Raw genomic sequence first — 51,303 nt, 5'->3', positions numbered from 1 at the left:
AGAAGTCCTGGAGATGTGCATGAGAGGTTCTAATTAAGGTGGAGACTAATCTAATATCACTGGCCGATCGAAGAGCACGGGTTGGGCAATAGACATTTTAAAGCCTATGAATGAACGGAAGGGTAGAGTATATTGTTGAAAGATGCATTAAGGAATCAGAGATATATTCCTGTATAAGAGAAGAGAGCAGATTAGGCTGAAAATGAGTGAAAAATGGAGACTGTGTCAGAAGTTAAAGGATTCGTCTAGGATTCTGCCTTATGATTACTCATAACATGCAATAACACTAGACTTCTGATTTCACAGTCTGGGTAAAAAGACTTAGGGGCACATTTACTTACCTGTCCCGTTGACGCCGCCAATCCAGAATGTCCGACGGGGATTCCGAGATTCAATTCACTAAGATTGCGTGTCCAATTTCCTGCATGTGTCATTCCCCGCTCAGGTCCCTGGAGTTCACCTTCTTCTTCCGGGTGTATGTAAGTGCTGATCTTGCAACACAATTTGATCTTTAAATACCGCGGTTTGTCCGAATCAGTCGGCTTGTCCGATGGCTACGTCCCCCGATTTGTGTCGCATGAAAGCCAGCACCGATGCGGCACAATTCGATCGTGTGCGCCAAAAACCTGGGGCAATTCAGCGCAAAACGGAAAAATTCGGGAACCCCCACAGAAATATGTCTGGCAGACCCTTAGTAAATGAGCCCCTTAGTGTCTGTACTGGTCTTAAATTCTGCACTAAAAAGCCATAGGAAGGAGGCCTCTTCATGATGAAATTTACTTGATAATAACTAGAATTTTGCTTTTCTCCAGACTCCAGACTCCAGATACCTGACATCTCATGTCCCATATCCAGAGGTGCATTACGCTGCCTCTACTGCAGGGAAAGTACATTTGTGGAACAACGTGTTCTGTTCCCACCACCAGGGTGGCTCTGACCCCATCACTCTTGGATCTCTGGTAATCATTGCATTTTGTTTGTTGCAATTTTGAAAACCCCAACTTTATAACACAACCACATTCACCTTCCACATCTGTGACCACTTGTCTGTGACTGCTGTCGGAAAAGGTTGGCCTTACTCCATGTAGTCATAAGAACCTGTGCAGGACCCTCCTATTCAGGGGAATTACATCACATAGTAAGGTTGAAAGCTTGAGGGGACATTTAACAAAAATGTTGGCCATTTTGATTTCTGCTAGGGACCTTTTCAATGCTTCATACATTTCAGTTTTCATGAGTCTTAAGGCCCTAAAATCCTTGCCCTGTGTCATCTTTAGATGTTTTTTACTTATAGTTGTTATATTTCTCTGTATGCAAAAGAAAATTATACAAGACATCTACAGATTTTATTTTACTTTTGAATTAAATAATATAGGTCATAGCCATTGGGTGAAGGTGCATGAGACACAACCTTCGGGTCATAGTCATTGGGTGAAGGTGCATGAGACAACCTTCGGGTCATAGCCATTGGGTGAAGGTGCATGAGACAACCTTCGGGTCATAGCCATTGGGTGAAAGTGCATGAGACAACCTTCGGGTCATAGCCATTGGGTGAAAGTGCATGAGACAACCTTCAGGTCATAGCCATTGGGTGAAAGTGCATGAGACAACCTTCGGGTCATAGTCATTGGGTGGAGGTGCATGAGACAACCTTTGGGTCATATCCGGTGGGTGAAGGTGCATGAGACAACCTTCAGGTCATAGCCATTGGGTGAAGGAGCATGAGACAACCTTCGGGTCATAGTCATTGGGTGAAGGTGCATGAGACAACCTTCGGGTCATAGCCATTGGGTGAAGGAGCATGAGACAACCTTCGGGTCATAGTCATTGGGTGAAGGTGCATGAGACAACCTTCAGGTCATAGCCATTGGGTGAAGGTGCATGAGACAACCTTCAGGTCATAGCCATTGGGTGAAGGTGCATGAGACAACCTTCAGGTCATAGCCATTGGGTGAAAGTGCATGAGACAACCTTCATGTCATAGCCATTGGGTGAAGGTGCATGAGACAACCTTCGGGTCATAGCCATTGGGTGAAGGAGCATGAGACAACCTTCGGGTCATAGTCATTGGGTGAAGGTGCATGAGACAACCTTCGGGTCATAGCAATTGGGTGAAGGTGCATGAGACAACCTTCGGGTCATAGCTATTGGGTGAAGGTGCATGAGACAACAACCTTCGGGTCATAGCCATTGGGTGAAGGTGCATGAGCCAACCTTCGGGTCATAGCCATTGGGTGAAGGTGCATGAGACAACCTTCGGGTCATAGCCATTGGGTGAAGGTGCATGAGACAACCTTCGGGTCATAGCCATTGGGTGAAAGTGCATGAGACAACCTTCATGTCATAGCCATTGGGTGAAGGTGCATGAGACAACCTTCGGGTCATATCCTTTGGGTGAAGGTGCATGAGACAACCTTCAGGTCATATCCGGTGGGTGAAGATGCATGAGACAACCTTCGGGTCATATCCGGTGGGTGAAGATGCATGAGACAACCTTCGGGTCATAGCCATTGGGTGAAGGTGCATGAGACAACCTTCGGGTCATAGCCATTGGGTGAAGGTGCATGAGACAACCTTCGGGTCATAGCCATTGGGTGAAGGTGCATGAGACAACCTTCGGGTCATAGCCATTGGGTGAAGGTGCATGAGACAACCTTCGGGTCATATCCATTGGGTGAAGGTACATGAGACAACCTTCGGGTCATATCCATTGGGTGAAGGAGCATGAGACAACCTTCGGGTCATATCCTTTGGGTGAAGGTGCCTGAGACAACCTTTGGTCATATCCGATGGGTGAAGGAGCATAAGACAACCTCCGGGTCATATCCGGTGGGTGAAGGTGCATAAGACAACCTTCGGGTCATATCCGATGGGTGAAGGTGCATAAGACAACCTTCGGGTTATATCTTGTGGGTGAAGGTGTATGAGACAACCTTCGGGTTATATCTAGTAGGTGTAGGTGCACAAGGCAACCTTCAGCTCATATCCGGCGGGTGCAGGTGCATGAGGCAACCTTCTGAACATCTAGTAAAAGCCTTTAATAATTGAGGATAGACACAAGAGTCTTTGTTCTGGAGTAGTAATGGAATAGCATCTACTCACCTGCAGTAAATGTAATTGTAACTCCACTTATAATAGAATAATAGAAGTTGCCAGATATAATAGGAGCCTCTTCAAGGTGTCATCTCATGTAGGTAGTAGGAGTTCACGGTGGAGAATGACGGAGGAAGTATAGGCTTAGCAACTCTTGGTCTTGGTGACCGGATGATATTGTCTGGACCACTCCGTACACACGAAGCTGAACTGATTGAATATCTCATCTTTTACCTTTTGGTAGTACAGGTATGGAGGTTCAGCATAATTTAGTGTGTCTTCAACATTAAGGTCAACAGAACCGGTCACCAAAACAGCTGGTGGTGCCAATCTCTGCGCATCCACATCTGCCCAATTAATGTTGGTGAAAAAAGGACATGTCCGGACTTCTCTATAGACTCCCAGGCGCTGGAACTGGTTCTTACATAGAAGGCCTTGAATAAAGCTGACCGTGTCGGGAGCTAGAGTCGCCGGGTAGAGTGGAGTGTGATAGAGGACTGATTGTTGACGGTCTTTATCAGTTCTTCCAGGGAATGGCCTCTTTGACGTGATGACTTTGTAGAGGATTACGCCGAGAGCAAAATAGTCCACGCCTTTCCCAAATGCCTCGCCTCTTACCATTTCTGGAGCGGAGTATCCAGGTGTACCTTTAAGACTGCTGGTTCTCCCATCGACTGCACCTGTCATAGCGAGGCCAAAATCTGTGATCTTGACGTGGCCTTCAGCGGTCAGGAGAAGGTTGTTTAGTTTCAGGTCACAATGAAGAATTCCATGATTATGGAGGGATTCGATGCCACAAACTACTTCCGCTGCAATGAATTTTACAGTCTTAATATCAAGGGGACCAGTTCTTGTGATGAAACCTTGCAGGTCCCCTCTAGCAGCCACTTCCATCACATAGTAGGCACATTTCGATGTGTGGAAGGCCGCCAGCCCATGGATGAGGTAAGGGCTTCCATGGGAAAGTTGAAGTATTTGCTGCTCTGCAAAGCTACAACAACCTACGGTATACACCATTTTGTTGACAACCTTGATGGCAACTCGCTCTTTCCGGATGACGTCCGTTGCCAGAAAGACTTGGCTATAGCTTCCCTGACCCAGTGTATGGTGGAAGGTGAAGCAGAGCAGAGATAGGGGCACTGTACGAGCCGTTGCTGTTGCAGAGGGGACAGCTTTGCCGCTGGACATTTTTGTGCTCTGTTCCCCATTGTCATCCTTCTTGGTGTCTACTGGAGATGAGACATTGGCTGTAAACAAGCAGATACATATAATGTCAATGGAGAGGGCCGTGGTTTATTATGATGGTAGATTATGCCATAAAGCAAAAGGTAGAATGAACATGACCAGAATATTTTAATTAGAATTACTTTTTTGGAGGGAGCATTGACATATTTTGGCGCCACTTGGTGCGTAAAGCTAAAGCAATCAACACGAGGTAAAGATTTTCCTATAAAACAATTTTAGTGGATTCATTACAATCCATGGAATCCAATATAGTAAATGTAAGATTAAAAAAAATATAGATAATATATAGATAATGCTCATACTAATGTTTATTGTGACCAATCACAGATCAGCTGTAATTTTCCCAGCAGCTTTAAAAATGAAAGTTGAGCTCTGATTGGTTGCGCCGGGCAGTTTTATCGTTAGACAGTTATGATAGAAGACGTCTCCTCTGCGCTGGGGGAATTTACCAATTTAATTTATTGCTGGAATAATATAAGAACTAAATATTTTTCAGGATTTCCTACCTCTGTTGTTCACCATAGTGTCCACCATGTGACCGGCTCCTGGGATTTCACTGGATCCCGTCTCATTGATGCTGTCGGTTCCCCTCTGTTTGAGGCCAACAAACCAATTCCAGGGTTTCCGGAGGCCGAATAAGAATCTGTTTCCCTTCCTTTTTCTAGATTTCTCCATCTTCCCCGGTTCCTCGATGATTGGATTCGCCATGTGTTGTCCTCTGTTTTGGATGTCCTCATTCTCTCCACCATAGGGGTGGATGAACACAGTGTCCAGTTTAAGGATCTGCTCCTAGATCCGATTGTTTTCTTCCAGTTTGACTTGATCCATTAAGCTGGTGAGCACTCGGGCATTGGCCATGGAATTATCCATTATGAGGTGGTCGGTCACCGTGCACCAAGCACCTCGTTTATTTCTGCTGGGTCTGTGATGTCATAAGCCCTCTGCAATATTGACTATGTCTGTTACTATTTCTATCTATCCATTTATCTACCTTTCCATATCTTTATTTATACAGAGATAAATGAGGGGGAAAGGGCTGAAACTATGTGGTGGGCTTAACCTGGGCATTGCAGGATAGTAATAGAGACGTCAATGTTAGGATGTGTATTTCTGCTCTAAGCCCCTCTATATCTCCAACGCAACACCTGCATCTGATGCAATGGCGCAATTCTACACCAGGTCAGACCTGTCGCAGGAGAACCCAGGCGGCAGAGCACATCACTGCGCTGCCAACCGCCTGGATTTATCGGGAGGATGGGGCCTCCTGATAGATCCGGCAACTACCGAAGGGCTGGGATGGGGTCATATAGCATCAGCGTGTGGTGCATGCGCTCCTATGTGTGTATATGGTGAGTTTATACTGCATGTATGTGTGTATATGGTGAGTATATATCTTATTATATGATGTATATATACTATAAGTATATAATGTGTATGTTCTGTATAATAGGTGTTCCAATTTGATGTGTATATACTATGTGTGTATGGAAGAAATTTGCTTACCAAAACTCAGAAGAGAACAGGTAACAAGCAGTAGTAGACAATTAACAATTAGTGTCTTGGCTGACTCCCCCTATATAAGGCCGGAGCACACACCCAACCCTTGTATGGTATATAGCAATAACGTTATGGGGGGGATCTTATTGGGGGGATCTTATGGGGGGTTTTTATGGGGAGGGATCTTATGGGGGAGGTCTTATGGGGGAGGTCTTATGGGGGGGTCTTATGGAGGGGGGTCTTATGGGGAGGGATCTTATGGGGGGGTCTTATGGGGGGGTCTTATGGGGAGGGATCTTATGGGGGAGGGGGTCTTAAGGGGGGGGGTCTTATGGGGAGGGATCTTATGGGGGAGGGATCTTATGGGGGAGGGATCTTATGGGGGAGGGATCTTATGGGGAGGGATCTTATGGGGAGGGATCTTATGGGGATCTTATGGGGAGGGATCTTATGGGGAGGGATCTTATGGGGAGGGATCTTATGGGGAGGGATCTTATGGGGAGGGATCTTATGGGGAGGGATCTTATGGGGGGGTCTTATGGGGAGGGATCTTATGGGGGGGTCTTATGGGGAGGGATCTTAGTCACCTTGCTGAAGGCTGAAGGCTTAGGAGGCAGAGAAGTCCATCCTGCAGAGATCTATAGGTGAGGATGGAGAGGACCACGTGGCTGCTCTGTAGAACTGATAGACTTGGCAGAGCGCAGCTACAGAAGCTGATGTAGGGTCGGCTCTCAGCTGGTCTGGAGCTTCATGACCAAAGAGACAAAACAGCATCTCATGGATTCCATGATCCATGTGGACAGTGTAAACGGGCCCGGGGGCAAAGTATGATCCCATCCACTCCTGGCCCGTCCCTTGACCTCCCCTGACTGCTACTGAAGGAGCTTGACCGGCCTGCCCTGCCCACTTCACATGAGGACCACCCCACCCTGCCCACCTAACATGTGGCATAGCGCATCCCGTGCTTCTCCTCCATCCCGGCCAGCGCGCCTCTCTTCTGACCTGGCCAGCTGCCTCTCGTCCGGCCCGGCCTGCGCTTTTCTCCTCTGACCCGGCCAGCATCCTCTAATCCAATTTTAATGGAAACTTGTGTCTTTTTGTTTTCCAATTCTTGCATCAGAGGATCTGGTTGTGTTAGAGGGATCATTGGGGGTCATTTACTAAGGTCCCAAATCGCTATTTGGCGTTTCCCGAAAATTACTGTTTTGCACCGAATTGCCCCAAATTGACCGCACGCGATCAGATTGTGGCACACTGGCATCGAGGGGCGTAGCCGTCGGAAAACCTGACGGATTCGGAAAAACCGCGGAATTTAAAAAAAAAATGTGTCGCTTGACACGCACTAACCTGCACCAAGAAATAGAAGGTGAACTCCAGTGAACTCTAGTGGACTTCAGCGCAGCAGCGACACCAAGTGGACATCGGGTGCACTACCCGGCCGGGCTTGAATCAGCGTTGGAGTACCCGCCACTGGATCGCGACTGGACCGGGTGAGTAAATCTGCCCCATTGTCTTGTAGTCGGGTAGAAATTGTTGGGTTACATCACATGAGGGTTCCTCCCTCTCTTATGCAGTTTTTCCGCCATCCAGGAACTATCAGCTTTGCCAAAATGCGACCGTAGGACTCCCCTTTTTATGCCATTGGCGAGGAATAAGCAATAAGTGACCTTCCTGTAGGAGCTGGACTTCCGAGAAGGAGACATCATTATTATTATAACTTGGTTGGTTTAAAGGGAACTTACTGGAAGCAGAGGAATTTACCCAAGAGGTTTGTGGAGCTGTTGAATCCTTTAAAAGTTTTTGATAATGGACTCCCCTCCAATGAAGATGACTACGTTCATGATGGATCACCTGAGGGATCTACCACATGATGGATCACCTGAGGGATCTACCACATGATGGATCACCTGAGGGACACTACAAAGGTTATAGACATTGAGGAACCAGCGGGCACATTCTCTGTTGAGCTCTACAGATGATACATTGTGGAGCAGAGAGACTTTGATGTCCATGCATTATACCCCGAGATCTTTAAGAAGATGTTTTTGTGTCAGATAAGGTGGTGGCAGTGGTTTACGTGGTACGTCATGGAGAAGGGCCCTTTATAAGAGGTGTAGATGGAATAATCACTCCTGGGCCACTTTCCCCTAGTAAGATACAGTTGTTTATAGGACATTCACATTCCTCTTTTATTTGCAGGATGGGTAAGGTGGAATCTCTCCCTGACCCCTCCGCCTCTCCTGGTGAAGGGTGATTTATCACGGGGTTGTGTTTGCTCTTTGGGCGTGTGAAACGGCGGCCGCTAACTTATTCTATATAACAAGACAAATAAAATGATCCTCATTGCTAATATTTTATTGGACCTTGACACACTTCCTGAGATATATAAAGTATCTACACGCTCTGGGAGCCAGAAAGCAGAAGAACCAGACGTCCAGGTAGGTGGCTGCTCCGCGCACCCTGTGCTTGTGTTCATTTCTTATCAAAGGAGGTTTCACTGTCAATTCACCTTTCTGACCTGATGATCATCTCGAGGTGGATCCTGACAGCAGATGGAGCCGTTCTAGCTAATAGATGGGGGTCCCACCTGGTCCCACATGGAGATCTAGCCAGTAGGATGTCATATTAGATATTACACAAAGGTTTTCTTCCTCATAACCAAGGTGTCCAAAGTTTGATTAATGTTATATTTGATCACAATTTGTGGAGGACGGGTGGTCCTCTTTCTACTGGATCCTAATCTCAATTCATCAATCAGAAGATTCCAGATGACATATTGGGCAGCAGTCATAGGAGCACCCAGTCTAACCTCCAGTGCAGCGATGGGCAACCTTTTGAGCTTGGTGTGTCAAAATTCGCCAAAAAAACCCAGCAGAACTCGGGTGGTGTGTCACCTTTAGAAAAAAACCCTAATTTTGTTATATGTATAATTATTTAACTTCCCTGCTTAGTGACTTCTTTGTTAATCTGTCAGTTGGTTTCTTTTGTTGGTCTTGCTGTTATGTAACTTGTGTGGGATGCCATGAACTAAGATAAGTGAGGGGGAGGGGGAATTCTTCCAGTGATGGCGAACCTGTGGCAGTCCAGCGACAGCCCCCCCTCCCCAATATTGTCATAGGGCCCCCCAGTATAGTCACAGGGCCTCCCCCTCCCCAATATTGTCATAGGGCCCCCCCCAGTATAGTCACAGGGCCTCCCCCTCCCCAATATTGTCATAGGGCCCCCCAGTACAGTCACAGGGCCTCCCCCTCCCCAATATTGTCATAGGGCCCCCCCCCCAGTATAGTCACAGGGCCTCCCCCCTCCCCAATATTGTCATAGGGCCCCCCAGTATAGTCACAGGGCCTCCCCCCTCCCCAATATTGTCATAGGGCCCCCCAGTATATACCCAGGCACAGCACAGGTTGCCGGGGCTGCTCTGTCTCCACGCTCTGACGTGCGGAGTGCGTGGCCTCCGCAGAGCAGGATGGGAGGACAGAAGCAGCGCCGTATCACCGAGTGCCCGCCCACCTGCCCGCTCGCCCACCTTCACAGCCGACCGCCCACAGACAACGGCGACCGGCCACACAGCCACGACCAGCGTGTCAGCGAACATGACTACGTGTGTCATAGGTTCGCCATCACTGATCTAGTGCCAAATACAGTAAGTTCTACAAAATGACTGGATCTGGAAGACAAACTAAATAATAAGGCAGCATCATTCAGAGGGCACTAGATGGTGGACCTCCAATGTTCTGCTTGAGCTGGTGTCTGTTTGTATGGGACTATGTATGGGACTATGTATGGGACTATGTATGGGACTATATTTGGGACTATATTCGGGACTATGTTTGTACCATATACTGATCTGCTTCATTTTTTTTTACAGGACAAACAATGTGGGGCCTGAAGTCTTTACCTTTGTTGCTGTCTCTGCTGTTTCTTCAGGGATCTCTAGGTAACTTGTGATTAATCCTAAATCCTAGTCAATATAGAAATCCGTATAAGGCCACTAACCCCCCCGTACCTTCATAGGGTTGATATTTGGGAAGAATAAAGATTCTTCTGAAATCCAACTTCCATTCCTGAACATTGGTATCGGCTCTGCACATGAGCACCATGGGCACAGTGGGGAACAAAGTGAATTATCAGGACCAGATTATCTGAACCCAAAATACTTCTGCCAAGGGCCGTGTATGGACGGATGGGTCTCCTACCACGGTTATTGTCATCTGTATGTGGCTTGGGAACTTAGCTGGCAGGACGCGGAGGTAAGAACAGATCAGTGCTAATGGTCTACCATTACCAGTGTGGTGCGAGAATACAGGTTCCTTAAAGGGTATTCTCCTCTCGTCTGGGCACTCACATTCTGTTTCATTAATCTGTCATATATAAACATTTCTTCAATTATATGTTATTAAAAAAAATTTACCTGTGTGAAGATAATGGGTCATATGGTCCCTCAGAAACAAGACTATGTCCTTGGATACGACCACCTCTGCTGGAGGGATTGAACAAAAAAACAAAAGGTTTTGTATATGAAATGTCCGGGAGTTACTGCAGGTCCCGCAGTCGTCCTGTGGTAATGATCGCTGAATCCAGGAGGTCAGGCAGGACTCAATAGCACATGTCTGGCCACTGCTGCCAGAATGTGAGGTGGTCATATCCAAGAAAGATATCTCATTTCTAAGGGACAACATGACTACATTTATGAGAAATTATCTTCACACAGGAACATTTTTTTTAATAACATCCAATAGAAGAAATGTTTACATAAGGCAAATGAATTAAATTAAATGTAAATGTCCAGATGGGAAAACGCAACTGAAGGCTGTTGTCTCACATGTTAAGGAGGTTTATATATATGTATATTTATGATTCATCCATAGGATATATAATCCATATCAGATTGTTGAATCACAGGTACATCTCAGATTGTAGTGGGCAAGACGTGTTACTAATATGTTTTTTTTTCAAGGAGTCTCAATGTGGACATTTTTGTAAAGGGGGTTCCCTGCTGTGAACATGACATTAGAGTGGGGCTCTGCTGTGGACATTTCATTAAAGGGGGGTTCTGCTGTGGACATTGCTGTGAGCATTTCTGTAAATGGGGGCTCTACTGTGGGCGTTCCTGTAAAGAAGGACCCTGCTCTGGCCACTACATTTAAGGGGGCACTGCTGTGGAAATTTTGTAAAGGGGGGCTTTGCTCTGATCATTAATGGGGGACCCTGCTTTGGACATTTCATTAAAGGGGGACCCTGCTGTGGACATTTCTGTAAAGGAATGCTCTGCTGTGGACATTTCTATAAAGGAGGGCTCTGCTGTGGACATTTCTGTGGACATTTCATTAAAGGGGGGCTCTGTTGTGGACATTGCTGTGGACATTTCTGTAAATGGGGGCTCTGCTGTGGACATTTTATTAAAGGGGGACCCCGCTGTGGCAATTTCAGTAAAGGGGCTCTGCTGTGGCCATTTAATTAAAGGGGGGCTCTGCTGTGGACATTTCATTAAAGAGGGGCTCTGCTGTGGACATTTCATTAAAGGGGGACTCTGTTGTGGACATTGCTGTGGACATTTCTGTAAAGGGGGGTTCTTCTGTGGACATTTTATTAAAGGGGGACCCCGCTGTGGCAATTTCAGTAAAGGGGCTCTGCTGTGGACATTTCTGTAAAAGGGGGCTCTGATGTGGAAATTTCTGTAAAGGGGGTCTGCTCTGGCTTTTTCATTAATGGGGGACCCTGCTGTGGACATTTCATTAAATGGGGGTTCTGCTATGGACATTGCTGTGGACATTTCTGTAAAGGGGGGGGCTCTGTTGGAGGCATTTCATTAAAGGGGGACCCTGCTGTGGCCACTTCAGTAAAGGGGACTCTGCTGTGAACATTCATTAAATGGGGGTCCAGGTGTGCCCATTTAATTAAAGGGGGGCACTGCTGTGGACATTGCTGTAAAGGAGGACCCAGCTGTGACAATTTCATTAAAGGGGGGCTCTGCTGTTGACATTTCTGTCCATAGACATTGGGGCATATTTACTAACGGTCCGCGGACCGCATTTCCATCAGCTTTCCCGACTATTTCCGTTTTGCGGCGCATTTAACAGGGGTTTTTGACACATGTGATCGGATTTTGGCGCAATTGCGCCGACTTTCATGCGACACAAATCAGGGGGCGTGATTCAGACTGAGCGCGGAATTTAAAATTCAAATTGTGGGGAAGCGACACATGCAAGATATCGGGCGCACGATCTTAGTGACTCCCCGCACAGCGCATTATACACGGACAATGCACTTACATGCACCAGGAAGAAGAAGGTGAACTCCAGGGACCTGAGCGGGGAAGCGACACATGCAGGATATCGGGCGCACGATCTTAGTGACTCCCCGCACAGCGCATTATACACGGACAATGCACTTACATGCACCAGGAAGAAGAAGGTGAACTCCAGGGACCTGAGCGGGGAAGCGACACATGCAGGATATCAGGCGCACGATCTTAGTGACTCCCCGCACAGCGCATTATACACGGACAATGCACTTACATGCACCAGGAAGAAGAAGGTGAACTCCAGGGACCTAAGCGGGGAAGCGACACATGCAGGATATCGGGCACACGATCTTAGTGACTCCCCGCACAGCACATTATACACGGACAATGCACTTACATGCACCAGGAAGAAGAAGGTGAACTCCAGGGACCTGAGCGGGGAAGCGACACATGCAGGATATCGGGCGCATGATCTTAGTGACTCCCCGCACAGCACATTATACACGGACAATGCACTTACATGCACCAGGAAGAAGAAGGTGAACTCCAGGGACCTGACCGGGGAAGTGACACATGCAGGATATCGGGCGCAGGATCTTAGTGACTCCCCGCACAGAGCATTATACACGGACAATGCACTTACATGCACCAGGAAGAAGAAGGTGAACTCCAGGGACCTGAGCGGGGAAGCGACACATGCAGGATATCGGGGGCACAATCTTAGTGACTCCCCGCACAGCGCATTATACATGGACAATGCACTTACATGCACCAGGAAGAAGAAGGTGAACTCCGGGGACCTGAGCGGGGAAGCGACACATGCAGGATATCAGGGCGCAGGATCTTAGTGACTCCCCGCACAGCGCATTATACACGGACAATGCACTTACATGCACCAGGAAGAAGAAGGTGAACTCCGGGGACCTGAGCGGGGAAGTGACACATGCAGGATATCGGGCGCAGGATCTTAGTGACTCCCCGCACAGGGCATTATACACGGACAATGCACTTACATGCACCAGGAAGAAGAAGGTGAACTCCAGGGACCTGAGCGGGGAAGCGACACATGCAGGATATCGGGGGCACAATCTTAGTGAATCGCGCCGGTCTTCATCCTCGTCGGACAAAGCACCTCATGGATCGCAACAGGACCGGGTAAGTAAACGTGCCCCATTTTGTCTAGCAAGATCTCCTCTTTGACACGACCACCACTTTATTAAGACTTTATTCTGTGTTAAATTTTGGATCCCCTTCTGTGTGTTCTCCTCTACGAGTAGATCATCACTCAACAAGACCCTAAATCTATTTCCGTCATATTCCAAAACTAGTCTTAGCCATCTTTAAAGATAATCTCCACCAACTCCATGTCTGTGCGTCCATTAGTTGGGGCCTGTCCACTAATTCCGTGGTTGTTGGAATTATTTTCTAGCCCTTTTTCGTTTCCTGAGAAATTGGTGCCATAAGTTTCAGCAACTAATATGCCAATGATGCTCTCCAGGGTCGGCTCCAGGTTTCAGCAGGCCCCTGGGCGACAGAGCCTCAGTGGGCCCCTTTGCAGTAAACTAAAAAATTCAGAAACTAAAACAGTCTCCTGTTCCCTAAAATATTCTCTAGTTTATCATCCCAAACAGTCCCCTCATAATTATTTTATATAAGCCCCCTCACTCCCTGTCCGTCACGGATTCGCGTTCTGCCGGGATTCACTAAGGTCGTGCGCCCGATATCCACCAGGTGTCGCTGCTGCGCCAAGGTCGTCCGGAGTTCACCATCTTCTTCCTGGTGCATGTAAGTGCGTGTCAGGCGACAGCATTTTTTTTTAAAAATTCCCCTTTTTTTCCGAATCCGTCAGGTTTTCCGATGGCCACGCCCCCGATTTCCGTTGCATGCAAGCCGGCGCAGATGCGGCACAATCCGATCGCGTGCACCGAAACCCGGGGCAATTCGGCACAAATCCGAAATCTGACGGAGCCCCATTATGTACAACCTTATGTGGGCCCCCCCAGCAGCTCTGGGCCCTGGCACTTGCCCAGGTATGTTCAGTGCTGACACCAGCCCTGATGCTCTCAACTGTCAGCTGGGCGGTTCTTAAGTCCAGGACTTCCCACCTGACAGTAGAGAGCTTCATTAGTATACATGATGATGAAAATAATATCACTGATTCCAACAGCTCCGGGATCAGCGACACATTTTAAAGGATTTGGGCTCCTGTAGGGGGCGGTGAAAGGTCCTCTTTAAGGTCTCACCATGAGTCAACATAGATTATCTGGTGACTTCTCCTGCAAATACTTGTGTGTACCTTCTAGGTGGTAGAAACCCACGTACAAGGGCTTATCTGTGCCTCATCTGCGACTTCTCTCTGTTATCTCAGGGAGGGTTTCCATTGTTGGTATAGCAGAAGGCTTGATGTGTGCGGAGATAAAACGGGTCCTGAACCAGAGGCGTAACTAGGAACGGTAGGGCCCACAGGAGACTTCTGAATAGGGCCCCCCTTAAAAACACATTTATATACTGACACATGTGTGTTACAATCAAACACATTAATACACTCATATATACACACATTTATTTACTTATACATACACATACAGTATATACACACCACATATACACACCACATATACACACATACATACAGTTTATACACACCACATATACACACATACATACAGTATATACACACCACATATACACACATACATACAGTATATACACACCACATATACACACATACATACAGTATATACACACCACATATACACACATACATACAGTATATAGACACCACATATACACACATACATACAGTATATAGACACCACATATACACACATACATACAGTATATACACACCACATATACACACATACATACAGTTTATACACACCACATATACACACATACATACAGTATATACACACCACATATACACACATACATACAGTATATACACACCACATATACACACTACATATACACACATACATACAGTTTATACACACCACATATACACACATACATACAGTTTATACACACCACATATACACACATACATACAGTATATACACACCACATATACACACATACATACAGTATATACACACATACATACAGTACCATATACATCCATGCAGCATACACCTCTCATATGCACACACATATAGAGTATTTACACATCATATTCAAACACATACAGCAAATACACACTTAGATACAATACCATATACAGACATACAGTTGCAGCGCCGGGGTCCTGGGTTTACGTCTTACCCAGGTCAACATCTGCAGAGAGTTTGTATGTTCTCTCTGTGTTTGCATAGGTTTCCTCCGTGTCCACAGGTTGTGGCTTGTATCGTGGCTCATCAGTGGTGTAACTAGAAGCTGATGGGCCCCAGTGCAAAGTCTGTGCCGGGCCCCGACTATAATGTATGGTTTATAGTAATAGTCTTCTCATATGGGAAAGTGACACCATAAGGGCCCCCTAAACCTCCTGGGCCCAGTTGCGATTGCACCCCCTGAAGTTACGCCCCCGTAGCTCACCCAATGCACTTCAACAAAGCTAAACTGCAGCACCAGCCACAACCTGTGAACAGTCGTGGCGCTGGTTCGCTGTAACTCAGGGTACATTCAGATACTGCGATTGTTAGGAAATGGTCAAAAAATGCAGTTTTGCTCCAATGTTCCCAAAATCGTGGCATCTGGATGTGACTCTGTGGTGAATATGCCACTAAATAGCGAATTGACCACAAGTTGATGTCACGCACTCAGGGTAGGGTTTAATTATATGGTAATAAAAGGGAAACTCCAAAGCTTATGGCAGCCAATCACAGTGCAGCTGCAAGAGAAAATAAAAGTCGAGCTGTGCCCTGTCGCTCCGGGCATCACAGTCATTATTTGGGGCTAGAGATGATGGACATAGATATTTTAAAGGAGTTGTCTATTTTCAGCAAATAATTGTTATTGTTGTTTGTGGAATAAAAAGTTATATAATTTTCCATTATGCTCAAGAATTTCTAGTGCATGAGCCGTTATTATCAGAAAGAGTCATCAGAGCTGGGCCATATAATGAGCCGTGCACCTGTGTGACATCACATGACCAGGGATATAACGAGCTGTGCACCTGTGTGACATCACATGACCAGAGATATAACGAGCCATGCACCTGTGTGACATCACATGACCAGAGATATAACGAGCCATGCACCTGTGTGACATCACATGACCAGGGATATAACGAGCCATGCACCTGTGTGACATCACATGATAAGGGATATAACGAGCAGTGCACCTGTGTGACATCACATGACCAGTGATATAACGAGCTGTGTCCCTGTGTGACATCACATGACCAGGGATATAACGAGCTGTGCCCCTGTGTGACATTACATGACCAGGGATATAACGAGCCGTGCACCTGCGTAACATCATATCATCAGGGATATAACGAGCTGTGCACCTGTGTGACATCACATGATCGGGGATATAACGAGCAGTGCACCTGTGTAACATCACATGACTGGGGATATAACGAGCCGTGCACCTGTGTGACATTACATGACCAGGGATATAACGAGCCGTGCACCTGTGTAACATCATATCATCAGGGATATAACAAGCTGTGCACCTGTGTGACATCACATGACCGGGGATATAACGAGCAGTGCACCTGTGTAACATCACATGACTGGGGATATAACGAGCTGTGCACTTGTGTGACATCACATGATAAGGGATATAACGAGCAGTGCACCTGTGTAACATCACATGACTGGGGATATAACGAGCAGTGCACCTGTGTGACATCACATGACCAGTGATATAACGAGCCGTGCACCTGTGTGACATTACATGACCAGGGATATAACAAGCCACGCACCTGTGTGATATCACATGGCCATGGATATAACAAGCCGTGCACCTGTGTGACATTACATGGCCAGGGATATAACAAGCCGTGCACCTGTGTGACATTACATGACCAGTCATATAACGAGCTGTGTCCCTGTGTGACATCACATGACCAGGGATATAACGAGCTGTGCCCCTGTGTGACATTACATGACCAGGGATATAACGAGCCGTGCACCTGTGTAACATCATATCATCAGGGATATAACAAGCTGTGCACCTGTGTGACATCACATGACCGGGGATATAACGAGCAGTGCACCTGTGTAACATCACATGACTGGGGATATAACGAGCTGTGCACCTGTGTGACATCACATGACCGGGGATATAACGAGCAGTGCACCTATGTGACATCACATGACCAGGGATATAACGAGCTGTGCACCAGTGTGACATCACATGACCAGGGATATAACGAGCTGTGCACCTGTGTAACATCACATGACTGGGGATATAACGAGCTGTGCACCTGTGTGACATCACATGACCGGGGATATAACGAGCAGTGCACCTATGTGACATCACATGACCAGGGATATAACGAGCTGTGCACCAGTGTGACATCACATGACCAGGGATATAACGAGCTGTGCACCTGTGACATCACATGACAAGGGATATAACGAGCCATGCACCTGTGTGACATCACATGACCAGGGATATAACGAGCAGTGCACCTGTGTGACATCACATGACCAGGGATATAACGAGCTGTGCACCTGTGACATCACATGACAAGGGATATAACGAGCAGTGCACCTGTGTGACATCACATGACCAGGGATATAACGAGCTGTGCACCTGTGACATCACATGACAAGGGATATGAGAGCAGCATCTGCTTTTCTTTTAGCTCCTTATGCCCTTGTTTTTAAGAAAAAAAGGATTTCAAAACTATGCTAATTAAATTAAGGGGCTCCAGGATCCATTACCACCCATGGAGCCGGGAGCCCCTGTGTCTCACTTGTAAAAACCAGGGCATAAGAAGGTTAAAGAAAAGCAGATCCTGCTAGAGGGGGCACACACAGTATGTCCATGCTTGGTTTACAATCCTTCATCCTGGTGGTAGCACCGTACATAAATTTTACCCTTTGTAAGGGTACATCATAATTACATTATTATTATATTATGATAATCATTTATTTTGCTAATAGTCATTGATTCTTTTGTGTGGATCACTCACCCCTCTCCCTTCCGTACATGACAGAAACATTGCCAGTCCCGCTTCAGTCGCGCTCATCTAGCAAGTGTCACGAGCGAGGAGCACAATGGCTTCCTCATGGCTTTGGCTCGTTCCAAGGGATATCTCGGTAAGAAGCTCTGGACCGGGGGCAGCACACAAAGGGTAAGTGACATCTGAGACAAGACTCGCTTCTTGGGATGTAATGTCCGGGTTTAAGAGGGTTTGTTTATGGAACGAGACAATCAGAGGTTTATAGAAGGAAACCACCAAAGAATTATGTAGTGAGACCATCAGAGCATTGGGAAGAGGGGGTCTTATCGCGTGAGACCTCCATAGGGTTACAGAGTAATACCACCAGAGGATTGTGTAGTGAGGCACCACATGTTATTAGGCTTCCTGAAGGTCATGCTTAAAGGAAACCTACCACTTGTAGTGGCAGGTTTCCGATGGCAATACCGGGCACCAGCTCAGGGTGAGCTCAGGGTGAGCTGGTGCCGGAGCTTATTTTAGTTAGTGTTTTAAACCGCGGTATCGCGGTTTAAAACACTTTTTAAACGTTATAGCCGGCGCAGGCAGGTACGCGCTCGGCGCTTACCGTGCACGCGGCTACATAGGAAGTGAATGAGAGCCGCGTGCACGGTAAGCGCCGAGCGCGTACCTGCCTGCGCCGGCTATAACGTTTAAAAAGTGTTTTAAACCGCGATACCGCGGTTTAAAACACTAACTAAAATAAGCTCCGGCACCAGCTCACCCTGAGCTGGTGCCCGGTATTTCCATCGGAAACCTGCCACTACAAGTGGTAGGTTTCCTTTAATGGTAAGGGGTGGGGGAGTAACTTGAGGGGGTGCAGAGGTTGCGGTCGCACCTGGGCCCAAGAGGTTTAGGGGGCCCTTATGATGTCACTTTCCCATATGAGAAGACTGTTACTATAAACCATACATTATAGTCGGGGCCTGGCACAGACTTTGCACTGGGGCCCATCAGCTTCTAGTTACACCACTGGTAAGGGGGTTCCCTTACAAGGTAGCAAATGAGGAGTGGTTACTTGCACATTTATGCAGAGAAATGACCAGATTCTTCTGGAGTGCGGCCACCAGAGGCTTCTAGAGGGCGGCCTTCTGTGAGTGCGGGGGCAGCCGGATTCCCATGGACTGGAGTGCGGTCTAGCGCTAAGATATGTCACAGGGTCCATAGGGACCGGTCTCGTCCACCAGGAAGGAGATGCAAGAAGAGGGGGAGGCCGCAGCGTGGAGAAGGGACCCTCCTGGGACACTCCCGGTGTCTGAAGTAATAGATCCCCAGGCAGACGCCGGAGGGGGCACCCGATGGCGGCAGCAGCCATGGATCACTACTAGAGGCGGAAATCTTCAAAAATGACTCACAGGGGTCATCGCTGATTTTACTTGCTAAAGGACAAAAAAAAACAAAAACTACAAGATGTGAAATGCAAGAACAGAGCGTTAGGTCTTTAATACAAAAAAAACTCTGTTCAAACATGAGCTCAAAATGCAAAGGCCACAGATTCAGCAGAGCAGAGCAGGACATTCAGGCTCAGCAGCTCAGTCTGCACTCACAAAAACAGCAAAATCCTGGGCAGGGGGAGGAGGTGACCTTATGGCAAGTGACATGGTCTCTGAAGAATAGGGGCCCGCTAGGTAAACTTATTATTGGAGCCCAAATGTTTTCAAAAACTATGAAACTATTAACCTTAAAATTGTGTTGTCTTCCCCTGTACCTCTAGGGTGGGTCCGGTATTTCTGGGGTGGGCCCGGTATTTCTGGGGTGGGCCCGGTATTTCTGGGGTGGGTCCGGTATTTCTGGGATGGGTCCAGTATTTCTGGGGTGGGTCCGGTATCAGGGTGGATTCTGGGCCCACCAGGGGGGTGGAGTTTGTAACATAAAGCAGCACTTAATGGTTACAATTCTGTTATTCTGTATTCTCTCTCCTTAGGGATCCAATGCCTGGCTCGATGGATCGCCATTCCAGTTTCTGAACTTCCCTAAAGGCAATATACTGAATATTTTCGGAACCAAGAAATGCCTAAGCCTGAGCTTTGGAGGTGACTGACTGTCTTATGGGAAATGTGGGGGTGTTAGGGTGGTCTGCTGAGGCCTGTACCGGGATAAATCCATGATCACAGATGCTTATGGTAAAAAAACTTCCTTCCCTAGACCTCCAGGATTCCTGCCATTAACTACCCCATAGCCCTTGACCACAAGGGATCCTCACTTTTAGCCCTAGGCCACCAGGATTGTTCACATGTAACCCTTACTATCCCAGACCACCAGAGATGCTGACATGAAGCCCTCACTGCTGTAGACTATCAGGGATTCTTACATTAAGCCCTTACTGCCCTACACCACCAGGGATGCTGACATGAAGGTATTACTGCTGTAGGCCACTAGGGATGCTTACATTTAGTCCTTATTGCTGTAGACCAGTAACAATTCTTACATCACAGACCATCAAGGATGGGTTTCATCAAACTCTTACTGCCCTAGACCACCAGGGAAGCTTATATTTAGCCCTTACTACTCTAGACCACCAGGGAAGCTTATATTTAGCCCTTACTACTCTAGACCACCAGGGAAGCTTATATTTAGCCCTTACTACTCTAGACCACCAGGGAAGCTTATATTTAGCCCTTACTACTCTAGACCACCAGGGAAGCTTATATTTAGCCCTTACTACTCTAGACCACCAGGGAAGCTTACATTTAGCCCTTACTACTCTAGACCACCAGGGAAGCTTATACTTAGCCCTTACTACTCTAGACCACCAGGGAAGCTTATATTTAGCCCTTACTACTCTAGACCACCAGGGAAGCTTATATTTAGCCCTTACTACTCTAGACCACCAGGGAAGCTTATACTTAGCCTTTACTACTCTAGACCACCAGGGAAGCTTATACTTAGCCCTTACTACTCTAGACCACCAAGGAAGCTTATATTTAGCCCTTACTACTCTAGACCACCAGGGAAGCTTATATTTAGCCCTTACTACTCTAGACCACCAGGGAAGCTTATATTTAGCCCTTACTACTCTAGACCACCAGGGAAGCTTATATTTAGCCCTTACTACTCTAGACCACCAGGGAAGCTTATATTTAGCCCTTACTACTCTAGACCACCTGGGAAGCTTATACTTAGCCTTTACTACTCTAGACCACCAGGGAAGCTTATACTTAGCCCTTACTACTCTAGACCACCAGGGAAGCTTATATTTAGCCCTTACTACTCTAGACCACCAGGGAAGCTTATATTTAGCCCTTACTACTCTAGACCATCAAGGAAGCTTATATTTAGCCCTTACTACTCTAGACCACCAGGGAAGCTTATACTTAGCCTTTACTACTCTAGACCACCAGGGAAGCTTATACTTAGCCCTTACTACTCTAGACCACCAAGGAAGCTTATATTTAGCCCTTACTACTCTAGACCACCAGGGAAGCTTATATTTAGCCCTTACTACTCTAGACCACCTGGGAAGCTTATACTTAGCCTTTACTACTCTAGACCACCAGGGAAGCTTATACTTAGCCCTTACTACTCTAGACCACCAGGGAAGCTTATATTTAGCCCTTACTACTCTAGACCACCAGGGAAGCTTATATTTAGCCCTTACTACTCTAGACCACCAAGGAAGCTTATATTTAGCCCTTACTACTCTAGACCACCAGGGAAGCTTATATTTAGCCCTTACTACTCTAGGCCACCATTGATTAGAATATTTAGCCCTTGCTACCATTTGCCACCAAGCATTCTGATATTTAGTCAGCACTGCTGTAGGCCGCTAGCGCTTTATACGGGGCCCTCAATATAAAAATGTTTTTTTCACTGCATTTAACCCTGTAACGGAAAATAGCCCCCAAAATTAAAAAAACATAAAAAAATTAAATAAAAAGTGATCAAAAGGTCGCACAGTCCTAAAAATGTTAGCATTGAAAACGTCACCAAAAGTCCAAAAAAAAAGGCACCACCCGCAGCTCCGTGCACCAAAGTATGAAAAAGTTATTAGCGCCAGAATATGGCAAAATACAGGGTTTTTTTGTACAGGAGAAATAAAACATTATGAAAACATTATAAAACCTATACAAATGTGCTATCCCCGTAATCGTACCGACCCAAAGAATAAAGTAGACCTGTCATTTGAGGCGCACAGTGAAAGCCGTAAAACACAAGCCCACAAGAAATTGGATTTTTTTTTTCCAGCTTCCCAGTACATGGAATATTAAATACCGTCACTATGAAGTGCAATTTGTAACGCAGAAACAAGCCATCACACCGCTCTGTACATGGAAAAATAAAAAAAGTTATAGATTTTTGTAGCTGGGGAGTGAAAAATAAAAACGCAAAAAAGAAAAAGGGCTGCGGTGGGAAGGGGTTTAAAAAAAAAGCGTAACTTCTACCATTGCTTTACCATTGCTGGTTGGGACTGGCGTGTTTTTGCACACTTATTTTAGGCGCAAATCAGTGTTAATTAAGGCGCAAATATCTGGATGCAAATACAAAGACAAATTAGGAGAAAATCAGGAAACTGCTACACGCACTGCTAGAAAAAGGCGCAAAAAAATCATCCAAAGACCCAAAATCCACCCAAAAAGTCACTAAAATACAACTAAAAAGTGCACATCGGACTAAGATAAATGTGCCCCATAACGTTCTGTGCTGGGTAATTAGCCGCCCGTAACCTGCCCCCCATGGTAAAACTTCCTGTTTGTCTTGACATAAATATATCTATCAAAAACTCACAAGTTTCTAGATAAACCTAAATTTTAAAGCACACCTGTCATCAGGTCTGTGCCACTTGTCCTGTCACCTCTACCTGTTGGAGCAGCTCACAAGGATCCCATCCCAGCCTTTATCTAGTTATTTCATACATTAATCATTATAAAATCATCTATTCTTTATTATGTAAATGAGGCTGGTCACATGGTCAGAGGCAGTGATGTCACCCCTGTTCCCCCTCCCCTCTCCTCCCCCTGCTCATGTCTGTGTGTAATGTATAGTAAAGCATTGCTGGTGTGTGTGCTTTATCTGCTGACATGCTGCATCCTCCTAATACACAGAGACACAGACATCAGCTACACAAGTACCTGACATGTTCTGCTATAACATGGCTGCAGCCTGGAGCTGTTGTATCTTTCACATACACATGCACACAGAGGCTGCAGGGGGCGTGGCCACCAGCAAGCACATGGAGCAGCCATTACATGGAGCAGCTGTCAGTCATGCACTGGGGGTGTGGCTGTGCCTCCCACTCATGAATAAGCTGGACAGCTTGAATATGCTAATGACTCATTGGACATTTCACAGGTCATTTGCATACAGCTTTAGGACCTCATTGCTCAGGTTTACAGGCATGTAGAGGGACAATAAAGGGATAGAGGCAATGCTCTCTAATGGCAGTTTATGAAAATATATTTAGTTTAGGGGGGTTATTTTGCATGACGGGTTCTCTTTAACAAAAGATCAAAATTTTTTGCCTTTGCCCCACACTGCATTTTTACTAATGACTGAGTTTGAGACGGGCACAGACATTGATGGGAATTATAGGATATTCATCTGGAATTTCACACAAAAAAAAAAAAAATCACAAAAACATCTTGAAATTCTCAAAACAAATTTTTTTTTTCTCTCTGCAGTTGGAAACTTCTGGGACCAATTAAACTGTGTGGAGCGTCTCCACTTCATCTGCACCTACAAGCCAAGACAAGTGTGAGCGGTCTCCAGAGCTCATGGGGCAAATGTGGCCTCATCCCAAATCAAGTCACCAGCCTTAGGGCTGTACTAATAAATGTCTCCTTGCTAAACTCTTCTCTGGACACTAGACTGTCTGTATCACCATGGGCTTCTTCAGGGCTGCCCATCCAGGGGACCACACTCCGAGGGGGTTTTAGCGTTTTATGTAAATAATGTCTAATTTTCGTACAAGTTCTACACCATTTCCATGATCGCAGCTACTCGTACTTATTGTAGAACTTTTCACTAATATCATCTGCCCGATCTTCCCCATGTGTCCTCCTGTCATTCCTACTGCACCCTGCTCCCCTAGTGATTATATTCATACATAACATTATTAATTATCTGTAAATTTCCAACCTCCTTCCTGCAGGGGCGTCTATAGGCACAAGTACGGATAAAACTGACCATGGTGCCACCAATTATGCCCTGACAACATGATGCCCCCCATCCCTTCCCTCCATGGGAAGCCGCTTTTGTTGACAACTATCAGTTATAATACAGGTGGTTTACCCAGGACCCATGTCTACGGATCCCATGGACATCCAAACCGCCCACCAAATTTTATACTGAGAAGGATCTTCACTAGAGATGAGCGAACACTAAAATGCTCGGGTACTCGTTATTCGAGACGAACTTTTCCCGATGCTCGAGTGCTCGTCTCGAATAACGAACCCCATTGAAGTCAATGGGAGACTCGAGCATTTTTCAAGGGGACCAAGGCTCTGCACAGGGAAGCTTGGCCAAACACCTGGGAACCTCAGAAAAGGATGGAAACACCACGGAAATGGACAGGAAACAGCAGGGGCAGCATGCATGGATGCCTCTGAGGCTGCCTAATCGCACCATTATGCCAAAATTATGGGCAACAGCATGGCCATGACAGAGTGACAGAATGAAGCTAGATAGCATCTAAAACATCCAATAATTGACCCTGACACTATAGGGGACGGCATGCAGAGGCAGCGGCAGCAGGCTAGAGAGTGGCATGGCGACATACCCTAAATGGACTCAGGCTTCAAACCAATGGGTGGCAGAGAGGAACCAAAGGAGGTGAGCAAGAAGTGCTCAAATAATATCGGTACATGATAAAAGTTTGCCAGTATATTTTGTGGATTACACAGCAGGGTGGCGACAAAGTTAACATGGAAGCCATGAAAACAACCCAAAATTCTGCCTGACACAGCTCGTTTGATAAGGGGACCATGTATGGAGGCAGTGAACTAGTAGTAGATTAAAGGTGCTGCAGTTAAAACTATGTTAGTTGGATCTTGGCATGGAGCTGGCGCTCCGCTGCCAGGCGAGCTTTCGCCAATCCAAGCCCCTGTCTATAGGCTACTCCCCAAACAGCACTTCTAAGAACCTTTTGTATAAGATCAAGTGTAGTAGCGTTCTTATAAGTTTAGGATATGGCGGGTGAGGGGAATGTAAACAGATGCGCAAGAAGCGCTGAAATAATATCCCTAAATGGTAAAAGTTTGCAAGTATATTTTGTGGATTACACAGCAGGGTGGCGACAAAGTTAACAACTTTGATGTGGAATGCCCTGTAATAGCTCTTGGGCGGTGTGCCTTTTATCGCCTAGGCTCAGCAGTTTCAGCACCGCCTGCTGTCGCTTAGCGACGGCACTGCTGCTGTGCCTAGAGCTACCGACTGATGGCGCCATGCCCACGGATGGTAATTCGGAGGAGGAGGAGGTGGAGGAGGGGTGGGAGGAGGTATAGTAGGCCTTTGAGACCTGGACCGAGGTAGGCCCCGCAATTCTCTGCGTCGGCAGTATATGACCAGCCCCAGGGTCAGACTCGGTCCCAGCCTGCACCAAGTTAAGTGTAGTAGCGTTCTTATAAGTTTGGGATATGGCGGGTGAGGGGAATGTAAACAGATGCGCAAGAAGCGCATGATGCGCATGGAGCTGGCGTTCCGCTGCCAGGCGAGCTTTCGCCAATCCAAGCCCCTGTCTCTAGGCTACTCCCCAAACAGCACTTCTAAGAACCTTTTGTATAAGATCAAGTGTAGTAGCGTTCTTATAAGTTTAGGATATGCCGGGTGAGGGGAATGTAAACAGATGCGCAAGAAGCGCTGAAATAATATCCCTAAATGGTAAAAGTTTGCCAGTATATTTTGTGGATAACACAGCAGGGTGGCGACAAAGTTAACAACTTTGATGTGGAATCCATGAAAACAACCCAAATTTCTGCCTGACACACCTCGTTTGATAAAGGGACGATGTATGGAGGCAGCTATATGGACGACTTTTGGAGGTAGCAATGGAGACAACGTGTGGAGGCTGCTATGGAGACAATTTAATTTGGATAGTGCCTGTATGTGGCAGTCCCAAACATTTTTCAAACCAGAGGAGCAGGTAGGTGGCCCTCCAGTAAAATGGGATAGATTGAGTGCCTGTATGTGGCAGTCCCAAAAATGTTTCAAACCAGAGGAGCAGGTAGGTGGCCCTCCAGTAAAATGGAATAGATTGAGTGCCTGTATGTGGCAGTCCCAAAAATTCTTCAAACCAGAGGAGCAGGTAGGTGGCCCTCCAGTAAAATGGAATAGATTGAGTGCCTGTATGTGGCAGTCCCAAAAATTGTTCAAACCAGAGGAGCAGGTAGGTGGCCCTGCAGTAAAATGGAATAGATTGAGTGCCTGTATGTGGCAGTCCCAAAAATGTTTCAAACCAGAGGAGCAGGTAGGTGGCCCTCCAGTAAAATGGAATAGATTGAGTGCCTGTATGTGGCAGTCCCAAAAATTGTTCAAACCAGAGGAGCAGGTAGGTGGCCCTGCAGTAAAATGGAATAGATTGAGTGCCTGTATGTGGCAGTCCCAAAAATGTTTCAAACCAGAGGAGCAGGTAGGTGGCCCTCCAGTAAAATGGAATAGATTGAGTGCCTGTATGTGGCAGTCCCAAAAATTGTTCAAACCAGAGGAGCAGGTAGGTGGCCCTGCAGTAAAATGGAATAGATTGAGTGCCTGTATGTGGCAGTCCCAAAAATGTTTCAAACCAGAGGAGCAGGTAGGTGGCCCTCCAGAAAAATGGAATAGATTGAGTGCCTGTATGTGGCAGTCCCAAAAATTTTTTAAAACAGAGGACCGGGTAGGTGGCCCTCCAGAAAAATGGAATAGATTGAGTGCCTGTATGTGGCACTCACAAAAATTGTTTCAAACAGAGGACCGGGTAGGTGGCCCTCCAGAAAAATTAAATGCATGAAGTACTATAGCAAGAGCCAGTGGGCCCTGTCAAAAAATAGCCATTTTCCTCTGCTTTACTGTACAAAGAGGAGGAGAAGGAGGAAAATGAGGAGGAGGAGTGGATCAATTATTCAGGTTGAGCTTCCTTCACCTGGTGGAGATTGGAAATTCTGAGAAATCCAGCCTTTATTCATTTTAATAAGCGTCAGCCTGTCAGCGCTGTCAGTCGACAGGCGTGTACGCTTATCGGTGATGATGCCACCAGCTGCACTGAAAACCCGCTCGGACAAGACGCTAGCGGCAGGGCAGGCAAGAACCTCCAAGGCGTACAGCGCCAGTTCGTGCCACATGTCCAGCTTTGAAACCCAGTAGTTGTAGGGAGCTGTGTGATCATTTAGGACGATGGTATGGTCAGCTACGTACTCCCTCACCATCTTTCTGTAAAGATCAGCCCTACTCTGCCGAGACTGGGGACAGGTGACAGTGTCTTGCTGGGGTGACATAAAGCTGGCAAAAGCCTTGTAAAGCGTACCCTTGCCAGTGCTGGACAAGCTGCCTGCTCGCCTACTCTCCCTCGCTACTTGTCCCGCAGAACTACGCACTCTGCCGCTAGCGCTGTCAGAAGGGAAATACTGTTTCAGCTTGTGCACCAGGGCCTGCTGGTATTCATGCATTCTCACACTCCTTTCCTCTCCAGGGATGAGAGTGGGAAGATTTTGCTTGTACCGTGGGTCCAGGAGAGTGAACACCCAGTAATCGGTGCTGGAATAAATTCTTTGAACGCGAGGGTCACGGGATAGGCAGCCTAGCATGAAATCTGCCATATGCGCCAGAGTACCAACGCGTAAGAATTCACTCCCCTCACTGGCCTGACTGTCCATTTCCTCCTCCTCCAACTCCTCCAACTCCTCTTCTTCTGCCCATACACGCTGAACAGTGAAGGACTCAACAATGGTCCCCTCTTGTGTCTCGCCAACATTCTCCTCCTCTTCCTCCTCATCCTCCTCCACCTCCACCTCCTCCGATATGCGCTGAGAAACAGACCTCAGGGTGCTTTGGCTATCAACAAGGGAATATTCTTCCCCCGTCTCTTGTGACGAGCGCAAAGCTTCCGACTTCATGCTGACCAGAGAGTTTTTCAACAGGCCAAGCAGCGGGATGGTGAGGCTGATGATGGCGGCATCGCCACTGACCATCTGTGTTGACTCCTCAAAGTTACTCAGCACCTGACAGATATCAGACATCCACGTCCACTCCTCATTGTAGACTTGAGGAAGCTGACTGACCTGACTACCAGTTCTGGTGGAAGTTGACATCTGGCAGTCTACAATCGCTCTGCGCTGCTGGTAAACTCTGGATAACATGGTCAGTGTTGAATTCCACCTCGTGGGCACGTCGCACAACAGTCGGTGAGCGGGCAGTTGGAGGCGGCGCTCCGCTGCCCTGAGAGTGGCAGCATCTGGGCTGGACTTCCTGAAATGCGCACAGATGCGGCGCACCTTCATGAGCAAATCAGACAGATTGGGGTATGTCTTGAGGAAACGCTGCACTATCAGATTTAACACATGGGCCAGGCATGGCACATGTGTCAGTCTGCCGAGTTGCAGAGCCGCCACCAGGTTACGGCCGTTGTCACACACAACCATTCCCGGCTTGAGGTTCAGCGGTGCCAGCCACAGATCAGTCTGCGCCGTGATGCCCTGTAATAGCTCTTGGGCGGTGTGCCTTTTGTCGCCTAGGCTCAGCAGTTTGAGCACCGCCTGCTGTCGCTTAGCGACGGCACTGCTGCTGTGCCTAGAGCTACCGACTGATGGCGCCGTGCCCACGGATGGTAGTTCGGAGCAGGAGGTGGAGGAGGGGTGGGAGGAGGAGGAGGCATAGTAGGCCTGAAACACCTGGACCGAGGTAGGCCCCGCAATCCTCGGCGTCGGCAGTATATGAGCAGCCCCAGGGTCAGACTCGGTCCCAGCCTCCACCAAGTTAACCCAATGTGCCGTCAGCGATATATAGTGGCCCTGCCCGGCAGCACTCGTCCACGTGTCCGTGGTCAGGTGGACCTTGTCAGAAACGGCGTTGGTCAGGGCACGGATGATGTTGTCTGACACGTGCTGGTGCAGGGCTGGGACGGCACATCGGGAAAAGTAGTGGCGGCTGGGGACCGAATACCGAGGGGCGGCCGCCGCCATGAGGTTGCGAAAGGCCTCGGTCTCTACTAGCCTATAGGGCAGCATCTCCAGGCTAAGCAATCTGGAGATGTGCACATTAAGGGCTTGGGCGTGCGGGTGGGTTGCACTATATTTGCGTTTCCGCTCCAGCGTCTGGGGTATGGAGAGCTGAACGCTGGTGGATGCTGTGGAGGATCGTGGAGGCGACGATGGGGTTTTTGTGCCAGGGTCCTGGGCAGGGGGCTGACTAGCAGCTGACACAGGGGAAGGAGCAGTGGTGTGCACGGCCGGAGGTGAACGGGCTTGTTGCCACTGAGTGGGGTGCTTAGCATTCATATGCCTGCGCATACTGGTGGTAGTTAAGCTAGTAGTGGTGGAACCCCTGCTGAGCCTGGTTTGGCAAATGTTGCACACCACAGTCCGTCGGTCATCCGGTGTTTCCTTAAAGAACCTCCACACTTCTGAAGATCTAGCCCTCGCCGCAAGAGCCCTCACCACGGGAGCTTCACTAGTTGACAGTGGCGCTGATGCACCAGCTCTGGCCCTGCCTCTCCGTCTGGCCCCACCACTGCCTCTTCCAACCTGTTCAGGTCGAGGACTCTCCTCCGTCTCAGAAGCACTGTGTTCACCCGGCCTCTCAACCCAGCTTGGGTCTGTCACCTCATCATCCTCCGATCCCTCAGTCTGCTCCCCCCTCGGACTTCCTGCCCTGACAACAACTTCCCCACTGTCTGACAACCGTGTCTCCTCATCGTCGGACACCTCTTTACACACTTCCACTACGTCAAGAAGGTCATCATCACCCACAGACTGTGACTGGTGGAAAACCTGGGCATCGGAAAATTGCTCAGCAGCAACCGGACAAGTGGTTTGTGACTGTGGGAAGGGTCCAGAAAACAGTTCCTCAGAGTATGCCGGTTCAAATGCCAAATTTTCCTGGGAGGGGGCAGACTGGGGGGGAGGAGGCTGAGGTGCAGGAGCTGGAGGAGTGGGGATTTCGGTGACATGGGTGGACTGCGTGGAAGACTGACTGGTGGTGGACAAATTGCTCGAAGCATTGTCAGCAATCCACGACATCACCTGTTCGCACTGTTCTGGCCTCAACAGTGCTCTACCACGAGTCCCAGTAACTTCAGACATGAACCTAGGGAGTGTAGCTCTGCGGCGTTCCCCTGCTCCCTCATCAGCAGGTGGTGTCTCACCCCGCCCAGGACCACGGCCTCTGACCCCTGCAGTAGTTGGACGCCCACGTCCCCGCCCTCGTCCTCTACCCCTAGCCCTCGGGTTAAACATTTTTAAAATGAGAGTTATAACTTTTTTTTTTTTTTTACTTCTTTTTGGTTTTTTTTGTGTTTTTTTGTGTTTTTTTTTTTTTTTTTGTGTTTTTTGTTTTTTTTTGAGTTTTTAAAACCAAACAATCCTATCCTATTGCTATGGCTATTTTCTAGCCAAGTATCAAAGGAAGAACACTACTATGCCAGATGAGATGACACTGAGTTAGTGCCTAATAGAAATCCAACCCCTACTGAATTTTGCCACTTCGGCCTTTGCTATGGATATGTGCGCCACTAAGCGCAGAACACAGCGGTCGCAAGTCTCACTACAAATTGCTCAGAATTGGCAAGTACATGCACTGCAGAAACTACAGCCACCAGCAGATCAACCAGAAATCAAATATATAGAACGCTACTGTAGGCTTCAAGAAGCTGTTTGTATTCTCCTATGGCTATTTTCTAGCCAAGTATCAAAGGAAGCACACTACTATGCCAGATGAGATGACACTGAGTTATTGCCTAATAGAAATCCAACCCCTACTGAATTTTCCCACTTCGGCCTTTGCTATGGATATGTGCGCCACTAAGCGCAGAACACAGCGGTCGCAAGTCTCACTACAAATTGCTCAGAATTGGCAAGTACATGCACTGCAGAAACTACAGCCACCAGCAGATCAACCAGAAATCAAATATATAGAACGCTACTGTAGGCTTCAAGAAGCTGTTTGTATTCTCCTATGGCTATTTTCTAGCCAAGTATCAAAGGAAGCACACTACTATGCCAGATGAGATGACACTGAGTTATTGCCTAATAGAAATCCAACCCCTACTGAATTTTGCCACTTCGGCCTTTGCTATGGATATGTGCGCCACTAAGCGCAGAACACAGCGGTCGCAAGTCTCACTACAAATTGCTCAGAATTGGCAAGTACATGCACTGCAGAAACTACAGCCACCAGCAGATCAACCAGAAATCAAATATATAGAACGCTACTGTAGGCTTCAAGAAGCTGTTTGTATTCTCCTATGGCTATTTTCTAGCCAAGTATCAAAGGAAGCACACTACTATGCCAGATGAGATGACACTGAGTTATTGCCTAATAGAAATCCAACCCCTACTGAATTTTGCCACTTCGGCCTTTGCTATGGATATGTGCGCCACTAAGCGCAGAACACAGCGGTCGCAAGTCTCACTACAAATTGCTCAGAATTGGCAAGTACATGCACTGCAGAAACTACAGCCACCAGCAGATCAACCAGAAATCAAATATATAGAACGCTACTGTAGGCTTCAAGAAGCTGTTTGTATTCTCCTATGGCTATTTTCTAGCCAAGTATCAAAGGAAGCACACTACTATGCCAGATGAGATGACACTGAGTTATTGCCTAATAGAAATCCAACCCCTACTGAATTTTGCCACTTCGGCCTTTGCTATGGATATGTGCGCCACTAAGCGCAGAACACAGCGGTCGCAAGTCTCACTACAAATTGCTCAGAATTGGCAAGTACATGCACTGCAGAAACTACAGCCACCAGCAGATCAACCAGAAATCAAATATATAGAACGCTACTGTAGGCTTCAAGAAGCTGTTTGTATTCTCCTATGGCTATTTTCTAGCCAAGTATCAAAGGAAGCACACTACTATGCCAGATGAGATGACACTGAGTTATTGCCTAATAGAAATCCAACCCCTACTGAATTTTCCCACTTCGGTCTTTGCTATGGATATGTGTGCCACTAAGAGCTAAACACAACGGTAGCAAGTCCCCCTGCTAATTCCTCACAAAATGGTAAAAGATGCAAATTAAAATAAAAAAAGTAGAACGTTATTGTAGCCCTAAGAAGGGCTGTTGGGTTCTTTGAGAATCACTCCTGCCTAACAGTAAGCTAATAGAACACCCTAACGCTTTCCCTGACCAGCAGCAGCTCTCTCCCTAGCGGCATCCAGACACAGAATGATCCGAGCAGCGCGGCCAGCGGCTAGTCTATCCCAGGGTCACCTGATCTGGCCAGCCAACCACTGCTATCGACGTGTAAGGGTACCACGTCATGCTGGGTGGAGTGCAGAGTCTCCTGGCTTGTGATTGGCTCTGTTTCTGGCCGCCAAAAAGCAAAACGGCGGGAGCTGCCATTTTCTCGAGCGGGCGAAGTATTCGTCCGAGTAACGAGCAGTTTCGAGTACCCTAATGCTCGACCGAGCATCAAGCTCGGACGAGCATGTTCGCTCATCTCTAATCTTCACCCATGAAATCCTCGTACATCTGTTCTTGCTCTCAATAGACGTACACTAGAGCCATTTCAGGAGCTTTGAAGGTCCTCCAAAGGTCCTGAAACCGTAGACTGAAAGCAGCAGAAGGGACACATCCTCCATTCCCCATGAAGCTGTAGATGTAGGAAGTGATTCCAGACTTGTAGGGGCCATAATATTACTACATCCCAGGGCCCATGGTGGTCTTATCCGCCCCCTAACACCTATTGCACCCTGGTTTTGTTGCCCCTTTTGCACCATGGACCCCGATCAAACCCATTCCTGGTGCCCTCTTTTACATCCTGGCCCCGGGGATTTTATTTCCTATCTGGTCCAGATGTTTCATCTCTGTGATGGGGATTACGGGTGTCTGACCCGATTATGGTGGTCAGTCCTAAGAAAAGGTCAATTATATCAAAAGCCGGGTAAATGATCACAAATGGGAAGAGTAGAATCTAAATAAAACCCCGGGGCTGGAACGTCCACTGCTGCCACCTACCTACTGGAACAAATCCAGCCGCCATACAGGCCGCCTGACTCTTTGTGTTGTCAGACGCAATGTGACAGTAGATGGGGAATCCTTGTGAGGTCATTATAGCCGAGAGTCTTGTGACAATATTATTGAATACCCCTTGACCCCTGTAGGTGCTCTCCGTGTACCCCATGCGGATTTCTGCAGATTGTTCACTTAATGACCAACCAATAGGTTTCTGCCCGGGATCTTTCTTTGCACACATGGTGGGAAACATCTGGATTAGAGATGAGCGAACATGCTCGTCCGAGCTTGATGCTCGGTCGAGCATTAGGGTACTCGAAACTGCTCGTTACTCGGACGAATACTTCGCCCGCTCGAGAAAATGGCAGCTCCCGCCGTTTTGCTTTTTTGCGGCCAGAAACAGAGCCAATCACAAGCCAGGAGACTCTGCACTCCACCCAGCATGACGTGGTACCCTTACACGTCGATAGCAGTGGTTGGCTGGCCAGATCAGGTGACCCTGGGATAGACTAGCCGCTGGCCGCGCTGCTCGGATCATTCTGTCTCTGGATGCCGCTAGGGAGAGAGCTGCTGCTGGTCAGGGAAAGCGTTAGGGTGTTCTATTAGCTTACTGTTAGGCAGGAGTGATTCTCAAAGAACCCAACAGCCCTTCTTAGGGCTACAATAACGTTCTACTTTTTTTATTTTAATTTGCATCTTTTACCATTTTGTGAGGAATTAGCAGGGGGACTTGCTACCGTTGTGTTTAGCTCTTAGTGGCACACATATCCATAGCAAAGACCGAAGTGGGAAAATTCAGTAGGGGTTGGATTTCTATTAGGCAATAACTCAGTGTCATCTCATCTGGCATAGTAGTGTGCTTCCTTTGATACTTGGCTAGAAAATAGCCATAGGAGAATACAAACAGCTTCTTGAAGCCTACAGTAGCGTTCTATATATTTGATTTCTGGTTGATCTGCTGGTGGCTGTAGTTTCTGCAGTGCATGTACTTGCCAATTCTGAGCAATTTGTAGTGAGACTTGCGACCGCTGTGTTCTGCGCTTAGTGGCGCACATATCCATAGCAAAGGCCGAAGTGGCAAAATTCAGTAGGGGTTGGATTTCTATTAGGCAATAACTCAGTGTCATCTCATCTGGCATAGTAGTGTGCTTCCTTTGATACTTGGCTAGAAAATAGCCATAGGAGAATACAAACAGCTTCTTGAAGCCTACAGTAGCGTTCTATATATTTGATTTCTGGTTGATCTGCTGGTGGCTGTAGTTTCTGCAGTGCATGTACTTGCCAATTCTGAGCAATTTGTAGTGAGACTTGCGACCGCTGTGTTCTGCGCTTAGTGGCGCACATATCCATAGCAAAGGCCGAAGTGGCAAAATTCAGTAGGGGTTGGATTTCTATTAGGCAATAACTCAGTGTCATCTCATCTGGCATAGTAGTGTGCTTCCTTTGATACTTGGCTAGAAAATAGCCATAGGAGAATACAAACAGCTTCTTGAAGCCTACAGTAGCGTTCTATATATTTGATTTCTGGTTGATCTGCTGGTGGCTGTAGTTTCTGCAGTGCATGTACTTGCCAATTCTGAGCAATTTGTAGTGAGACTTGCGACCGCTGTGTTCTGCGCTTAGTGGCGCACATATCCATAGCAAAGGCCGAAGTGGCAAAATTCAGTAGGGGTTGGATTTCTATTAGGCAATAACTCAGTGTCATCTCATCTGGCATAGTAGTGTGCTTCCTTTGATACTTGGCTAGAAAATAGCCATAGGAGAATACAAACAGCTTCTTGAAGCCTACAGTAGCGTTCTATATATTTGATTTCTGGTTGATCTGCTGGTGGCTGTAGTTTCTGCAGTGCATGTACTTGCCAATTCTGAGCAATTTGTAGTGAGACTTGCGACCGCTGTGTTCTGCGCTTAGTGGCGCACATATCCATAGCAAAGGCCGAAGTGGCAAAATTCAGTAGGGGTTGGATTTCTATTAGGCAATAACTCAGTGTCATCTCATCTGGCATAGTAGTGTGCTTCCTTTGATACTTGGCTAGAAAATAGCCATAGGAGAATACAAACAGCTTCTTGAAGCCTACAGTAGCGTTCTATATATTTGATTTCTGGTTGATCTGCTGGTGGCTGTAGTTTCTGCAGTGCATGTACTTGCCAATTCTGAGCAATTTGTAGTGAGACTTGCGACCGCTGTGTTCTGCGCTTAGTGGCGCACATATCCATAGCAAAGGCCGAAGTGGCAAAATTCAGTAGGGGTTGGATTTCTATTAGGCAATAACTCAGTGTCATCTCATCTGGCATAGTAGTGTGCTTCCTTTGATACTTGGCTAGAAAATAGCCATAGGAGAATACAAACAGCTTCTTGAAGCCTACAGTAGCGTTCTATATATTTGATTTCTGGTTGATCTGCTGGTGGCTGTAGTTTCTGCAGTGCATGTACTTGCCAATTCTGAGCAATTTGTAGTGAGACTTGCGACCGCTGTGTTCTGCGCTTAGTGGCGCACATATCCATAGCAAAGGCCGAAGTGGCAAAATTCAGTAGGGGTTGGATTTCTATTAGGCAATAACTCAGTGTCATCTCATCTGGCATAGTAGTGTGCTTCCTTTGATACTTGGCTAGAAAATAGCCATAGGAGAATACAAACAGCTTCTTGAAGCCTACAGTAGCGTTCTATATATTTGATTTCTGGTTGATCTGCTGGTGGCTGTACTTTCTGCAGTGCATGTACTTGCCAATTCTGAGCAATTTGTAGTGAGACTTGCGACCGCTGTGTTCTGCGCTTAGTGGCGCACATATCCATAGCAAAGGCCGAAGTGGCAAAATTCAGTAGGGGTTGGATTTCTATTAGGCAATAACTCAGTGTCATCTCATCTGGCATAGTAGTGTGCTTCCTTTGATACTTGGCTAGAAAATAGCCATAGGAGAATACAAACAGCTTCTTGAAGCCTACAGTAGCGTTCTATATATTTGATTTCTGGTTGATCTGCTGGTGGCTGTAGTTTCTGCAGTGCATGTACTTGCCAATTCTGAGCAATTTGTAGTGAGACTTGCGACCGCTGTGTTCTGCGCTTAGTGGCGCACATATCCATAGCAAAGGCCGAAGTGGCAAAATTCAGTAGGGGTTGGATTTCTATTAGGCAATAACTCAGTGTCATCTCATCTGGCATAGTAGTGTGCTTCCTTTGATACTTGGCTAGAAAATAGCCATAGGAGAATACAAACAGCTTCTTGAAGCCTACAGTAGCGTTCTATATATTTGATTTCTGGTTGATCTGCTGGTGGCTGTACTTTCTGCAGTGCATGTACTTGCCAATTCTGAGCAATTTGTAGTGAGACTTGCGACCGCTGTGTTCTGCGCTTAGTGGCGCACATATCCATAGCAAAGGCCGAAGTGGCAAAATTCAGTAGGGGTTGGATTTCTATTAGGCACTAACTCAGTGTCATCTCATCTGGCATAGTAGTGTGCTTCCTTTGATACTTGGCTAGAAAATAGCCATAGCAATAGGATAGGATTGTTTGGTTTTAAAAACTCAAAAAAAAACAAAAAAAAACACAAAAAAACACAAAAAAAAACAAAAAGAAGTAAAAAAAAAAAAAAAGTTATAACTCTCATTTTAAAAATGTTTAACCCGAGGGCTAGGGGTAGAGGACGAGGGCGGGGACGTGGGCGTCCAACTACTGCAGGGGTCAGAGGCCGTGGTCCTGGGCGGGGTGAGACACCACCTGCTGATGAGGGAGCAGGGGAACGCCGCAGAGCTACACTCCCTAGGTTCATGTCTGAAGTTACTGGGACTCGTGGTAGAGCACTGTTGAGGCCAGAACAGTGCGAACAGGTGATGTCGTGGATTGCTGACAATGCTTCGAGCAATTTGTCCACCACCAGTCAGTCTTCCACGCAGTCCACCCATGTCACCGAAATCCCCACTCCTCCAGCTCCTGCACCTCAGCCTCCTCCCCCCCAGTCTGCCCCCTCCCAGGAAAATTTGGCATTTGAACCGGCATACTCTGAGGAACTGTTTTCTGGACCCTTCCCACAGTCACAAACCACTTGTCCGGTTGCTGCTGAGCAATTTTCCGATGCCCAGGTTTTCCACCAGTCACAGTCTGTGGGTGATGATGACCTTCTTGACGTAGTGGAAGTGTGTAAAGAGGTGTCCGACGATGAGGAGACACGGTTGTCAGACAGTGGGGAAGTTGTTGTCAGGGCAGGAAGTCCGAGGGGGGAGCAGACTGAGGGATCGGAGGATGATGAGGTGACAGACCCAAGCTGGGTTGAGAGGCCGGGTGAACACAGTGCTTCTGAGACGGAGGAGAGTCCTCGACCTGAACAGGTTGGAAGAGGCAGTGGTGGGGCCAGACGGAGAGGCAGGGCCAGAGCTGGTGCATCAGCGCCACTGTCAACTAGTGAAGCTCCCGTGGTGAGGGCTCTTGCGGCGAGGGCTAGATCTTCAGAAGTGTGGAGGTTCTTTAAGGAAACACCGGATGACCGACGGACTGTGGTGTGCAACATTTGCCAAACCAGGCTCAGCAGGGGTTCCACCACTACTAGCTTAACTACCACCAGTATGCGCAGGCATATGAATGCTAAGCACCCCACTCAGTGGCAACAAGCCCGTTCACCTCCGGCCGTGCACACCACTGCTCCTTCCCCTGTGTCAGCTGCTAGTCAGCCCCCTGCCCAGGACCCTGGCACAAAAACCCCATCGTCGCCTCCACGATCCTCCACAGCATCCACCAGCGTTCAGCTCTCCATACCCCAGACGCTGGAGCGGAAACGCAAATATAGTGCAACCCACCCGCACGCCCAAGCCCTTAATGTGCACATCTCCAGATTGCTTAGCCTGGAGATGCTGCCCTATAGGCTAGTAGAGACCGAGGCCTTTCGCAACCTCATGGCGGCGGCCGCCCCTCGGTATTCGGTCCCCAGCCGCCACTACTTTTCCCGATGTGCCGTCCCAGCCCTGCACCAGCACGTGTCAGACAACATCATCCGTGCCCTGACCAACGCCGTTTCTGACAAGGTCCACCTGACCACGGACACGTGGACGAGTGCTGCCGGGCAGGGCCACTATATATCGCTGACGGCACATTGGGTTAACTTGGTGGAGGCTGGGACCGAGTCTGACCCTGGGGCTGCTCATATACTGCCGACGCCGAGGATTGCGGGGCCTACCTCGGTCCAGGTGTTTCAGGCCTACTATGCCTCCTCCTCCTCCCACCCCTCCTCCACCTCCTCCTCCGAACTACCATCCGTGGGCACGGCGCCATCAGTCGGTAGCTCTAGGCACAGCAGCAGTGCCGTCGCTAAGCGACAGCAGGCGGTGCTCAAACTGCTGAGCCTAGGCGACAAAAGGCACACCGCCCAAGAGCTATTACAGGGCATCACGGCGCAGACTGATCTGTGGCTGGCACCGCTGAACCTCAAGCCGGGAATGGTTGTGTGTGACAACGGCCGTAACCTGGTGGCGGCTCTGCAACTCGGCAGACTGACACATGTGCCATGCCTGGCCCATGTGTTAAATCTGATAGTGCAGCGTTTCCTCAAGACATACCCCAATCTGTCTGATTTGCTCACGAAGGTGCGCCGCATCTGTGCGCATTTCAGGAAGTCCAGCCCAGATGCTGCCACTCTCAGGGCAGCGCAGCGCCGCCTCCAACTGCCCGCTCACCGACTGTTGTGCGACGTGCCCACGAGGTGGAATTCAACACTGACCATGTTATCCAGAGTTTACCAGCAGCGCAGAGCGATTGTAGACTGCCAGATGTCAACTTCCACCAGAACTGGTAGTCAGGTCAGTCAGCTTCCTCAAGTCTACAATGAGGAGTGGACGTGGATGTCTGATATCTGTCAGGTGCTGAGTAACTTTGAGGAGTCAACACAGATGGTCAGTGGCGATGCCGCCATCATCAGCCTCACCATCCCGCTGCTTGGCCTGTTGAAAAACTCTCTGGTCAGCATGAAGTCGGAAGCTTTGCGCTCGTCACAAGAGACGGGGGAAGAAGATTCCCTTGTTGATAGCCAAAGCACCCTGAGGTCTGTTTCTCAGCGCATATCGGAGGAGGTGGAGGTGGAGGAGGATGAGGAGGAAGAGGAGGAGAATGTTGGCGAGACACAAGAGGGGACCATTGTTGAGTCCTTCACTGTTCAGCGTGTATGGGCAGAAGAAGAGGAGTTGGAGGAGGAGGAAATGGACAGTCAGGCCAGTGAGGGGAGTGAATTCTTACGCGTTGGTACTCTGGCGCATATGGCAGATTTCATGCTAGGCTGCCTATCCCGTGACCCTCGCGTTCAAAGAATTTATTCCAGCACCGATTACTGGGTGTTCACTCTCCTGGACCCACGGTACAAGCAAAATCTTCCCACTCTCATCCCTGGAGAGGAAAGGAGTGTGAGAATGCATGAATACCAGCAGGCCCTGGTGCACAAGCTGAAACAGTATTTCCCTTCTGACAGCGCTAGCGGCAGAGTGCGTAGTTCTGCGGGACAAGTAGCGAGGGAGAGTAGGCGAGCAGGCAGCTTGTCCAGCACTGGCAAGGGTACGCTTTACAAGGCTTTTGCCAGCTTTATGTCACCCCAGCAAGACACTGTCACCTGTCCCCAGTCTCGGCAGAGTAGGGCTGATCTTTACAGAAAGATGGTGAGGGAGTACGTAGCTGACCATACCATCGTCCTAAATGATCACACAGCTCCCTACAACTACTGGGTTTCAAAGCTGGACATGTGGCACGAACTGGCGCTGTACGCCTTGGAGGTTCTTGCCTGCCCTGCCGCTAGCGTCTTGTCCGAGTGGGTTTTCAGTGCAGCTGGTGGCATCATCACCGATAAGCGTACACGCCTGTCGACTGACAGCGCTGACAGGCTGACGCTTATTAAAATGAATAAAGGCTGGATTTCTCAGAATTTCCAATCTCCACCAGGTGAAGGAAGCTCAACCTGAATAATTGATCCACTCCTCCTCCTCCTCCTCATTTTCCTCCTTCTCCTCCTCTTTGTACAGTAAAGCAGAGGAAAATGGCTATTTTTTGACAGGGCCCACTGGCTCTTGCTATAGTACTTCATGCATTTAATTTTTCTGGAGGGCCACCTACCCGGTCCTCTGTTTGAAACAATTTTTGTGAGTGCCACATACAGGCACTCAATCTATTCCATTTTTCTGGAGGGCCACCTACCCGGTCCTCTGTTTTAAAACATTTTTGGGACTGCCACATACAGGCACTCAATCTATTCCATTTTACTGGAGGGCCACCTACCTGCTCCTCTGGTTTGAAACATTTTTGGGACTGCCACATACAGGCACTCAATCTATTCCATTTTACTGCAGGGCCACCTACCTGCTCCTCTGGTTTGAACAATTTTTGGGACTGCCACATACAGGCACTCAATCTATTCCATTTTACTGGAGGGCCACCTACCTGCTCCTCTGGTTTGAAACATTTTTGGGACTGCCACATACAGGCACTCAATCTATTCCATTTTACTGCAGGGCCACCTACCTGCTCCTCTGGTTTGAACAATTTTTGGGACTGCCACATACAGGCACTCAATCTATTCCATTTTACTGGAGGGCCACCTACCTGCTCCTCTGGTTTGAAACATTTTTGGGACTGCCACATACAGGCACTCAATCTATTCCATTTTACTGCAGGGCCACCTACCTGCTCCTCTGGTTTGAACAATTTTTGGGACTGCCACATACAGGCACTCAATCTATTCCATTTTACTGGAGGGCCACCTACCTGCTCCTCTGGTTTGAAGAATTTTTGGGACTGCCACATACAGGCACTCAATCTATTCCATTTTACTGGAGGGCCACCTACCTGCTCCTCTGGTTTGAAACATTTTTGGGACTGCCACATACAGGCACTCAATCTATCCCATTTTACTGGAGGGCCACCTACCTGCTCCTCTGGTTTGAAAAATGTTTGGGACTGCCACATACAGGCACTATCCAAATTAAATTGTCTCCATAGCAGCCTCCACACGTTGTCTCCATTGCTACCTCCAAAAGTCGTCCATATAGCTGCCTCCATACATCGTCCCTTTATCAAACGAGGTGTGTCAGGCAGAAATTTGGGTTGTTTTCATGGATTCCACATCAAAGTTGTTAACTTTGTCGCCACCCTGCTGTGTTATCCACAAAATATACTGGCAAACTTTTACCATTTAGGGATATTATTTCAGCGCTTCTTGCGCATCTGTTTACATTCCCCTCACCCGGCATATCCTAAACTTATAAGAACGCTACTACACTTGATCTTATACAAAAGGTTCTTAGAAGTGCTGTTTGGGGAGTAGCCTAGAGACAGGGGCTTGGATTGGCGAAAGCTCGCCTGGCAGCGGAACGCCAGCTCCATGCGCATCATGCGCTTCTTGCGCATCTGTTTACATTCCCCTCACCCGCCATATCCCAAACTTATAAGAACGCTACTACACTTAACTTGGTGCAGGCTGGGACCGAGTCTGACCCTGGGGCTGGTCATATACTGCCGACGCAGAGAATTGCGGGGCCTACCTCGGTCCAGGTCTCAAAGGCCTACTATACCTCCTCCCACCCCTCCTCCACCTCCTCCTCCTCCGAATTACCATCCGTGGGCATGGCGCCATCAGTCGGTAGCTCTAGGCACAGCAGCAGTGCCGTCGCTAAGCGACAGCAGGCGGTGCTGAAACTGCTGAGCCTAGGCGATAAAAGGCACACCGCCCAAGAGCTATTACAGGGCATTCCACATCAAAGTTGTTAACTTTGTCGCCACCCTGCTGTGTAATCCACAAAATATACTTGCAAACTTTTACCATTTAGGGATATTATTTCAGCGCTTCTTGCGCATCTGTTTACATTCCCCTCACCCGCCATATCCTAAACTTATAAGAACGCTACTACACTTGATCTTATACAAAAGGTTCTTAGAAGTGCTGTTTGGGGAGTAGCCTATAGACAGGGGCTTGGATTGGCGAAAGCTCGCCTGGCAGCGGAGCGCCAGCTCCATGCCAAGATCCAACTAACATAGTTTTAACTGCAGCACCTTTAATCTACTACTAGTTCACTGCCTCCATACATGGTCCCCTTATCAAACGAGCTGTGTCAGGCAGAATTTTGGGTTGTTTTCATGGCTTCCATGTTAACTTTGTCGCCACCCTGCTGTGTAATCCACAAAATATACTGGCAAACTTTTATCATGTACCGATATTATTTGAGCGCTTCTTGCTCACCTCCTTTGGTTCCTCTCTGCCACCCATTGGTTTGAAGCCTGAGTCCATTTAGGGTATGTCGCCATGACACTCTCTAGCCTGCTGCCGCTGCCTCTGCATGCCGTCCCCTATAGTGTCAGGGTCAATTATTGGATGTTTTAGATGCTATCTAGCTTCATTCTGTCACTCTGTCATGGCCATGCTGTTGCCCATAATTTTGGCATAATGGTGCGATTAGGCAGCCTCAGAGGCATCCATGCATGCTGCCCCTGCTGTTTCCTGTCCATTTCCGTGGTGTTTCCATCCTTTTCTGAGGTTCCCAGGTGTTTGGCCAAGCTTCCCTGTGCAGAGCCTTGGTCCCCTTGAAAAATGCTCGAGTCTCCCATTGACTTCAATGGGGTTCGTTATTCGAGACGAGCACTCGAGCATCGGGAAAAGTTCGTCTCGAATAACGAGTACCCGAGCATTTTAGTGTTCGCTCATCTCTAATCTGGATACATCGTGCAATGTAATCCTTGCTGCGCTCATTACCACCGAAACCCCATTCTGCGTTGACTAGGGGGGCGTCATCCAGGGTTAATGCACCGAAGTGGAAGTTGTTTGTCCTGTAAGATGGAGATAGGAAAATGTCAAGCAAGAATGTATTTGCCTATAAGAGCTCTTAAAGGGAACCTACCACCATGAATCTACCCATAAAGGTAGATTGGGTGGTAGGTGGATCAATAGGATGTGAGGATAGACCTTTTAAGGGCTAATCCTCACGTCCCGGCACTTTTTTGATAACTTTTATCAGGTTCGTCAGACGAGGGCACACAGCTACGAGGAGCTGCACGCAGAAGATTTTGGGTAGGAGAAACAAAGAGGCTACTGGGGCGTGGCTGCAGCTACTCCACGCCCCAGTAGCCTCTTTACAAAATTTACTTATTATGAGTATAAAAGTTATCAAAAAAAATGTGGGGACGTGAGGATTCACCTGTAAAAGGGCTATCCTCACGTCCTATTGATCCACCTACCACCCAATCTACCTTTATAGGTAGATCCGTGGTGGAAGGTTCCCTTTAAGGCAACATCTGTAGCATATATAGAACTTCCAGGTAACTGCTCACCCGGTTGGGTTATACTGCGTCTGTAACTATTACAATCACCAGGATCGGCTGTGACCATAGGAAGTATGGAAGAAGCTGATGAAAAATGCATGTGATCCGGTTACTGCAGTGAGCCGGCGCGTTGCGAGGAAGGGGCTGTTCTAGCCCTGAAACATGGGGCCTTGGCACCAATTTTTTCAGTAAACCTATTGGATGCACCCATGTATTATTCCATTTGCCCCGAATCACTGCAGCAGCTGGACCACCGCCGCATTCTGCATCTGGTTCTTCCCTTCTTGGCAAATTGGGCAACCTTCGGACTCTGACTCATTTTGGCAGATACTTAATAATGTTGTCACCCCTGACCAACTGAGCAGTTTACTGTAACACGGAGGTTAGGGGCATCACAATCCTGCCCATATCCTAATTGTTGCCACGGTGCCTGGTACTTATGGGGACACTATATGTTCTGACACCCTCAATCCGTCCCTGTGAACGAGTTGTCAGACAGCTAAACTCTTTTCCTATCAATTCATTGAGCTGGACGCAGGGGGTCCTTTTCAACTTTTATTAATAGGATCAGTATAAAACTACAAGAAAATAACAGCATTCAGTACAAGTTGCACAGCATATATCACTACATCACATTCTGTAAGATACATGAATTGCATATTAACTCACCGACTGTTCTATGATGAGGAAAACAACAGATAAACTAACTGTCCAAGAGAGAGACATTAGTGTGTGCAGCTTCTATGGAGCAAGATGGCTGCTAAAGAGGCATGGGGCCAGGCTAGAGAAAGGCATGATGGGAAACTAAGGAAGCCTAAGTAGGAAAAGGTTAGTCTGCAGGGAAACATGAGGCAGAATAAATGAGGCTGCAATACAATAATCTATCAGCAGGTGGAGCTGCTGGCAAAATCACTTAGATATATGCCTGAGAAGGCATGACACTCCCTGTCTGGTTTCCAAGGGATACCACATGAACATTTTAACATTTTAACTAGAGAGAAATAGAACAAGTTCAAAAACAAGTCTAAGAAACAGCTTTCCATTTTGCTTGTCCCAAAATGTCCCATGCAAAGGACCGTGCCGGACAGGCAGATGGTCGTAGTGGCTGGGGATGTGGCTGTTCCTTGGCAGGTCGCAAGGTTTCTTCATGTAGTTTGAGATCTGGTGTTGCGTGTCCTGAAGAAGGCTGAGTGTCGGCTCCACGTAACCGCTCTCGTGTTTGGACTGCTTTTGCTGGGGAAAAAGACACGTTTGGCATGTCGCGGTCTTTGTCCTTTTGCCTTTGTTGGTAGCACAAGAAAAGCCCCAGTAAGGTCATTATGATCAGTAGGACAATGACACCAATAATGGCACTTGCAGAGTGTCTCTCAGAGCCACGCACAGGGCTGATCTTGGTGTAAGGGTTTAGTTTCTCCATCTTTAGGGCAGCTTGATCACAGTGGATGCCCTTGAAACCAGGGTTACAATAACAGGTTCCAGTAACATGGTCACTGGTTGCATTGTGTGGACACTCACACATCTGACGGCAATCATATCTGAAAGTCTCTGGCAGACATTTCTGTTTGCAATGTTTTCCTGTGAATCCTGTTCTTCGTGTGCACTGCTCAGTGATGTGGTCACAGTTGGCTTCATTGTGGCACTGACAGACATTGGCAGAGTCCTTTCCATAAAATGAAGATGGGAACCCTTTGGTGATCACATCTCTATCACACAGGTAATTGGTGGCATGCTTGCCTTCTCTGGTATCCAGGAGTTCTGAGTTGGGGAGCTTCTCTCGGTGAACATCCCCTATGATGACCCATCCTAAGTCTAGTTTCTGAGCGTAGGGTGAGTTATGAGGACCATTTATCTGCTTCCTCACTTTGTGAACTCTGATAATGTCTCTACCCAGCAAAAGGACCAATTTGGCTTGAGGATCCAGGGTGGGGATAAGATGTGCTATGCTTCTCAAATGAGCATGCTGTAGAGCTGCTTCTGGTGTGGGGATTTCTTCCCTACTGTTCGGGATTGAATTACACTCTATTAGTGTAGGAAGGGGTAAGGATGTCTGACCATCTATAGACTCAATCTGGTAACCTGTGGCTCTTCTCCCAGTTTCCTTGCTCACTCCTGTACATGTTTTAAGAGAGTAGGACGAACTATGTCCTTTGATTTGAAAGATGTCAAAGAAAGCTGTACTTGCAAGTGACCTGTTGCTCTGGTCATCCAGGGTGGCGTACAGTTTAACTGCTCTTTCTCTGTGACCTATAGGGTAAACTATGACTGGACAGATCTTTGAGCAAGATTTGTTACCTAGATCTTCTCCGCAAACTTGAGTACACAGAGGTGACACATCAGGGGGTGCACTGTCTATCCTCTCCCCGCCGTGCTCTGAAGTACTGTCTGATGGTGAGGGAATCTGTGGTGCTGGCCCTGGGTGTAGAGCCGTAATGTGTTCCTGGCTGTTGCACTCGGAGCAAGAAATACTGGCGTTGCAATCTCTGGCTAAGTGAGATGTAGATGCACAACACCTGTAGCATATGTCATTCTCCTTGAGGAACATTCTGCGGTCCTTAAGAGATTTGTTCCTATAACTTCTACACTTCTGCAGTGAGTGAGGCTTTTTATGTAAGGGGCACTCAGTGTTTGGGTCTTTTGTTAGTGTCCCACTGGTTTCTGGTATACTATCAGTCTCATATGATAAATCGGCAGGAGATACATTTGTTTTGTGTACGGTGATAGGTGTGCCTCTGGGGTTACGCATTAAAGCAGGATTACCTGTACCTGGGTTGACGAGGTCTACGGTGGAAAAGTCAAAACTAGGATCATTCCTGATCTTCGCCTGCTGACGTACGAAATCTACAAAAAAGAAGAATGGTGGGAACTGCACGTTGTGTCTTTCTTTGTACTCTGAGCCCCGATTCATCCATTTCTCCTGTAAGCTGTAAGGTAGCTTCTGCACTATGGATTTGATGCCTCTAGCTGCATCTAAGGACGTGAGGCCTAGCAGGTCTCCTTCAGACTTGGCAACTTGTAGTTCTGTCAAGAGGTCACTCAATTCTCTTAGCTTGTGAAAGCTTTTGTTTGATATTTTAGGAAAGTCCTCTAACCTTTTAAAGAGGGATTCCTCTATCATCTCTGAGGAGCCGTAGCACTCATTGAGCCTCTCCCATAACATGTCCAAGCCTCTGCTCGGGTAGTTGATGTTAATATCTCTGATGCGTTTTGCATGCTCTGTCGACTCGTCTCCTAGCCACTTCACCAACAGGTCCACCTCTTCACTTGCAGAGAGGTCTAGGCCTGCTGTGGCATTCCTGAAAGAAGCTCTCCATGCTCTGTAACTTTCAGGCCGGTCATTAAATTTTGAGAGACCTTTGGTGAGCAGCTCACGGCGTGCAAAGAACTTGAGGAAAGGTGGTAGCTCTTGGTCTCTGAGAGGGTGATCTGGATGAGCATTGCTGTGGTGAGGATTAGTTGAGTAATTGTCATAGAATGCATTGCTGTCAAAGTAGTCTTTGTCAGCACCTTCTTTCTTGAAAGCAGTCACTGAGTGGTAGGGACCCATCGGTCTGGATGTAGGTTGCATGCAGGGTGATTGGTAGACAGAATTACCTTCATGCTTAGGGTGATGTGTGAGGGTTGTTGACTGAATGACAGGATGTTGTCTTAGATGATCAGCAGAGTTTGATCTCACTCTTTGAAGTGGATGTAGGTACTGGTCTAACTGGGCTTGCTGTAGCACATATTCTGAAGTGCGCTGCGAGATATCCTGATGACCAAGTTCAGGTTCGAGTTTTATGCTGGCTCCTTCACAAGTGCCGCATGCTGCTGCTTCTAAAGCCTGCGCCTCAGCTTCTGCTGCTGCTGCTTCCATGTCCACAGCAAGTTTTGCAAGGTTGGCTTCTAGGTCTGCTTTTTCCTTCTTTAATTTCAATTCCTTTTCAGCAAAGGCAGCTCTCACTTTGGCTGCTTCTGCCTTTGCTCTGGCGGTTGCAGCTGCGAGACTGCTCTTAGAGGTCCTTGAAGCTGCTGAGCTGACATGGGACCGTGCAGCAGATCCTCTGTCTGACATTGTGGCTGTAAGCTGCTTGACTGCTTGCTGATAGAAGACAGTATCTGTGCTTCAACCCCGTTATATAGTAGTCGTTTTACTGTTCTGACACCCTCAATCCGTCCCTGTGAACGAGTTGTCAGACAGCTAAACTCTTTTCCTATCAATTCATTGAGCTGGACGCAGGGGGTCCTTTTCAACTTTTATTAATAGGATCAGTATAAAACTACAAGAAAATAACAGCATTCAGTACAAGTTGCACAGCATATATCACTACATCACATTCTGTAAGATACATGAATTGCATATTAACTCACCGACTGTTCTATGATGAGGAAAACAACAGATAAACTAACTGTCCAAGAGAGAGACATTAGTGTGTGCAGCTTCTATGGAGCAAGATGGCTGCTAAAGAGGCATGGGGCCAGGCTAGAGAAAGGCATGATGGGAAACTAAGGAAGCCAAAGTAGGAAAAGGTTAGTCTGCAGGGAAACATGAGGCAGAATAAATGAGGCTGCAATACAATAATCTATCAGCAGGTGGAGCTGCTGGCAAAATCACTTAGATATATGCCTGAGAAGGCATGACACTATAGCAATGAACACATTGGGGCTCATTTACTAAGGGGTTTCCTGACGATTTCCGTTTTGCCCCGAGATTTTGGCGCACGCAATCGGATTGTGGGCAGATTTACTTACTCGGTCCTGTCTTGATCCTGCGGCGCATTGTCCGATGAGGATTCGGATCCAGCCCAATTCATGAAGATCGTACGCCCGAGTTCCCGCATCCGTCGCTTCCGCGCTGAGGTCCCCCGGGGTTCACCTGCTTCTTCCCAGTGCATGTGAGTGCTCATTCTTACGACACAATCACGTTTTTAAATTCTGCGGTTTGTCTGAATCCGTCGGGTAGTCTGACGGCCATGCCCCCTTGATTTCTGTCGGGTGCAAGCCGGCGCCGATGTGCCAAAATCCGATCGCGTGTGCCAAAACCCCGGGGCAATCCGGCGCAAAACGGAAATCACCGGGAAACCCGACGAAAGTCCGTCAGACGGACCCTTAGTAAATGATCCCCATTGGGTCTCTGTGGTTAGTAATCTATGGTGGAATTATAGTTGGAGATTGTAGAATAACATTGGCCCTGGTGGACGTGTAGTTGGATTCTACATCATTGCACTGCATGGTAGGACGGTGTCTATGCATGTTAGAAGCCCAAGAACATAAATTATTATCATCGTATAGAGCAGTGGTGGCGAACCTATGGCACGGGTGGCAGAGGTGGCACTCAGACTGTCACCCCATCATCCCAAACAAGGCCAAAATAGCCCAGGATGTACCATTCTATGTGCTATTTTACAGTCCCACATCTTTGGCTGGATGCAGGGAGCTGGATTATCATTGGAGTTCCTGCTCCAGGAGCCCCGATTCATCCTGTTCAGGGAAACCTGAATTGAAGCTACAATGAAAACCTGATTGTATCAATCTTCTTTTTACTGTATTGGGGCCTTCAAGATGCTGATACGATTTAAAGCTGTGACAGGGAACAGCAATTATAAAAAGTTTAAAATACCATGCTGGCATCTTGTAGTAAGTGGGTTTGGGGTTGTAGTTTCTAAAAGGTTCGCCAGCACTAGATAGAGGATTTGTGAGTCACCTCGTAGAGTTCTGATCCTTTACTTGGTTTGTAGCCGTTGTCCCGAGCTTCATGTATAAGACATTGCTGGTCGTCTGCATGCAGCTTCCATGGGAGGAACTGATGTCGTGCAGCACTTCCCCCAGCTCTGGCTGACACCCTGTATACAGGAAACACTTATCTGGAGAACTTGTATGGAAATACCAATATTTGAAAATGAATTTTACATACTTTAGGATGAGTTAGCCAGATTTGGCTCACGGTCGGTTTCGTCACCGTTGCATTTTCATATTCACATTCTTTGGGCAGACCCCAAAATTAAAGGGAATCTGTCAGCACATTTTTCATAAGGTTTCCATAAGGACTGACTAACTAAATGACACCTTCTTTTAGCTATAAATTGTTACCCTCACATCCCCAGAAAATCAACTTTGTTATCTTACCTGGCATCCAGCCAGATCCTGGCTAAGGAAAGATAACAAAGTTACATAGTTTATACGGTTGATATAAGACACGTGTCCATCAAGTACAGGGAAGGGATTAGATGAGGAAGGAACAATCCTATATTATAACATAACTGTCAATGTTATTTAGATGTAAAAAGGCATCTAGACCCTTCTTGAAGCTCTCTGCTGTCCCTGCTGTGTTTTGCATCTGAGCCAGGCTATCCCACAGATTGAAACATCACTAGGGGATTGACATGTGAAACATTTTTTTGTGGGAAACCCCCTCAATAGGGGCTCCAGTCCGACCCTGTAGTCATCTATCCGTAGTCTTACCTTGTATCTGTAGCTTCTGCTTCCAGTTTACACTGTTGGGATCTTTCAGCATTTGGATAAGGTTCTGTGGATTCTTACTGAAAAGAAAATAAGTGTTCATGTAGGGGTCCGCGGCGTCCGTCATCTCCTAAGAAGGAAACATAAGGGTGGTCTTATGTCTGGTTCACCTGCAGCTATCGGCCAATCAGTAATGATGATTAGATGTGTGTGGACACTCACCTCCAGTGGGGGGCGACACATGACAGAAGTAAATTCTGGCCACTGGTCCACCAGCACTTGGAGCCTGAAGGGGTTATTGCGTACCACGTGGTGGACTGCACCGTGTACCTGCATGACCATAGGAAACGCGATACTCAGGACAGGAGTCTAGACGGAGCGAGGTCATAACCTTTACCCTTTCCTACCTTCAGCGATGCTGGGAAACTCTGGGTCAGTAGATTTCGCAGTGTGGTTAGCTTGTCAGATCCGGTCAGGAAACGCATTCTAGCAGAAAAAATCAGGCAAACTGACTGAACCGTTCTCCAAACTGAAGGCGACTCCACGAGAATCTATGTATTTGCTCCCTTGAGGGAGGAAGTGAGGAAAAAATGTAAAACACTGATATTATAACACGTATGACGCGGAGCAATATGGCGGCTCTGCCCTCTCAGGTTTTCAGCAGAAAGCAGTAGGATTGAAGATCGCTTATATCATGGAAACCTCACACAACGGATCCAGGTAATCCAGTCTACTACTTCTCTTAGGCTATCTGCACACATTGCGGATTCAGAGCTGTATTTTGTTGTGAAAAATCTGCAGTGGAAGGCGGCATTCACACGAGCGCATGGGGGACGTATAGACGGTATTGGCCACACGGATCGATACGATGAAGGTGAACTCCGGGGACCTGAGCGGGGAAGCGACACATGCAGGATATCGGACGCAGGATCTAAGGGACTCCCTGCACAGCGCATTATACACGGACAATGCACTTACATGCACCAGGAAGAAGAAGGTGAACTCCAGGGACCTGAGCGGGGAAGCGACACATGCAGGATATAATGCAGGATCTTAGTGACTCCCCGCACAGCGCATTATACACGGACAATGCACTTACATGCACCAGGAAGAAGAAGGTGAACTCCGGGGACCTGAGCGGGGAAGTGACACATGCAGGATATCGGACGCAGGATCTAAGGGACTCCCTGCACAGCGCATTATACACGGACAATGCACTTACATGCACCAGGAAGAAGAAGGTGAACTCCAGGGACCTGAGCGGGGAAGCGACACATGCAGGATATCGGACGCAGGATCTAAGGGA

The 51,303-nt window shown here is 47.6% G+C and overlaps 4 protein-coding genes across 5 annotated transcripts; 1 reads left to right on the top strand and 3 right to left on the bottom strand.

Moving 5' to 3' along the window:
• Positions 1 to 3,029: 3,029 nt before the first annotated feature.
• LOC140106292 (protein kinase C delta type-like) lies at positions 3,030 to 5,194 on the bottom strand. The gene is made up of 2 exons (XM_072130668.1): positions 4,845 to 5,194; positions 3,030 to 4,340 (listed from the first exon to the last, which is right to left on the bottom strand). The coding sequence occupies exons 1-2, from the start codon at positions 5,044 to 5,046 to the stop codon at positions 3,238 to 3,240; spliced, it is 1,305 nt and encodes a 434-aa protein (XP_071986769.1). The 5' UTR covers positions 5,047 to 5,194; the 3' UTR covers positions 3,030 to 3,237.
• Positions 5,195 to 5,459: 265 nt separating this feature from the next.
• LOC140106005 (struthiocalcin-2-like) lies at positions 5,460 to 23,988 on the top strand. 2 transcript variants are annotated; one of them, XM_072130148.1, is made up of 6 exons: positions 5,460 to 5,687; positions 9,704 to 9,772; positions 9,850 to 10,085; positions 18,195 to 18,332; positions 20,122 to 20,230; positions 23,816 to 23,988. In XM_072130148.1, exons 1-6 carry the CDS (start codon positions 5,498 to 5,500, stop codon positions 23,890 to 23,892), a joined length of 819 nt encoding a protein of 272 aa, XP_071986249.1. In that variant the 5' UTR covers positions 5,460 to 5,497; the 3' UTR covers positions 23,893 to 23,988. The 2 variants fall into 2 exon arrangements, with proteins under 2 accessions (XP_071986249.1, XP_071986250.1); XM_072130149.1 differs by lacking the exon at positions 5,460 to 5,687 and adding an exon at positions 8,191 to 8,273.
• An 8,791-nt stretch (positions 23,989 to 32,779) lies between these two features.
• LOC140106000 (glycine N-acyltransferase-like) lies at positions 32,780 to 50,657 on the bottom strand. The gene is made up of 6 exons (XM_072130145.1): positions 50,405 to 50,657; positions 50,220 to 50,327; positions 50,001 to 50,127; positions 49,243 to 49,381; positions 42,962 to 43,070; positions 32,780 to 33,542 (listed from the first exon to the last, which is right to left on the bottom strand). The coding sequence occupies exons 1-6, from the start codon at positions 50,480 to 50,482 to the stop codon at positions 33,243 to 33,245; spliced, it is 861 nt and encodes a 286-aa protein (XP_071986246.1). The 5' UTR covers positions 50,483 to 50,657; the 3' UTR covers positions 32,780 to 33,242.
• On the bottom strand, positions 44,236 to 48,202 carry LOC140105999 (uncharacterized). Its single transcript, XM_072130144.1, has 2 exons — positions 47,910 to 48,202; positions 44,236 to 47,818 (listed from the first exon to the last, which is right to left on the bottom strand). The coding sequence occupies exon 2, from the start codon at positions 47,611 to 47,613 to the stop codon at positions 44,587 to 44,589; it is 3,027 nt and encodes a 1,008-aa protein (XP_071986245.1). The 5' UTR covers positions 47,614 to 47,818; positions 47,910 to 48,202; the 3' UTR covers positions 44,236 to 44,586.
• Positions 50,658 to 51,303: the final 646 nt, after the last annotated feature.

The sequence above is a fragment of the Engystomops pustulosus genome, chromosome 11, assembly GCF_040894005.1.
Source record: "Engystomops pustulosus chromosome 11, aEngPut4.maternal, whole genome shotgun sequence".
NCBI lineage: Eukaryota > Metazoa > Chordata > Amphibia > Anura > Leptodactylidae > Engystomops > Engystomops pustulosus.
The sequence above is the reverse complement of the archived record's forward strand: the minus strand, read 5'-3'. Positions and strand labels throughout refer to the sequence as shown.

Coding starts and splice junctions, on each gene's coding strand:
- LOC140106292 (XM_072130668.1), bottom strand. CDS start 5,046: ATGGCGAATCCAATCATCGAGGAACCGGGGAAGATGGAGAAATCTAGA. Junction 4,341..4,844: donor CACTATGGTGAACAACAGAG/GTAGGAAATCCT, acceptor GCTTGTTTACAG/CCAATGTCTCATCTCCAGTA.
- LOC140106005 (XM_072130148.1), top strand. CDS start 5,498: ATGGCGCAATTCTACACCAGGTCAGACCTGTCGCAGGAGAACCCAGGC. Junction 9,773..9,849: donor GTTTCTTCAGGGATCTCTAG/GTAACTTGTGAT, acceptor GTACCTTCATAG/GGTTGATATTTGGGAAGAAT. Junction 18,333..20,121: donor CCGGGGGCAGCACACAAAGG/GTAAGTGACATC, acceptor CTCTCTCCTTAG/GGATCCAATGCCTGGCTCGA.
- LOC140105999 (XM_072130144.1), bottom strand. CDS start 47,613: ATGTCAGACAGAGGATCTGCTGCACGGTCCCATGTCAGCTCAGCAGCT.
- LOC140106000 (XM_072130145.1), bottom strand. CDS start 50,482: ATGCGTTTCCTGACCGGATCTGACAAGCTAACCACACTGCGAAATCTA. Junction 49,382..50,000: donor GCAGAAGCTACAGATACAAG/GTAAGACTACGG, acceptor TCCTGTATACAG/GGTGTCAGCCAGAGCTGGGG. Junction 43,071..49,242: donor AAGGATCAGAACTCTACGAG/GTGACTCACAAA, acceptor TCCATCTTACAG/GACAAACAACTTCCACTTCG.